The 70986-nt window shown below is 52.0% G+C and overlaps 1 protein-coding gene and 1 pseudogene across 1 annotated transcript; one reads left to right on the forward strand and one right to left on the reverse strand.

Moving 5' to 3' along the window:
* Positions 1-21149: 21149 nt before the first annotated feature.
* On the reverse strand, positions 21150-23719 carry LOC134055782 (H-2 class II histocompatibility antigen, E-S beta chain-like; annotated as a pseudogene).
* A 6583-nt stretch (positions 23720-30302) lies between these two features.
* LOC134055834 (atherin-like) lies at positions 30303-31789 on the forward strand. Its single transcript, XM_062512308.1, has 2 exons — positions 30303-30624; positions 31153-31789. Exons 1-2 carry the CDS (start codon positions 30371-30373, stop codon positions 31394-31396), a joined length of 498 nt encoding a protein of 165 aa, XP_062368292.1. The 5' UTR covers positions 30303-30370; the 3' UTR covers positions 31397-31789.
* The last annotated feature ends 39197 nt before the right edge of the window (positions 31790-70986 follow it).

The following is a 70986-nucleotide window of genomic DNA, read 5'->3' on the forward strand; positions in this document are numbered from 1 at the left end:
CACACAGAGAATCTGTGCTGGAAAGAGAAAGCCAGTGGTGGACAGTGAGCTCACTGTGCACAAACAGGAAAGGCCAGGCCAGTGCCAACATCAGATGAGTCACATCCAGTGCTTGCCACCCTCCCAGGCAATATTCAACCACTCAGCCTCACAGACCTGTGTTCTAGTACTCCCAGTGGTGTCCTGGAAAGAGAATGGTGGCACATCTACTGCCTGCTACCCCCCTCTAGGCAATATTCAACTGTTTGGCTCACAAACTAATCTTCGAGCTCTCTTAGTGGGCTTAGCAGAGCCACTTCCTACTGGTGGGGGCTTGACTAGCTGGAAGGGGAGGATTAGAAAGATTTCTTGAGGATCACTGCCAGTGCACAGCACACATGGCATCCCTCAGCCTGTACATCATCATGGCATGTAGGGGTAGGAAACAACAGCAGCCCTACCCCACTGCTCCAGAAGCCAAAATCCCCATGCAAGCATTTAGTTATGGCCTTCTTAGAGAACCACATTTCACCCAAATCTTCCCCTCTGCAGCAGCTCATTCCCACAGGAACGGGCAGAGCAGATGGGGTTTGTACATGGGCTGGCTTCCATTCCAGTCTTTGCCCTGGAGCTAGCACGGCAGTAGCGGGGCTCTGGTGAACCTTCTCCTCCTCCCATGTGGGCTCTAACCCAGCTGCCAGAACTCAAAGTTCACAGAGCACTTCTTCTGGGCTTTGAGCACTGGCCACGGGAGGAGAAGGTGCAACTCCAAAGGCAGCAGTTCCCCGGCCCAGCTCCTGCCATGCCAGTGGGGCTGTTCCATGGCTCAGGTGAGGAAGGGAAGGGCAAGTTCAGGTGGCAGTAGCTCATTTCCGAGGGAAAGAGAGAAAGGTAATGTATTCATTTTGAAATCACTGCACTCAAGTGATGCTGTTAACCTGAATCTTATCTTGAAAGAGAAGTAGCACCTGCTCCTGTTAAATCTGGGTGGAGAACAACAGTAACACTTGATATGGTAAGCAGTTAAATTATCTGAGGGAAAGTGTACAGCAAAACTTAGTGTTCACAGAGAGAGAGAAAAAGGCAGGAGGTGGCAAAAGGGAGCAGGAAGACAAAGCACACCCCAAGCCAGTGTTTATTCTCTCAAATCCAGGATTTTCTGTTTGTATGGAATGGGGCACAAAGTAGCTTTCCCTTGAGATTCAGGACTGAGAGGCCAGAGCTAGAAAGTTTGTTCAGTGTGAAATCCCCTCTCCCAGATCTGCACCGGGGTTCTTCCTTTAGCTTTTACACGGGTGTTTAAAACCTGACGCATCTATTCCTCATGTGACCCATCCCACGGCCAGTATACATAGTCGGACTTAATTTCTCTCTTAATCTATCCTATTATACAATACTGTACCATCTTAAATTCTTTGGTGTTGGAGTCATGTTTCCACCGGGCTAGTTTTCTTCCCAGGAGGCTATTTAGACGTATATCTGTTGATATCTCTTCTTTTCTTTGTCCCCTTCGGGATTCCTTCCTTGCTCTTGGGATAATTGATAAAAGATTTGTGTTAATCATAAAAGCATCGGGGTTTCTAGAAATCAGAATACTTAGGTCTGAAATGAAGCATGGACATTAGATAGAGAAAAATATATATGATGAAATCATTGTGTTTAAATCCTCTGTTATGAATATTGGGTTTTTTTCAGTAAATTGTATTTGATACCAGTTTGTAAACTGGGGGTTTCCCACGGCCTGAAAGATATTGCAAAATCAGATTTCCTGCCTTTGTATAATCAGTTGCAACCTGAAAGATTTTGCGATACCAGATTTCCTGCCTTGGTGTAATCAATCCCAACCTATCTGTTAAGACCAGATCCCCCCATGTCTACTGTCCCTTATCTACCAAGACCACATGGCTGCTTGACAAACTGTCTGGAGACTACAAGGAAAACCATCCTATAAAAAGGAGCTGCAAACCAAGGTTCGACGGAGCGTGGAGTGGGCGGTGACTCCTCACGTTCCCCAGCGCTGCGTGCTCCGTCTATATCAAATAAAGCAACTTAAATTTTGCTAAATATCGAGACTTTGTTTCTCATTTATAACACTCTTAGTCCCATTCTTCGTGCCAATCACTGGTTCTCACAACAAAAGCCTGCCTTCCTGACAGCCCATTACAGGTCCTCGCAAGAAAAGCTTGCCTTCCCAATCAGCTAGAAGGAAAAAGAAGGGGAAAGCAAGGAAGGGAAACGAATGAAAGGAGAAGAAAAAAATAAAAAGGCTTTATGTTCCTCTTGAGAAGTAAAAGCAATTTGCCGACGATCCAGGGACCCCCGTTCCACCGGGGGGGTTCCGCCGTTCCTCTCCTCCTCGGCTGGGCGCCCCGGTCCCACGGCTTTACGCCGGCGGGTATTACAGGGGAACCGGTACAGCCCGGCACCCTCCCCCTTCCCGGTGCCTTTTGGCTTCTTAGCCTGGGGCAGCTGCCGAAAAGCCCCTCCCTGACGTGGGCTCTTGCGGCCTCGCGTTGTTTTTTTATGGCGGCGGATACTGCAGGGAACCCGGCACAGTCCGGATGGTAGCGTAGGGTTAAAATGTTTCTAAAATCGTGGGAATTTTATACAATGATTCGGGGGTAGAAAGAAAGGTTGGGTCTGGTAGGCCTGAGAAAGGGAACTAGGCCCTGGGAACGAATTAGACCACGTGAAACTGCATCTGCGTAATCATCATATGATAAATGATATGATTGCTAAATGTAATGATTGTTTGGTAATTGAATATAATTATTGTTTAATTGTAGAAAGAATCGTGTGAAACGATGTAATCGTACAAGAATCATGAGAAAGGATGTTTGGGGGACCTGATGAAAATGACAAGAATTCATGCTTGGATAAGATCAATGTATACAATAGACATAATAAGAATTTATTTATCATTTCATAATTAATATGTCGTTTAATAACGAAAAGGGTATGAAAACATGTCCATCTCGAATCCGTGCCGGAGTGAGACTTGGGTTTGTACCCCTGATTGCCAGAGCTCTTCAATAAAAGCACCTGCATATATTCACCCTGTGACTGTGTGTTTCAAGGCTAACACGGATGTCCCCAGGTCAGCCCCGCTCTTCAGCGGCGCCACGCTCGGACCACGCCCGGCGCCGCCGGCCCCCAGCCCGGTGCTCCGCGGCTCCGCCCGCTCCGATCCCCGCTCGGCGCGGCGGCGGCTTTATGCCGGGGGTCCCAGAGAAGGCCCTGACTCGAGACCTTGGACAGTGCCGTCAGCAACTTTAACGGGGTTGGCAAGCTCCGCGGTTCCTGAGACCCCTCCCGCACACCCAGGCTGGTTCTCCACCCTCGGCGACGCTGTCCACGCCGCCTCCGGCTTGGCGAATGCCGGGAGTTACTGCGCTGGGTTTGATGGCCGCCACTCAGCGCTTTCGGCCGCTCTGGCAGCCAGAAACACAGCAGCAATATCCAGGAGCTGTCCCTTCCTAGTCCACGGCTTTGAGGATGCTGTGGCGGTGCCACAGGAGAAGACCCTTGGTGTTGTGCTGGAAGAAGTTCCTCCAGAAGAAAAGGTGGTGTTCCTAGGTGCAGGGAACTCTGTGGCATCAGCAGTGGAGGAGCAGGATGAGGACAATGTCCAGTCTTGGGATATTTCTGCAAGAGCCTTCACCCCTGCCAGAGCCTCGGTGAGAGCTGGCAGAGTGCAGAGGGAGGCAGCCCTTTGGACAGGCGGCCCTGCTCCCTCAGAGCCATGGCTGTGAGACAAACAGCCTCATCCCTGAGGATGCAGATGGGCAGGAAATGCCTGGAAGTAAAATGGGCAGCCCAGCCGTGTCCAAGAAGCTGTTCCCAGAGGCAAGTGTCCCAGTAGGAAGTGTTCTGGAGCCACTCGTGTTCAGCCTACAGTCAGTTCCCAGAACGCTGTCCCTGTTCCAGTGGGGAAACCCCCATGCTTTGCAGCAGGAAAGATTCACAGGAAACCAAGGAAGCTTTCCCATCTGCAGGAAGCTCCCCCCACTCTACCAGTCAGATAGCCTCTGACTACCAGGAATGTGTTTATAGATCAAGATCTGATCATTTTAGGAGCCTTAACGTTAAATAAATTAGGATTTTCTCAGAGAACTGTCTGAATGTTCCCACTGTTTTGGATTTGACTGGGCTTCCTTTCTTCCCAGAAAGTGGCACAGTGGTGGGATTGGATGCAGGATGGGAATGCTGTGTATGACAGGTAGAGAATTTGGTTGTTGCTAAGCAAGGCTTGTCCTTCTCAAGGACTCTGCAGGGTCCTAGAAGCCACTCAATATCCCCATGCTCTGCCATGAAGGAGGTGACAAAGAGCCTGGAGGGAGCATGTCCAGGAGAGCAGAACGGACTGGAAAGAAGGATATTCTAGGTGCTGGGAGCACCTGTATGTCGGCCCAGCCAGCTCCTGCCGGCTTTTGGTGGTGCCTGAGCAGGGCTGCAACGATGACAGGGACATCCTGCAGCAACATCCCCCTCTCCATCTGGGCGTGCGCTCAGTCCCAAAGCTCACCCTGATCCTGATCTCAAGCTCACTCCATGTTGAGACACACTCACACTCCTGGATTTAATCTCATCCCAGTGCCAGACTGGTGCAGCCCCAGAGCCAATCTCAAGGCCAGGCCTAAGGCAAATGGCACATTTAGCCTTAGTCCCAGTTCCAACTCTAATCTAAAACCCAGCCCTAACAGCCAAGTCCAGCCCCAATTCCAGCTCCTTGCCTAATGCTCCGCCCTAAAACAAATTCCGCGTTTAGCCCTAAGCACAAAGCCAGCCCCAATTGCAACTCTAAGCCCAAGACCAATGGCAATTTCAAGCCCTAAATGCAGTTTGGAGTGCCAGCCCACACTCCAATGGCAGCTTTAACTCCAACTCCCAAAGTCAGCCCCAGTTCCTGCCCTAAGGCCAGCACCGTTCTTGGACCTAAGCCCAAAGGCAGCTCCAGTTGCGCTCCTTAGCCCAAGCCCAGCTCTAAGCTCAAAGCCACTGTGATAAATATATTACAGTGTTGGCTTTGCAATTGTTAGAGTGAACACTATGGTTTTTAACACTGGCTTTTATAAAAGAAGTTTTGCTGAAGTTTGGAGATCTTTTAATGAGAATGTTGTGTTGTGATGTTTGTGAAGGTGTTGTTTTGTTAACGTTACCCAATGAAGGAGTAGGAACTTGTTGAATGTATTGACAAGTAACAAATCATCAGGACTGGGTCAACTACACATGCCTGAAAAAGGTGGGAGGGGGAGAAACTGTGCAAAAATGTTTGAATATGTAGAACCTTTTGTAAATATTTTTGTTGGGCTTGTGCAATACCCGGGAGAGCAGGGGTAGTTTCTGCCCCGCCCCTCGCTACGATTGGCCGATTGTGCCGTCACTCCTCGTTCTGCCGCGCTGATTGGGCAGAGCGGGGAGAAGCCCGGCCCCGGTGCCGCCCCCAGAGCGCCCCTGGCGGAGCTAAGGCGCCATTGCCGGAGCGTGTGTGCGGGCCCGGGAGCGGCGGCGGCGGAGCTCGGAGGCGGCCCCAGCGCAGGTGGGAGCCGCGCTCGGTTCTGCGGGGGCTCGGGGCTCGCTGCGGGCGGAGGGGGCGGCGGGGGGCTCTGTCGGGTTCGTTGTCCCGTGCCCGGCCCGTGTTGCCCCTGGGCTGGGGGCGCTGCGGGAGCGGCTGCCCGCGGTCTCCTTCCCGCTGGGAGCTCGGCCGGAGCCGGTGCCGGAGCAGCGCCGGCTCGTCCCGGTTCCTGTGGGCAGGACACAGGTGGCTGCCCTGTCCCCGGGACCCTGCGCTGGGGCCGCCTCACCGAGCTCCGGCCGCCGCTGAACAACAGTCCACGTCAATTAGTGCCATTTTCTGGAAGTGATCATCTCTTATCTACAAGTCCCTGACCCTGTTTCCTCGCATTGCTCGGGGCAGCTGAGTCACAGGGGGAGAAGGAAGGAACACAAGGGTGTTGAGGTTTTAAGAGACTTTTTATTCAAAAACCTGCCATAACAAACAGGCTCTCCTAATGACCCTAACTAACTAGCAGTCCTAACTACCCTACCTAACTAGACCTAACTACTGTCACAAAAAGCTGTTCTCAGATGTTTCATCTCCTCTGCTGCACCCGCCGTTGCTTTGCTGCAGTGATCAGAGGGGTCAGGCTGGAGAGAGGCTTGGCTGATGATAAAAATGGGTGCTGTCCAAAGGATAAAAAAGAAAGAAATGAACCATTACTTTCTAGAGTCAAGTTCCTGGACAAAGGGGAATGGTTTGAAACTCAAGAGAGGGAAGCAGGCTCAGATTGGGTCGAAGGAAGAATTCTTTTATCAGGAGACTGGGGAAACACTGACAGAGGGTGCCCGGAGATGTGGGAGGTGCCTCCTCCCTGGAAGCATCCAAACTCAGGTCAGACAGGGCTCTGAGCCACCTGAGCCACTTGAAGATGTCCCTGCTCTGTGGGTTTAGCAGGTGCAGATGACCTCGAAAGGACCCTGCCAGCCCAAAGCAGGCGAGGGTTCTGCTTGCTTTGCTCGTGAAAAGCAGCGAGACTGGAGATTGGCGGAGGGGGGGCCCCCCAAGAAAACCCCTCCCTCCCTCCCTCCCTCCCTCCCTCGTGCTGCTGTTTCCCCTGCAGCCGCTTCGCATTCACCTGCAGCAGCTCCTGGGCAGAGAAGCGCCGCTCCTCGTCCGGCTCCAGGCTGCACTCGAGGAAGTCCCGCAGCAGAGCCGACAGGCGCCTGGGCTCCTGCAGCTGCGGGGTCCCGTTCTGCTGGATCAGAGCGCGAGCCTGCAGGAAAAGCAAACCCAGGGCTCTGCCGGCTTCCTTCACACCCACGAGTGCTCACATCGACCCTGGCTCCTCAGCCCCAGCTCCGGGGACAGTTTCCTCCCTGGCAGAGGCACTGCTCACGGCTCATTTTTCTATGCCAGCCAAAACCCCAAACCCTGATGCAGCCGCAGCCGTTGCAACATCCAAATGATCTTGCCTTGAGAGCCAGTTTCGTTGGCTGACGTTATTAGTAGGAACTTGTATCAGAAATAGCACATTTTTGCTTCTCCAAATACCAGCTTTACGGGCCATTTCCAAGAGCCAGCGTGGCCCGCATGTGTTATATCAAAGGATTCTTACATCAAACACATGTCTGCAGTGCCACTGACCCTGAAGTAAATGCATTCCTGATGCCCCATCCCGGAAACTGCCAGGCAAGGAACAGGAGGTTTGGGTTGCTGAAAGCTCCGGCTTGATGACAGAGAAAGCAGCTCGAACCAGGAAGGAAATATGTTGGACTAGGGGTGTGGTAAGCAATGGTCTTCATGTTTTAGACAAGTTTCCCAGTGAGAAAAATCAGGGGGGAGTTGATCTGGCTCTTTTAGAAAGTCCTTCAGAAAACTTGTAGGGTTTGGGGGTGGATTTTGGGGTTGGTTTGGGGTTTTTCTGCAAGATAACATTAGAGCTGATACACTGGCTTTGCGTTTTCAGGTCATCCTCACAGACGGAAGAGCTGCAACAACTTAAAACCCAAAGCAAATTGTTGCTGGAGACTGCCGAATGTTCATCTGTGCTCAGGCTCGAGTCCTCTGGGAGTTCCCTTCCCAATGTGCAGAAACCTCCAGCTGCTCCTCCCAGTGCAGGGCCACCCTGTGCTCACAGGCCTCTGCAAACACTGGAGAATTTGCCTCTTACCATAGCCCCTGTTTGCTTGAAGTAAGGAGGTTCTCCTTCCACCATCTCGATGGTCACAATACCAAAAGACCAGATGTCCACCTTGGGGCCATAAGGAGAACTGGTCACAACTTCTGGGGCCATCCAGTGAGCAGTGCCCACCATGGAGCTGCACTGGTCCTGCTCAGGGCCGAGCTGAGCGCAGAGGCCAAAATCAGCTGAGGACAGAAACAAACACTGTCAAAGACAGCTGGAATGAGGAAACCAAGCACAAAGATTCCCCACTCTCAGTCTGAGAATGCAGTACTGAAGCCAGCTGGAAAAGTCCTCAGGGCTGTGGCCAAGGAATGATGGAACTGGACCCTTAAAGAAACCCTCAGCTTTCATGCAGTGGCTTTTACTGATTCCCTTGAAGTTTAGATTCCAACTCCTGTCCCTCTGGAAGGGCCACACCTAGAGCAAAGCCACTCCTGACACCCTGCTCCTCTCCTGAGCTCTCTGTGCGGGGCAGCTGCTCTCAGCTGGCAGCAGCAGCCGGGCAGTGCCACCAAGCAGCACTTGTGGGGCTCTGGTTGTCACTGGGAAACAGCCTCAGACTCACACCCTGGGAGCACCGTGCCTGGCCAGGAGCACCCACCCAGTTTGACAGAGCCGTCCATTCCCAGGAGGATGTTGGAGGTCTTCAGATCTCTGTGGATCACCCGGTTGGAATGGAGGAAATCCAGGCCCTGCAGACACTGAGAGAGAACAAGAAACACAAGGGTAAAAATCAATGGCCAGAATACATCACACAAGAAAGGGCAGTTTGGAATTCTCCCGGCAGCAACTTTGCTGCGACAGGCCAGGAGACAGTGCAGACAAGCTCCAGGCAAATGGTTCAAGGCAAAGCTGAGAACAGCAAATCAACTAAAAAAAAAGACAGACAGAGTATCACAACAGCAGGAAAGGGGCACAAGAACAGAGTAGAAGTGTAGTGAGACTGCAGGTCGTTCACTTCAGAGGCTCTTTCTTCTCCAGTTCATAAAAGCAACACGGAAACAAAGCCCTGAGCATGGAGCCACTCCTGTTCTCACACCCTGTTTGGAAGGACCATGGTGTCCAAGCCACGGGAAGCAAAAGCAGGATCCCTCACCTCCCGACTGACAGCTGCCATCTCTCCTTCAGCCATGCGTGTCTGTGTGACAATGTCCTGCAAAGTTCCTCCATCCATGTATTCCATCACTAGCCAGAGATCTTCATCAACAAGGAAGCTGGGAGAGGAAAACAGCGGCATGGAGGTGAATGTGCACTGCTCAACTCCCCCATGGAAAAGCCTCAAGTGGAGTTGTGTTTCCAGGTCACTTGTCAATGAGAGTAGAATCAGACAGAGAGACATTCCTGCCAGCCTGCACAGGCCTTGGAATCTACACAGTCTGAAGGAGAAGGAGACACCTGTGAGAAAGGAGATGCCTTAGATGGCAAGCAAGTGAAAAATGCAGTTTAGCAACAGCCCAGATCAATGTGGAACCACAAGACTTGCCCCCAGCTGGTTCAGCGTCTGAACTCATCAGTTCCACCATTCCCTCCAGAACAAGGCAACACAACTTCCGGAGTTATCCAGGCAAGGAGGCTGTCCAGCACTTGGGACAAAAGTTATCAACTGTTTGGAAAACCTTGCACAAAGTGCCTTCACAAACTGGCAAGGCCATTGAAAAATGGGCAAATGAGGCACTTCTGGAAACCTGGGCTTCCTGGCATCTGCAGCAATGGAAACGAGTTGGAAAGAAGAAACCAAGGGAAATAATTTCTGCCATGGTTTATCAGCACTTGTCATAAGACACAGCAAAGGGGGTCACCTTGAAGAAAAAAACAAACAAAAGCATGGAGGGAGTGAACTGCCAGGCTATTGTTTTGGGAAGATATGGCTGGGTCAGGCTTTTTCAGAACAGGCTACAGACCACAGATGAAAGATGAACGCAGGGTCCTTGCATGGCTTAAGAGCTGAAGCACTCACCTGTCCAAAGAGTTGACAATGTTGGGGTTCTTCTTGCCTTGCAGGACCAGGATCTCATTCACAGCTCGTTCCCTGTTCTGCTCTCCGAGACTCATTTTCTTTATGGCCACCTGAAGCGACATTGCAGACCTTTAACTGGAGGGGTCTGTGGCAGGAGACCACAGCAAACACGGAGCAAATATTTCTGGAGCAGCGGAGCCAGGCTGTGCCAAACTGCCTTGGGATGGGACACCAGAGCTCAGCAAGTGCCGTTCCCACAGCCCATTTCTCTGCTCACTGTGGGCTGCTTACAGGACACGTGGCCAGAGACATTTGGCCTTGTAAGCTCTGCAGAAATGGTCCCTCAGCTGTCAGCCTCAAAGCTCTAACAACATTTTCTGCACCTACAGTCTTCTCAAATGGCCTTAGTTTACCACCACTCTGAAGATGATGATGACGATCATCAACATCATTATTATTATTAAACACATTTTGCAAGCAGGAGGTCATTCTGGTCCTGTGAAACAGAGCAAAACAGCCCAGAACCCTTTAGCAATTCTATGGGATTTGGTCATGATTTCAAATGCCACTGCTGTGTTTGGGGTTGCACCAGAAAGCAAACACACACATCCATTGCTCACATGAATCCTGTCACAGGCTGTCACTGACACCAGACCCAAACACAACTGCAGGGTTTAGGAGAGAGCTTTGCTCTGGGCATTCATCTTCTCATTTCCTCTCCCTCTCCCTCTCTCTCTGTGAGCAGCTGCAGTAGGACTAGAACCCCAAACTGAGCCCAAGCAGGATCTCTCCCTAATTAGGCCATGAGGTATCCTTTGAAGATGAAAAGCAGGATGGAAAAACTGCTAAATAGCGTTCCTGTCCAAGGCTGGGATGCAGAGAAATTGGGCCTCAGTCTCCACCAGTTGACGCATTCACGGTTTTAGACTTGAAGACCAAGCCAGCGTGTCCTGCTCTGACAGACACCACTGCCCTCCTTGCATTCCTTTGGGCACTTCAGAAGGACCAAGTCTGTCCCAGCTGTGTTCTGAAGGCTGACACTGCTCTGCCTTCAGAGGAGCAGCCTGAGCAGGAAAGCTCTGCTGGGCCCCCAAAGCTCCAGCCATAGCTCCGAGCAGAGGGGAGAGCCCTTGAGAGCTGCCAGACGTGCTGGACATGTTGGCACTGACCTCTCCTCCAGTGGCCCTGTCGAGTCCTTTATAAACAGTTCCGAAAGCCCTGGAGACAAAACAGCAGAGAAGAAAGAAGCAGTGCTTTAGGCCCTGGGAGTGAAAGCCAGCCCACACAGGAGATCTCTGCTGCCTGCAGCATTCACAAAACACCTGGGTGCATCGACCCTTCAAACACCAGAGCAGCAGCTGCCATGCAAGCTGTGCAAGAGAAAACTGAGGCCAACATGAAGGAAAAGGGATGGAGCAAATCCCAAATGTCTACACTGAATTCTTTTAGTTCAAAACCTGAGGTGGGGGATGGGTGTCTAAAAACCTGGAAAATAATGCATTACATTCTTTTGCATTTCCTGCCTAAGACTTGCAGGATCCACAGGGGCCCTGCCATCAGGCAGGTGATGCATTTTCCTCTCGAGTGCAGCAGCTCTGTGTCTGTTACTGAATGTATGGGGTTTACTACCTGTGCTGGGAAAAGCACTTCCTAGTTTTTCTTGAGAACTGCTTTCTAAGAGTCTGACTGGTGACCAGGTCACCACGTGAGTTGCTCTTTAAGGCAATCAAATTCCAGGCACTGAAGATCTTCCAGGTCCTGCTCCTTGCTGCAGGCGGGACACTGCCAGCCTCAGAGGCCTTTGACAGTGCCTTCTGACCACAGTTACCAATTTGGATTAGGACTGAGAGACAGCAGGATCATACCCCAGTGTCTGAAGGTCTCTCCTGACTTCTCACTTGATCCTGCACCAGCCAAATACCTGGCCCTGCTTGTGCATAAGTAACTGCCATGCACTTACCCTTGGCCAATCTGCCCCAGTTCCAGGTATTTCTCAGCAGGCTCCCCCACGCTCACCATGCTCCCTGAAAGAAACCACACGGAAGATGCTCCCTCCCAGATGGAGACCCTGCCCTGCAGCAGAGCCAGAATGCAGCCCCACTCCCTGGGGCCATGAGCCCCTTGGTCTCAGCTGGGGAAGGACAGTAAATGACTCCGTGACATTCAGCTGCAGAGCAGCACGAGGTGCAGCTCATGCAGAGACACACGCACAGCACCCTGCTCTGGCACACAGGAACAGAACAGACGTACTCAGCTGCATCAGGCACCACTCCCCTCTCCCCTCTGGCTGCGAGGCTGTGCTGCTGTCAGAATGTTCATCCCAGGATCCCACAGCAGAGGGAGGTTCAGTGTCCTCTTCCCAAGCAGAGGCAGGTTCTCCGTCCTCTTCCCAAAGAGCTGCAGGTTCTCCATCCTCTTCCCAAAATGCTGCAGGTTGGCCATCATCCCACGCTGTGGGAGCTTTTCTATCCTCATCCCATTCCAGGGGACATCCACCATCCTCGTCGCACGCCGGGAGATGTCCGCTGTCCTTGTCCCACACTGCGGGAGCCTCACCGTTGTATTCCCAAACCACGGGGTGTTTGCCCTCATCCCCCAGAACAGCAGGAAGCTCACTGCTGTCTTCTTCCTCTCTGGAAGCAGAGGGAGCCAGAGGAGGCGCTGATGCAGCTTTTCCGCCCTGTGGACAGGCAGTAGTGTGAGGGACAGGAAGTTCTATCTCAGTTATCACCTTATTTATCCTCAGCTACTCATCCAGCTGCGCTATGCAGAAACAAAGTTCAGAGTTGTCCAAACTAACAATGGGCTAAAGTTGACATTGCCACTTATTGTTGGGAATTTGATATTTCACCGTGGCTAAGGCCAGTCTTCTACCTGCAAAACCAGGCTTGCAGCTCTTCTAAAACTCTTCAGCAGAAAAGGAGAAAACTGCCAGGGATCCCTTTGCTGTTGCTGCTGCAAAGACCCTGACAGGAGCTTTCCTTCAGCCTCCCAGGATGGCACTCAGCTGCCACACACAGAGCTCACAACTTGCTGCACAATTCTGAACACCAAAGGTTTCTTCCCACTCACCGAAGGAGGAGCTGCTTGGGATCCACGCATGAGGTGCCCTGCAGTGGGAGAGGGAACATGAACCAGATGCTGGTAGGAAAAAAAACTGCCTGTGGTGGGAAGTGCCACAGAGCAAGGCAACCCCAAGAGAGCATTTTGCTTTCACAGCATCCCTCCAGGAGCCACAGTCCCTTCACAGAGCAAGCAAAAGAGCAGCACAAAATACTGGGCTGTGTCGGTTCTTGGCTGGACCAGCAAATGGAGGGAGTTCTAGGCTCCACTGCCACAGACGCCCTGCTTGAGGGAACAGAACCCGTGCGGGCCTCATTGCAAACGCCTCGCTGGCTGTAGACACCCCCTTCTTCAGCTGCAGCTGCTGGCAGGAGCTCTGCCAATCTAATGGTGTCTTCATGGCAATTTGGTTACAAAGGCAACTGGGGTCCAGAGGAAGAACAGAAAGCACACAGCAAGCCCAACGCCACAGATGCTGCAGCCAGGGAAAAGGTCAACTTACTTGCCAAGTGGGTTAAAAAATACCCTGAATAAGCCACAGAGTACAGAGTGCAAACTGCAGCAACCACTGGCTGGATCATTGTGGCTGTGCTGCACACGTCTGCAGACTGTAGCCCTGCAAGCACAGAAGGACACACGTCAGGGGCTGGGCTGAGAATGCCTCGGGCAGGAGGATCCTCCGGCAATCAGCAGGCACCCAGCGCTGCTCCGGGCACTGAGGCCTCTGTCCCACAGCAATGGGAACACCACTGGGATGTGGCAACGTTCCTGTGACATCACAGCAGCAGCTCACGCAAAAACCACTTGGAAGGTTCTCCTATGTCACAAAGGAGCACAAAGAATCCTCCCAGGGCACAGCCTACTGCCCAAAGGATCCAAGAGGAACTCTGCAAATGCAGCAAATAAGGACACCCCATAATCCAGTCTGAACGCTGAGGAGGAGCAAGGACGGGACAAAACCAAAGGAAACATGACCTTTAGTCACTGATGCTTCTGACTAAAACCAGCAAGGCTTGTTCCATCTGGGATCTTTGTTCTAGTTCTAAAAACAAGCAAGGTTCTCCACTCTAAATATACAGAATGCAGAAACTGGGGAGGAGGTGGGATTAGGAAGGAGGAGGAGCAGGAGAAGGGAGATAGGAAAAGGAGGAGCAGTAAGGGGAGGAGCAGGAGGAGACAGAGAAGGAGAAACAGGAGGTTCCAGTGCTCCCTGTGGCCGCAGCCCCCGGGACCATCAGCCCCACCGCATCCTGCAGGTCAGCAGGGAGGGAAAGCTCATCCCAATCCTATCGGGGGGTCCCTGGGACGTTTTTTTTTTTTAATTGGGGTGTGTTTGGAGCTCGCATATTGCGGAATTGAACCCCAAATATCATCTGGTATCCCTGGGAGGTTTTTTCCTGTGTGTGTGTGTTTGGATCTTGCAGGACGCCAAAGATGAGCCTCTTGGGGGGATATTTGGGGGTCCACGTGGCCATTGTCCAGTATTGGCAGGGGGTCCAGTATTGGTCCTGGGAACCCCTGCGACCTCTAGAGTAGGGAGAACAGAGAGGGGTGATCCCGGAGCTGGGGGGTCCCTGGCAGCCTGGAATGGGGGGGAGGGACCGCTGGGATCCCAGGGATCTCAAAGTGAGGCATCAGTGAAGAAGGGACCCCATGGACCCCCCAAAAGCCCTTGGATCATCCCTAAGCAGGACCCTGGAGAAGGGGGAACCCCTGGAGCCATTGGACTCCCATCATCCAAAGGAAGGGAAACCTCTGGGACCCCAAAGTGGAGAAATCAGAGATAGGGAACACCTTGGAGGGGTTTTTTGGGTTGAATCTTGATATTTTGGAGAATTTCATGGATGCAAGACACCTCCTACATTCTAGAGATGGATTTGGGCAGGAGGGGCCCCCAGCCCGAGGAGCCCCCAACTTGTTTTTCCCTTGAAACCAGGATTTGTCATTCCCAAGCCACGGCTGGATGGAGGAAGAAGAAAAGCCCCACAAGTGCTTGGAATGTGAGAAGAGCTTCTGCTACAGCTCCCACCTGAGGGAACACCAGAACATCCACACTGGGGAATGGCTCTGTGGGTATGGGAAATGTGGGAAGAGTTTCAGTTGAAGCTCCAACCTCACCAAGGACCACAAGATCCACACTGGGGAATGGCCTGGAATGTGGGAAGACCTTGAGGTCTTCCTCACTGGGCTCTGGCCGCCGTCTCACCGAGCTCCGGCGCCGCCGCTCCCGGGCCCGCACACACGCTCCGGCAATGGCGCCTTAGCTCCGCCAGGGGCGCTCTGGGGGCGGCACCGGGGCCGGCCTTCTCCCCGCTCTGCCCAATCAGCGCGGCAGAACGAGGAGTGACGGCAGAATCGGCCAATCGCAGCGAGGGGCTGGCTCTGCGCACGGCCCAGCCCCGGCCCGAGCTCTCAGGGCCCCCCGGGCTGTGTGAGGGGAAAAGCCGGAGATGAGGAACAGCCCTGGAACGGGCCCGGGCCTGGGCCCGAGTCGGGATTTGTCTGAAAACACCAACAAAGTTCTCCGGAGCTCCCGGCACGCCTTTCCCAGCCCTGCGTGTTGGGAGGCTCCAGCTCAGCGGGAAGCCCTGGAGCCTCACATCTGCTACCGCAATTCAGAAGCGTTGGTGCATGGCTTTGATTTTTCCCCCAGAAATGAGAAAACTGCCCCAAGTCCCTTCAGCTGAGTGGACGAGGGGACAGATTTCAAGCAGAAAACTCACCAAATCGTTTTTCCGCATTGGTTGGAAAGAACCACCCAAGGCGACGCGAACCGGGCTCTCCTCCAGCTGCTGTCCCAGCTGAAGCCCTCGCTGGCTGCTCCGGGCTGGATGCGCACACTGGGAGCACCGGGAAGGCTGATGGAGCGGCTCCAGGGCTCCCCCAGCCGGGACGGAACATGGCAGGGGGAACCACCGGGCAGCCGGTGCCGAGGGAACACGAGCGACACCGGGGGCGCCTTCGCAAGCACTTAACGCGAAAGGTAAAATACCATGGAACACAAAAGCAACAGGGCAACACGAGGATGTGTCCCGTTGTTGTGGGGTGACGCTGGTGCGATGCCAGCGTTATAAAGGAGAAACAAAAAGTCCCAAGATATTCAGCAAAATTTAAGTTGCTTTATTTGATGCAGACGGAGCAAGCAGTGCTGGGGAACGTGAGGGGTCACCGCCCACTCCACGCTCCACCGAACCTTGGTTTGCAGCCTCTTCTTACAGTATGGCCTCTCGTTGTAATCAGTAATTTTTGGGTTTTTCCTGTCATAACTTTGCCAGGTAAGCAGTGGTGGTTGAATAAATCTCTGTAAATTCTTTGGTCTCACAGATAACCATCTGGTCTTGGTAAATAAAAACAGGCAAAAATCAGAAAGTCTGGTCTTTTGTAGATGGGCAGCATTGATAAAACAATTGGAAATTGAGAAAGAGGGGCAGGGTCTGGGAGGGACTATGGGGACAGTGGGATGCACGGAGGAGACACTGGGATGCACGGAGGAGACACTGGGAGGGACTGGGATGGACTGGGAGAGCCACAGGAGACACTGGGGGAGCGGCAGGAAGCCCTGGGGATGGACACAAGGAGTGCTGAGGGCTCTGGGGTGATTCCCAGGGAGGTTTTGAGGGGCTCCAGGGTCATTCCCAGGGAAGGGCCTGTCAGGACATGCTCTGCTGCACGCTCACCTCTCTGCTCCATGAGGAACGGGCCGGACAATTCGTAGTGCTGGCACCGAGTGCTCCCCAGAGCCCACATGTACTCCAGCCATTCCAGGTTGCTGATCAAGCACTTCACATTCATCTCCCCATAGGGGGTGTCCACCCTTCTCCCTCTTCCTTCTTTCTCATCGTCCCCCTCCATTATCGTCAGCTGCTCCCCAGTTCGCTCTTGGTGTCCCATTCCCTCTTTATGCCTATTTTGAGGAATGATAATATAGTCTTTAAATAATAATAATAATCAAATGTAAACCTAATTATGCTACTGAAATTATGTATGGAGTTTCTTTCACCTGATATGAATTCCTTTGGGAATCCCTCAGGGGCTGGTCCATGGATTTGTAGGATTTGTTCTGGTGTCTGCTAATCTGGTCCCTATTTTTGGCAATGCCTTGCAGCCAGGGATGCATCAATTGATCACTTTTCTCTAATTAAATCATCACATACTTGGATTCCCAACTGATTTTTCTAGGCTCGCAAAAACACCCCAGTGCTCTGGTACACCCTCTATAACCTGGGCAGTGACAGCACGTGTTGGAGTGGGGAGAGGGATGGTTCCCTCTGACATTTGATAGTAAAGTTTTCACAACCTTCTCTGTTTGCTGTTTCCCTTTGCAGCTTAACCAGTTTCTGTTGCAGTCAGATGTCCACACTATGGACTCTGCCTTGAGCTGTGCAAATTCCACCTGTGCAAGCAGGCAGAGCTTGGGGTGGGGGACAGAGGGAGTCAGCCCAATTCCTCCCCCAGGCAAGAACACCTGGGTACATTTTCCACACTTTGCCCCAGCAGTGTTAATTTGCATTTCTAAAGCTCCTCTCCTGGCTGCCTGGAGCCATTGCTTCTCTTCCAGAGCAGCCATTGGATAACTCACAGGTGGACCTACAGAATTTGCTTTATTTTTTTATCCTTTTTTTTTCCTTTTAAACAGTATTCTATCAACTGTTTATGCTTTAAAGCTTCATCCTTAAAGCTCTTCTCGTTTTGCAAAATGCAGCCTAAAGGTGAGCACCATAAAACCCAGATGGAAATTTTGCCATCACTAATAGCCATTGAGGAAGATACCCAAAAATTTCCATTGCAATCAAGTTTTTTTCTACTTCTCCTAGCTGTAAAAATTGATTGTCACTTCCCTGGCCCAAGTGACAGTAGAAAAGTTGGATTATTAACGAAAAATTATTCTAATGGTGTAATTTTGTCACTGAAACTGCGGGAAAAACAAAAACTCTCCAAGACTGTCTTGGAGACATAGCCCAGGTGTGCAGAGAAAATCATGCCATGACACATGCATTTTACTAGATTATTCCTAAACTGTATACAGTCTGAACCCATTGCAATGCGTTGCTTTAATGTTCATTGCTTCCAAGTTGTGTAGTTCTCACTATTTGGTTTCCTACTGGACCCGGATTTCTCCCCCTCTGAGGTTAATTAGGTCCAGACTCCTGGATTTCCTTGTCGGCCTTTTCCAGACCAGGTGTCTCCAGCTGTGCAGGGGGCAGGGTCTGGGGTGGGTGTTCCTTGATGGTTGCTGATGGTCCTTGATGTTCTGTTAATGGTCGTTATGTTTGTGGATATCTTTTGGGTTATTCCAGTCTGTTGAGATGTTAATCTCATCCCTGTTCAGTGGGGTAGCATTCCATAAAAAAGCCTTTAATATTCCTTTCCCGAAGGGGCAGGCAAACCAAGTCTGAGTAGGGAAATAGGATGCTTAAAAATGTCAAGTGTGTATATTTTCCAAGCATCGACTCGCAGGCAGCCCAGTGTGTGAGTGGAATTGAGAGGCAGAGTGGAATTCTGCCGCTGTCTTCCCCAGCAGCTGTGGGAGTGCAGGCACAGAAAGCAGCGAAGCTCCAGCAGTGGCAGCAAGGATTGTCCCCAGTGGCTGGAGATGCCGAAGGAGGGTGCCCAGGCAGAGGATTTCAGCAGAGGATCTGTGGGCAGGCCCAGGGGCTTGCCCCGCTGTGGAGCCCTGGCTGCTGCTGCTGCTGCTGCGTTGCCTTCAGGGCAGGGTCAGTGGCAGCCTCCCATGCTGGTGCTGCAGCCGGGAAGTCCAAATGTCCGGGGCTTCAGAGACCCTGAGCCGAGGGTGAGGGGTCCCCCCGTGTTGAGCTGTGCTGGCGGCTGTTTCTGTGCTCAGGGACACCTGGAATGGGCCGGGCCACTTGGCCACCAGTGGTGCTTCTTTGCAGTCCTTAGGCAGGAGCCGATGTCCCGCTTGGATGCCGTGAGCAGCAAAGTGCCAAGGCAGGCTCTGTGCCAGCCCAGCTTCCTGTGGGAGAGATTTGCAAGAGACAGGATTGTGGTCACAGACTGTTTGAAATATGTATCCCTTATCTGCACGGCTAGTGGGTGGGGAATTAGCAGGGTAAGGAATTCCCAACATCAGTTACAAGGGAGAGAATTGAGTGTCTGCTGTGGCTCTTATTCTTGCCCAAGCCAATGGTAAAAGCCTATACCCATGGCATCTTGGTTTCTATCAGCAGCTTGTAAAGGAGTTTCTTTATTTCCTTCTTCATTCTTTCTACCTGATCAGAGCTCTGGGGGTGCCAGGGCTTGTGGAGGTCCCTGTGGTATTCCTAAAGCAGCCATAGCCACTGAAGGGTCTTTGCTGTAAAATGAGTTCCCCATGTGAGTCTGTTGCTTCCCCAATCCCTTATCTTGGAAGTATTTGTTGTGGAAATGCCTTAAGGAGAGATGCAGTGATTGCTGAAGAATTCCGAATTGCTTTTGCCGGCCCGTTGGCTGACATGCTGTCACCAGGAGATATTTGAGCCTTCCTGCAGGGGGCATTTCAGTCCCAGGCTCTTGCAGGCACACACAGCTCTGCCGGTTGAGCTGACCATGTGGGCGGTAACCTGGGCTTGGTCTAATTCCCTTTCCTTAATCAGAGCGTGTTTTGGAGCTCTTGTCCCTTCTCCAGCCCTTGAAGAGCCATCCATAAACACATTTTGTCCCTCAGGCCAGGGAGTTTGTCCTGAATCTCTCCTAGCCTGGCTCTGGAGCTCTGTCCCTGGAATGCAGTCATGGGTGGGGAGCGCCAAGGCCGGGCCCTCCCGCGCTGTCCTGGCAGGAGCGGCTGCAGTGGGGACCGAGTGCGGGCGGGAGCGGCCGAGAGCCCAGCGCTGCCCCAGCCCGACCTGGCCCAGCTCCATCCCTGCCCCTCCAGTGGGATGCTGTGGGTTTGTGGGGAAGAAGGAGCCGGCCGTGGGTGCCTGGGGCAAGAGGAGAAGGGAAGAAGAAACACGGTGTCACTGTCCACCAGGGCATCCACACTAGGGAGAAGCCCTATGAGTGTCCTGAGTGTGGGAAAATGTTTCAGTCCACCTCTTGTCTCCTCAGACATGAGAGGATTCACACAGATGAGAGGCCCTTCTGCTGCCCTGACTGTGGGAAGGGCTTCAAGCAAAACAGCCACCTCACTGTCCACCAGCGCATCCACACTGGGGAGAAGCCCTACGAGTGTCCTGAGTGTGGGAAGTGCTTCTCCAGGAGCTCTCACTTGACCCAATACAAATGGAGGCAGCACCAAGGGAAGCCCTGGGAGTGGCCTGAGTGCGGGAAGAGCTTCGTGCTCTGCTGCAGCTCCATCCCCCATGGGAGGATCGGTGTTGGATGATCCCCAGTGAGCCCCGTTGGGCAGAGCCCTGGTAATTCCTGTTGGGTCAGGGGAAGGTGTTGGAGACTTTGCTTTCCCTTCTCCTTGTGCTGCTGTGATTTGGTTGGTAATAAATTCCCTCCCTGTGCCCAAGCTGGGTCTGTCGTTCTGTGCAGGTGCTCGGGGCGCGATCTCTCCTGTTCATTCTCTCAACTCCCGGGACTCTTCTCAGCCAATCAGAGAATGCGATGGAGAAGATGCAGCCAATCAGGGAGAGCAGGTCTGATGACTCAGCGGCTGCCGGGCAGACCCGCAGCACCCAGTGTTCCCCACCTGGACCCCGCCCTCCCCGCCCAATCACCATCCCCCCGCGGGGTCCCCCCAGGTCCCTCCTCAATGCCCCCCACTAAACAGAGCTGGGTCCAACTGGGAAACTCTGTTTGGAACACTGGGAGCAGCTGGGCTGGGGCAGAGTTACAGCAAGACTGGGTAGGACACACCACACTCCCGAAATCAGAGTGGGGACAGAGCGGGGGGGTCCTGGCTGGGCCCAAGGCCATGGGGAGGAGCTGCAGCCGCTGCTGGGTCAGGAGCTCTGAGGGCAGAGAAAAGGGGGTGACACCTGGCTGGGAGCCTCAGGGGAGCACACACGCTCTGGGGGAAGCTGCGTATGATCCCTGGGACCTCCCCTCACCTTCTTGTGCAGGTAGAAGTGAGCTCCGGTTCCAGGAAGACTAATCCTAACACCGAGCTCCCCATCCCCCTCAGGACCTTGCTGCAGGGGGGTTTCTGGCAGCATTTCTGGGAGTCCACAGGGGTCAGGACCCTCCAAAACCTCTCACAGACATTGCAAGCCACTCCAAGCACCCTCCCATTCACCCCCAGCCCACCCAGTACTCCCTTAAATCTCCTCCCAATCTCTTCCCTTCCTCCTCAGGACCCACCAAAGCCCCTCCTGTCCCTCTCTGGATCCTGTCCCTCCCTACCATTTGCCCCCCACTGCCCCAGGACCCTCAAGCCCTCTCCCAGTCCCTTCCCAGCCTCTCCTGGGCTCACCAAGAGCCCTTCCAGTCTCTTCCCAACACAACCAACCTCATTTCAAGCACATCTTTTCCATCCCCAGACTTCTTTCATCCCCTCCTGACTGACTCAGACACTCTCCGAGTCACTCCCGACAGACCCCAATCCCCCTCCCAGCCCCCGCAGTGTCTCCCCCGTCCCCCTGCACTGTGGGGTGTGGGCTGTACCCCAGTGCCAGCTCGGGGTGTTCCAGGCTGATGTACTCTGCCTGGCAGCTGAAGGTGACCCTGCAATGGGGAAGGGATTCCAGCAGCACCAGGAGCTGGTGGGTCTAGTCCCGCTTGGGGACCAGGTCAGTGGCCACCACATGCCCTGAGAGCTCCTTCTGGCCCTGGAACCACCTCAGCTGGATCTCAACAGGGTAGGAATCCATCACGGAGCAGAGTGGGGAGCTGGGGCCACGCTAGAAGCTTGAGTGTTACAGTGAGATGGATACAGTGAGGAGCTCTGGGAGAGAGTGAGGACACACTGGGACCAGCTGGGGTGAACTGGGAGAGATGGGGAGGGCTGGGGTGGTACTGAGAGAGACTAGGAATGAAACTGGAGAGAATGGGGGAACACCGTGAGTGAACGGAGTGCATTGGGACAATAGGAGAGAGGGAATAGGTTAGGGATTGGACTGAAAAGGACTTGGAATGGACTGGGAGGGACTGGTGGGTCACCGGGATAGATGGGAGAGATTTGGATGAGCACTGGAAGGACACTTGGAGAGAGGGTGGAGGTCGGGGAGTGGGTTGGGAATGGAATGGCTGTGGACTGAGAGGAATTGGGAGGGAGTCTTGTGACACTGGGAGGGACGGTGAAGACAGTGGGATGGACTGGGATGCACTGGGAGAGCCACAGGAGTTCCTTGGGGTGAGGGTACAAGAGGCCCCGGGGATGGGCACAAGAAGGGCTGACGTGTCTCAGGTGATTCCCAGGGAGGTTTTGAGGGGCTCCAGGGTCATTCCCAGAGCAGGGCCTGAGGGGACACGCTCTGCCCCACGCTCACCTCTGCGCTCCACGAGGAACGGTCTGGGCAGCTCCTAGTTGTGCCAGCAGTGCCTGTGCACTGCGGCCCGTGTGTACTCCATCCATTCCGGGTCCCTGTTGCAGTACCTGACAAGCCTGTCCCAAAGGAGATGTCCCCACGTACACCCCCACATGGCTGCTGAAGTGCAGGAACTGCTCCTGCTTGGAGATGTTCCTCTCCACGAACCTCACTCGGTTGGTGTCGCTAATGGAGTAGCACTCGGACTTAACCATCCCCTGAAACAGCCCTGTGTGTGCAGGACACAGGCCCCGGGATGCCCCCCCAGCAGCCCACAGGAGCCAAGAGCTCCAGGGCAAACCCAACTCCTCACCCCCGGTGCCCCATGGCCACCATGGGACCCTTCTTTCCGGGGTCCCAGTTCCTCTTTTCCACCTTTCTCTGCATTTTTCTCCCCCTTTCCCAACACTTCCCAGTTCCCTTCCCCTAGCACCATCCCTCCCGCCCCATTTCCCTTTGTCTCCCCAGCATCCCCTCCACTTCCCTTCCTGCCCCTCCCGCTCACCAGAGCTCTGCGCCTCCAGCCCTGGGGCTCCCAGTGCCACCAGTATGGCCCCAGCTGTGGCCACATGCCCCATGGCCAGCACCGGGCAGGTTCTGACACCTCCTCCCTCCCCAAATTCCCCTGGCAGGGGGTGCTGGGGGCAGGGCACGGGTGGAGTCCAGGTGAGGAGCTCTGGGCGCTGTGGGACTGCCTGGACCATGAGGAGTCATCAGTGCTGCGCGCTCTAATTGGCTCAATTATTTTAGTGCCTTCTCTGATTGGCTGAGGAGAGGCCCGGGAGTTGAGAGGAGGACCGGGAGAGATCCTGCCTCAAGCTAGAGGTTGAAGAACATCCAATTCACAAGGCATGCAGGTCATCTCCAAGTGGTCCCCACACTCCTGTGGGAGCTCAGTGCACTGAGGATCTCAGGAGGGTTACCAAGTGTCTGGTGGCCAAATCCAGCCCTGCGCTCCCTGCGGTTGCGGGCACTCTGGGAAGGGTTCAGCTGTGGGTCAGATGGCCGGAGACTGGGTTGGTGGTCACCTCGTGTGTGAGGCAGGGATTGGCTGGGGAGATGCGTGGACACCACATGACCAGAGAGCTGGCTGGGTAAAGGGACACCTCAACAGCGACACCACAGTGACAGGCAGCCAATGAGTGCTTGTTTCAGTAAAGTCTGGGTTAAGTTTGGAGTATATAAAGGCTTGGTTGGTTATAATAAATGATCTTCTTCAGAGCAAGCAGGCACGTCTGTCTGTCTGTCTTCCTCATTGCTATGCATGACCATAAGATGGGCATGACCATGACCATGGGATGGCCATGAGGATGACTCAGCTATGACCCTGACATGACCATCATGTGACTGTGGCCATGAGTTGACCACGAGGCGATCATGAGATGAGCCTGACCATTTGATGACCATTGCTGTGACCATGCTCATGAGATGATCATGACCATGAGAGGACTGTGACCACCAGATGACCATGACACAACCATGAGCATGAGATCGTGACCATGAGAGGAAGTTGCCCACGAGCATGAGATGACTGTGATCAGGAGATGACCATGAGCATGAGATGGCGATGCTCAGGAAATGACCATGACATGACTGTGGCCCTGACCTGACCACGAGATGACCATGACTATTTCATGACTCTGAGCATTTCATGACCATGACAGAGCCGTGTGGTGATCAAGGTCATATGGTGACCATGAGGTGACCATGAGTTAATGATGGCCATGGGCTCATAAAGACTATGACAAGAACAAGGGATCAGCATGGCCATGATACAATAATGACCATGAGACGACCATAACAATGGGAACACCAGGAGTTTGAGGTGACTGTGACCAAGAGATGACGGTGACCATAACAGAACCATGGCCGTGAGACTATTGTGACCAGGAGGTGATTCTGAGATGACCATGTGATGGCCACGACCCTGAGGTAACCACAACATGACCATTAGAGGATCAAGACTGTGACATGATAGTGACCATGAGATGACCATGACCATGCAATGACCGTGTGTTGAGGGTTAGTTCTCTCCCTTTTTTTTTCCCTCTGTGGAATTTTCCCCATTGTCATGCTAAGATACCTGTTGACTGGGCCCTGGTGACAAGGGGGAGGGGACGGGAGGGAAGAGAGAAAGCCCCGCGAGATTCAAACAGCCAGAAGAGGAAGCGGAAGGCTGGGCCTCGGCCCATTTCCCCCGCGGAGTTTGGACGAGAAGAACGATCGCCGCCTCTCCTCCATCTCCGCCATCCCAGCGTTGGGAAACCACTATCGGACCCTGCCCGGCTGTCTTCTCGCTGTGAGCTACCACCATCCAGCACTCTGCTGATCATCGGGACCGACACCGTGAGCCAAGGGCTCTCTCCATCTCTCTCTCCCCCTGGGACAGCTCTGCCATCACGCCCAGCCCTCCTGCGGCTCTGCGGGAGCCGCCCGCCCCCAGCACCGGGAACTGCAGCTCAGGGAAAAGGTGCCTGCAGCCAGAAAAACACTGGGACTGAGTTACTGCTCTGTTTGTGGGTAATTTCATAGCTGCTGTTGTTCTTGTTTGTCATCTTAGATACACTAGTAATGAACTGTTATTCCTACCCCCATATCTTTGCCTGAGAGCTCTCTTAATTCCAAAATTATAATAATCGGAAGAATCACGTTTTTTTCAGTCCAAAGGGAAGCTTCTGCTTTCCTTAGCAAACACCTGTCTTTCAAACCAAGACAGATTTTGGCCGCCCAACGTGGGGCCCGAGGGCATTGAGAGAAAAGGGTGAAAAAGGAATAACAATTCTTGAGTTACCTCAGTTTTGTGTTAGGTGGCATCATGTTGTCCAGCTTACCGTGGTTTGGGCTCCGTGTGGCCACAGCTTTATCTCTCCCATTTGCAATCCCTTACTTGAACATGGGTCCTATAACTCAGGCTGCTGTAACTATTATCCAGTTCCTTTTGTGGGCTGATAACGTGAGAAATTCATGGATTTTTAACTTCCTCTGGAAGGTGGGCACATGGATTCAGAGCTATCACACTCTAACTGTATGTTTTTGGGGTTACTTTAATAATGGTACATACTGTGAGGATATGACACCAGGGAAAATTTTGTCCCAACCCCTTACACAGTTTTTTGGGTCTGCTCCACCAGCTTTTGAGGGGTTCAAATCTCTTCTAAGCAGTAATGATGTCATACAGTGGCTGACATTACTAATAGGCCTTGTAAACCTGTTCTATTTAACATTCCGAGATGAGGGGAGATTGACTTGGATGACAACCCTGATACGTCCCCCAAGGAATAGGGATCCTGCCCCAGAACCAGGCCCCCTCTCCCTCTGGGAGCGGCTTTTAATGAGTGTATGTACTGGTTTGGAAAGCAAAACCAGTGAGACTTCAAGTCAGTAATACAATTTTTAATAGGGAAGAGAAAAAAAAAAAAAAAAGAGGAAAAAAAACAAAATACATGCAATAATAAAAATAAAACCACTGACAGAGTCAGAATACAACCTGATACCCTGTCAGTCAGGGTGCTGGTGCAGTTTTCCTCCAAAGAGTCCAGCGATGATGTGGATAAGGACCTGGTTCTTCCTCTGGAATCCAGTGGAGAAAGGCTGCCTTTGGCGTTCTAAACCTCAGTTTTTATCTAGGTAGGAAAGGCTTGGCTCATCCTCCTGGCTGGAGCATCTCCCAATGGGATGAAGTAATCTTATCAGTTCTATAGTAGGACTCAATGGCCCATTAACAGAAGATACTTCCCACAGAGATAAGGATGATCACCCTTATCAGTGATGGCCCATCAACAGAAGACATTTCCCACAGAGATAAGGATGATCACACTTCTCAGATGGTAATAGAATATGTATGTTGTATTGTAAACCAGGACAGTGTAAGAGAGAGGTTTGTCCATAGAGAGAGAATGCAGGAGCACCACCATAGAATGCGCTGGAAGACCGCTGAGGAGGGGATCCAACAGCTGAGAGAATTGGCAGTACTGGAGATATTCTTTGGGAGGGGTGGACAACATGACAATGACCCCGACAAGGTCAGCTACACAGGGCAGATGTTGTGGAATCTGGCACACCTGGGGCCACCTCAATACACCACATTCATTGCAGCCATTAATGCTGACACCAACCACGAGACAGTGGGTTCTGTTGCCAATAGGCTCAGGAATTTTGAGAGTATAATGAACGGCCCAATGCAGGCTCAGGTCTCTGCTGTGATTAGGGAACTCAAAGAGGAGATGAGAGAGATGAGGGAGGAGATGAAGAAGGTCAGTACAGCACCAGTGCGAGTCACAGATGCCAGAGTTAGAGCCCCACGCCCCCCAGCTAGGGATAGAGGGTACACCCCACGAGCTGACCTGTGGTTCTTTCTGCGTGACCATGGGGAAGACATGAGAAGGTGGGATGGGAAACCCACTTCTGCCCTGGCAGCGCGGGTGCGTCAACTCAGGGAGGGAAACACTAACCAAAGGAGCTCCACTGAAGTGAAGGTAGCCTCAACTTCCCATAACCAAGATGCAGGGTATTACAAAAGGGAGGATGATTTGTCAGATCCCCTTGAGGGAACCTCCAGTATGTATGCCCAGGAAGGAAATAATAACCAGTGCTAGAGGGGCCCTGCCTCTAGCCAGGGAGAGGCACGGGAAAACCGGGTCTTTTGGACGGTGTGGATCCAATGGCCTGGCACATCAGAGCCACAAAAACATAGGGCATTGGTTGATACTTTTTCACAGTGCACCCTAATGCCATCAGAACATGTGGGGGAAGAGCCTGTTTCTATTGCTGGGGTGACGGGGGGATCACAGGAATTGACTTTGCTAGAGGCTGAAGTGAGCCTGACTGGGAAGGAGTGGCAGAAACATCCAATTGTGACTGGCCCAGAGGCACAGTGTATTCTAGGCATAGACTTCCTCAGGAATGGCTATTACAAAGACCCAAAGGGACTCAGGTGGGCTTTTGGAATAGCTGCTGTAGAGGCAGAAAACATTAAGCAATTGAACACCTTGCTTGGACTGTCAGAGAACCCATCTGTAGTGGGACTCCTGAAGGTGAAGGAGCAGCAAGTGCCAATTGCCACCTCCATAGTGCACCACCGGCAGTACAGGACAAATTGAGATGCCGTGATCCCCATCCACAAGATGATCCGTGAGCTGGAGGGCCAAGGAGTGGTCAACAAAACCCACTCACCCTTCAACAGCCTCATCTGTCCTGTGCGTAAGTCTGACGGAGAATGGAGATTGACTGTGGACTATCGTGCATTGAATGAAGTGACTCCACTGCTGAGCACTGCCGTGCCGGACATGCTGGAACTCCAGTACGAGCTGGAGTCCAAGGCAGCAAAGTGGTATGCCACCATTGACATTGCCAATGCATTTTTCTCCATTCCTCTGGCAGAAGAGTGCAGGCCTCAGTTTGCTTTCACCTGGAGGGGCGTGCAGTACACCTGGAACCGACTGCCCCAGGGGTGGAAACACAGCCCCACCATCTGCCATGGACTGATCCAGGCTGCACTGGAAAAGGGTGAAGCTCCAGAACATCTGCAATACATCGATGACATCATTGTGTGGGGGAACACGGCAATGGAAGTATTTGAGAAAGGAGAGAAGATCATCCAGATTCTGCTGGGAGCCGGTTTTGCCATCAAGAGGAGCAAAGTCAAAGGTCCTGCCCGAGAGATCCAGTTCCTGGGAGTAAAGTGGCAAGACAGGCGGCGCCAAATCCCCACTGAGGTCATCAATAAGATCACCGCGATGTCTCCACCAGCCAACAAGAAGGAAACACAAGCTTTCCTAGGTGCCATAGGCTTTTGGAGAATGCACATTGCTGAGTACAGCCAGATCGTGAGCCCTCTCTACCTGGTCACCCGGAAGAAGAATGAATTCCACTGGGGCCCTGAGCAGCAGCAAGCCTTTGCCCAGATCAAGCAGGAGATCGCTCATGCTGTAGTCCTCGGCCCAGTCAGGACGGGACCAGAGGTGAAGAATGTGCTCTACTCTGCAGCCGGGAACAAGGGCTTATCCTGGAGCCTTTGGCAGAAGGTACCTGGTGAGACCCGAGGCCGACCCCTGGGATTCTGGAGTCGAAGTTACAGAGGGTCTGAAGCCAACTACACCCCAACAGAGAAGGAGATCTTGGCTGCTTATGAAGGAGTTCAAGCTGCCTCAGAGGTGATTGGCACAGAAGCACAGCTCCTCCTGGCACCCCGACTACCAGTGCTGGGGTGGATGTTTAAAGGGAAGGTCCCCTCTACCCACCACGCCACCGATGCCACATGGAGCAAGTGGATCACCCTCATCACACAGCGCGCCTGTATCGGAAACCCTAATCACCCTGGGATTTTGGAAACAATTACAAAGTGGCCAGAAGGTGAAAATTTTGGTCTTGCCAATGAAGAGGAGCAAGAACAAGTGACCCGGGCTGATGAAGCCCCGCCATACAACCAACTGCCAGCAGACGAAACTCGCTATGCTCTTTTCACTGATGGTTTCTGTCGCATCGTGGGGATGAACCGGAAGTGGAAAGCAGCCGTATGGAGTCCCCGTATGGAGGCAAGTTCTCAGAGCACTTCCTGACTCAAAAATCATTCTCGGCATGGCAAGAGCTCACTCCTGTGATGGTTCCCTTTACATAATCTCACGGTTGAGGGATTTGGGAAACCTTGCCCTGCTCCTTCTGCAGCCCTGACTGATCCCACGGCATTGCTGTCAGTGGGAGGCAGGAGCATTCAGCTTGTCAAACTTATTCTCGTTAGTAATGCCAGTTTCTCATTCCATGTGCTCTATGCAGCCATGGAGAAGAGCAGAGAGGGAAGGGAAGGGCCCAGGGCTGTGTCCCGGGGTTGTGCCTTGTGCAGCTCCTTTTGCTGGCCCCAGGCAGCCTGAGCTGCTCCCACTGCTGCTGCCAAGCCCTGGCCCTGGCTGGGGCCGGGATCAGAGATGCTGGCAGTTCCAGGCAGTCCTTTCTCCCATGACAGCCTCACATGGGGCTCCATCCATCCCAGTGTGGGGCACTGCAGGCACGTGCTCCCTCTGCCCCTGCTCCTGAGTGGAAGGCAGAGCTGGGGGAGTGCCTTGGAGCACTCACTGCACTCATTGCCACTGCAGCCTGAAGGAGAAATGGAACTTCTTTCCATTAAGGTCCTCCTAGCAAGAAGAACCAAGCCAAAGGAGACAAGAAATCTCTGGAGGCATCTGAACTTTTGGACAAGATGCTGAGTGATCTGGAGAGACGCCGTGGTGGGTGCATTTCCCTCAGCCTTCTCCTGAGACTCATAGCAGCCTTACTGCCCTGCTGCTGCTGTCACACCCTGCAGGGCTGTTTCCCAGCCTGGGCTGGCTGCGGCTTGTCCCCAGGCTCTGCAGGAAGGCATTTGGCATCAGCTGACAGGGGGCCGAAACTGCAGCATGGGCCATGCACACCCTGAGATCCACTGCAATTTCCTGATCTCTGGGTAGATCACGAGGGGTGGTGATTTGGATAAGAGAGAGCCCTGTCACAACCCCTTTAACATGGGACTTTACCCCATCCTTATCCATGACTTAAACAAGCATTGCCTCCTGAACATGTCACCTCCTCGAATGGTGAATAGCTCCATCTGATCCATTTATGCCTTTTCCTTTTTCACGTAATAGAGCAAAACACTGTGCAGATGCTGTCATATCCTAGAGGAAGCAATGGCTCTGGGCCATGGTCTGAAGAAGGAATGGAGGAAATGCCAGGCACGGGCACAGGCACAGGAGGTAATTGCTGTGCCAGGCTCAGCCCTCGGCAGGGCTGTGTGGCAGCAGCTCTTCCCCCAGGGCCTGTCCTTGCACAGCCTGGGAGCAGCCAAAGCTGGAGGCGCCTCGGCTTCGAGGCCTCTGGAGCTCGTTCCCAGCCCCTGGGAAACGGGACTCGTGCACCAAGGTCCCTCCCTCTGCAGCTGCTCCTGGAGCTGCCCTGAGTGCCCAGAGGCCCAAGGCACAGGAGCAGCCCCGAGTGGGAGCCCTGCCACGGGCCCAGGGCCACAGCCAGCCCTGGCTCCTGACTGGGCAGGGGCTGCCCTGGGTCCTGACAGGGCCTGACTCTGTCCCCTTGGGCTGGGGGAGCTGTCACGGGGCAGGGAGGGTCGGGGCTGGCAGTGGCTGCTCAGGGATGGCTTTGGCCCGGGTCCCTGGAAGGAGTGAGTGCCCAAGCAGCTGCACTGGCCCCGGGCTCTCCTCCTCCCGGCCTTCTGGGCTGTGTTGGGTGGCACAGCCTGTGCCAAGGGATGGCAAGGTGCCTGCAGGCCCCATCTCTGGGGGAAACAGAGAATGTCCTGGCCGTATCCAGCGAGCTGCCAGCTCAGCAGTGGAGCACAGCACGGGCTCACGCTCCCCATTGCTCCCACAGAAGCACTTGGCAAGTCAGATGCAGATGCTGAGAATCCACCGAGCACCCCAAGAGTTTTCTGCCCCCAGGATGTGCGCAGGACCTGCATGATAGGCACAGTAGTGACACTGTTCACTGTGCCACTTGCCATGGTCCTGTGCTATGTCGGGTTCCGGTGGTGGAAGGGAAGAAAACAGTAAGTTTTTGCTGTTGGTCTCTATGCTCCAGCTACTTCAAAGGCTTTTGGTGGTCAGGAAACACTCGCAGTGAGGCTGCTGTGGAGTTGTGGATGGTCAGTGGTTGTGCACATAACTGTGCTGAGGGTTGTGCTGCTGCCCAGTGCTTTAATTGGCCTCTTAATTGCTGGGCCTTGTCCTTTGGAGCCCGCTGGGGCTGCAGGCAGTGCTGGCTGCCACTGAGGCTGCGTGGGCAAGAGCAGCCCCAGGAGCAGCGGGCAGAGGCAGAGCAAGGTGGGGAGGAGAAAGAGCAGGGAGCAGATTGCCCTTGAAAGGCAGACGCGCTCTGGGGCCCGCTCCTGGCCAGGGACCCTGCCCAGAGCCATCCCCTGCTCGGCAGGGCCTTGAGGGGCAGCTGTCCAGCTGGGCCAAGGTGTGCCAGCAGCTCCAGCCGTGCTGGGGAGCCTTGCCAGCTCTGGGCCCTGCTGTGCACGAGGGTCCCTGTGTGCCACCGGCAGCTGGGGCCTCAGACACTCCTCTCTCCTCAGTCGCCCTGCTGCAGCTCCAGCACCCTGGCCAAGAAGGCGCCACTCTCCGTCGCCCCCAGGGAGCCCAAGGACCGTCCGGTTTGACAGCTCTCAGACATGGCCTCAGCGGCAGCAGTCACCCAGGAAGGCAGAACACCAGCCCTCCGTGCCTCCCCCACGGCCCCCCAGCCCAGCTATGAAGCGGAAGCCCCCCGAGATCCCCCCACCTCCACCCCTGCCGAGCCAGCCGCCCTGGTCCAGCTAGGAATGAAACTGGGCCAGCCACTCAGGACTTGGGCTACCAACAGCTCTTCTCCACCAATAACACGTGTTACCTCTGGGTAACATCCAGAGGCAGTTTTCATACTGTTGTACCTTCAACAGGAAGGGCTGAAGATTCTTCCCATGCCCTGTCTCATCCTTTGCTGTTTTGATTTTCATACAGCTGGGTGCCGGCTGAATCTCTTCAAAGAATATTTTTAGCACTGCATGTTTTACCCCACCTATTGGGGAAAAAAAATAAAAAAATTCTTCCGTTTAGACTTCGTTTTTAGTGTGGTTGACCACTCACATTTTGAGCAATTAATATTCCATGGTACCTCTTCCCATTTCCTTACTATCTATAAAAAGTTCATCTGAACATGAAAATCACCACTATTACTGAGATTCACCTCAAAGCCCAGAGAAGAATCTAGCACAAAATATTGTCCCATGCACTGCTCAACAAGAAATATTCAGAGGAAAATACAGTGGCAGCTGAGGCTTGTGGAACTCCCAGAATACTGAGCCTGCAGAGGAGGCAAACAGCCCTGGCCGTGGCTGAGGGGACATCCCCTCACCGACTCCTCTGAAAGTGTGTCACTTCAGGAGGGGAAGGCTTTTAAACCTTGGCCTTTCCTTCCTCCTCTGCTAAAATGTAAGGCTCCTCCTGAGAAAATTCTGAGCTACAAACAATTCTCCATTCCTCAACAAAGCTACTCAGGTGCTCAACTTATCTTAAAGGGCAAAAGCAAAGGGGGTCAGAAATTTCCCATCAAGGCCTATTTGCAGAGAAACCCCACATTGTGTGACCAAATATTTATTAGCATCAGTTCACTCAAAAGAAACCCAAGTCTGTATTAAGCAGCATTTTAAATAAACATGAAGTATTCTTCCTCACATATCAGCTGGACTGGTTTGCTCCTTTTTTGTCCTAGAGAGAACAGTAGAACGATTTGCTCTTGTAAGGATTCCTTGGCTGGTCCCCAGACCTGGCTCCTCCCCACACCTTGCCTGGGCTGTTAATGCAGCCAGTTAGCACCACCTGACTTTGCCACCCTGTTCAGACCTTGGGCACAGCTGGTGCCACGGTCCCCTCTGGTCCCTCTGACCCCTCTGGTGCCACAGACCCCTCTGGTGCCATGGTCCCCTCTGGTGCCACAGACCCCTCTGGTGCCACAGACCCCTCTGGTGCCACGGTCCCCTCTGGCTCCTGGCGTGTCCCTGCTGCGGGAGGAGCCCAGCTCGTGCTGCTGCCTTTGTTCAACAAGGCTGGTCCTACTCCCCAGCCAAAGAGAGGCCAAATCACTGCTTTGGACAGCGCGTTTGAATGAGTTTAGAACCTCCTCATCTCTAACACAGACCTCTTAATGCCCACATACCAGCAGCAGAAAGGTACCTCATCTACAGAGGTGAGGAAGCCTGAGCAAACAGAAGGTCGGCATTCAAGCACGTTGGGTTTTTAATTTACTGGAAGCAATCACTCGTTCACTCACTCAAGACTTAATTGCCAAACTGGATTGTGCTATGCTATTGTCTTTGTCATAAATGTTGTTCTATCTGTCCAATTTACCAGACAAGAGTAAATTTAGCAGCAGTTTTTAAATACTAGCAATTGTATATAAATGAATACAATCAAATTTATTAAATGCAGGTATTTAAGAATATAAAAAATTTGGCAGTGAATAATTCGGTATAATTAAGGTTAGTATAAAGCATAAGCAAAACCGACCGGGGATATGGGGAGAGTCCTGCCCTTCTTCACATATCAAACAATAAGGACAAAAATCCCACTTATATACTCTATGCTAATACATATTAATACAGAACTTTCTGGCAAACTCCTCCTAGCTTCTATTCCTAAAATCTACGTCACTATATTGTGTAGCACATGCTCTGCTAATAGTTAGAGATCTCTCATCCTTTTGGAGCTCTTATTCCCGATGAAGGCTCTTTGTCTTCATCAGTGTCTGCTCTGTAACCTTGCAGGTAGAGCAGGCACACTAAGCTTACAGGTGTTATGTTATTTCAAGTTCCATGCCTGGACTCATCCCAATTTGGCCCAGTCCAAGGTCAACCTTTTTATTTCTAGATGTGGCTTATCAAACCTACATCCTTCTTCTGCTGCCACCTAACATCTGAGGGAGTCCATCTCCTTTTTCCTCACTATTTCCTTTCTTTGCTTTGTAACAATTGTTTTCTGTTACTATGAGTACAATTTTGCCAATATGGTTACAATTCAGTTAGCATGAATCACATTTATTACCATTTCCCTCATTTCTCTTTTTGATCATATTGATTTGTGCTTTCCGATTTTAAAAAAACAGATCTCCGTATTCTCTATGTTCCCAATAATTCCAGTTTTCAGAGTTCCCTCGTGTCAGTCTCTAATTTTTCTAACATTTCCCATGCTGCATCCAGCTTTTTGCACTCTTTCTCAAATTTTCTTAGCTTTCCTTGTGCTAGGATGTTTTCTTTGCATTCAGTCAATGTTTTTTCGGTTCCTTTCCCTTGAATGTGAGCGGATTGTGCTTTTAGTAGCATCAAGGAATTCAGTTTCCCTTTTGCTGCCAATTCTGGGTCCATGGGCATTGCTGTAAGTTGCATTCCCTGAATTACTGAGCGCATCAGTCTAATAATACAGGCTATTGTACAGGGCAAAAACAACAATCCTAAGACAGAACACAGTAACATGAATCCCATTTTTTTCCACCAAACACCCCCAGAAAGATTATCCCACCCATCAGCTTTTACAAGAGAATTCCATTTTGGAACAGGTACATGTGCCACTCTTTTATTTCATCAGCAACTTTTGTGATGGCTTCCCCATGATCGTCTATTTCCACACAGCACTCAGATTCGTTAAACCTCCTACAAACTCCTCCTTCTTCTGCCACCAAGTAATCTAGGGTAATTCTGGTTTGATATACAAACGCTCGCATTTGTGAATGCTGCTTAGCCAGCAACTTTAAAGCATCAGACGTATGGTTTGAAACAACTTCAACTACTGCCTGGAGCCTTATCAACAGATTTAATAGATAAATTGGAGTTCTATATCCCCAAGACCCATCCTCAGCCCAAGTAGCTGGGTCATAATATGCTATAATTCTTTCTGCAGGCCATTCTTCTCCTCCCGGTTTTTGGGTTCCTCCCGCATTTGGAAAGTCAAGGTTTAAGGCTCTTTTATTTCTTTCTAGGGTTTCATGAAGAGGTGTTCCTAGTAGATTGCCCCTAGAGCTTGGTAGGACAAAGAAGGAGAGTTGTATAACTCCCAAGGTATAAGTTCCTTCCCACTTTTGGCGTAGTTCACTGTATGCCCCTTGCCCACAAATCCAATCTATTCCACCAGGGGCTTTCCATATGTTTTCCATTTTATCTGGTTGTACCCAATAAGATTTTAGGTCTTTTATGGATTGGTAGGGGTTAGCTCCAGGACTTTTATGCCAGCACAAATCAGTTTGATTATCCCATTCACAGTCCATTTCTTTTGTTACTCCCCAGTATCCAGTAGGAATTTGGGGTCACCAGGTCTTGGTGTTATTATCTGAGTTTACTACTGAAGTAGATACGCAAGGAGTACATCCTACCACTTCACTGTTTTTCCTCCCTTCCCGAGTTATGCAAACTGTTCCAATTACTTGGTGACTCAAAACCCTTCCCTCAGGCCGCTTTAGTGTCTTAGAAATTTGAGTATGATTCCATTTTAAAAATTCTTCTGGAGCTAAACTCTCACCTCTCCATGGCCCTCTTTCAGCCATTCTAAGTCCTCCACAAATCCAGCATTTGGACACTCCCAATTGTGGGGCAATTTCTTGCATCAAATCTACAAAACGGTTCTTATTTGAGGTTGGCAAGTCCCAATTGCTACAGTGCTCTTTTAATTATTTATACAGCTCATTTAGTTCCTCTAACTCTTTCCCTCTGATCTTTTTCTTATCCCTTTTTATTTCTTCTTCTTTTCCATTTATTTTCTTAATGGGCACCTTTCCATTCTCATCTTTTTCAAATCAAAGGAAATTCTCATACCTAGGACAAAGTTGATTGCTGTTAGGATAAAGAGCTTGCCCATTGAATCCTAAATTTCTCCTTACACAATACATTTTGTGATTCTTCACACAAATTTCTAAGAAACTGTTTTGATCGTAACAGGCAGCACTAGCATGTGGATGCTCCACAAAAATAGATTCCATCTTATCCCTGACCCACATGGAGTGATTGCATCTGTCACAGGGATTGGGAATAGTTTGTTTCTTTATTGCTGGCTCTTGTGCTGCTTGTCTTATTATAGTTAGTTCCTGCATTGTTCACTTGGCTTGTTCACTTCTTATTTCTTGGACTCTGTTCCGTGCAGCCAGTTGCCAGGGGTATCATAATAAGCACAGTGAAAACAATCCTCAGGAATTTTAACTTTCTACCTTTCTCAAGGCCCCTTGGGTTGCAACCAAGGGCCGAGATGTCAATCTTCTCAGTAGCAAAGCTTTTCTCCTGGGATTTGTTTCCTTTTGGTACCCTTGGCCTCATAAAGTTTGGATGAGCCATTTTAACTTTTTCTGTTCCAAAGATGGCACAAATTATTTTTAGTTCTGCAGCAGTGCCCTATCTCTCCCTAGATTAATCAGCTGGTTTTCTTAATCCATTAAAGCTCCAGAGATATGCTACTACAACAAGATTTGCTTGCACACAATTTCAGTTACCAGTCCTTTTTACTGCTTCTTTTTCTGCTATGAAGTCAGGGTTAATTATTAAATCTTGGTCACCACCAATAGACACACTCGCAATGCCAGTCTGTGTCACAAACGAGTCTATGGCGTGGCACATAGATATTTTTCCCACAACAATTGTTAATTATGATACACTGGTCTATAATATTATGGATTGTTTGTTCTTTAGCCTGTACAAAAGCTAATATGGCGAGGATTTGTTGATCTTGGTTCTGGATTAGTTGGATGGCTGCATAAAAGGTCCCATTTTTACGTCTCAATGACGTTCCAAAAAAATCACTAAAATTTTGTTCTAAAGTTAGCTCTTCACGTACTCGACCTAAACAAACCAAACAAATTGTCTCTCTTTTTCTTCTGCCCTTCACAACGAATTAAAACAACAGGTGCAAACAACATAAATCCATGGGCAACACTTTTAGCCTTGCTTAATACATTCCCAGTGTGATAATAGTTTTTGGACCCTCTCAATAACAGGCATTAGCAGTCTCTTTTTCTCAAGCTGCAGCTCCTCCTGTAAGTCAGTTACTGTTGATTGCTGGAGTCTCCTGAGAAAATTTTCAATTTGCCTGGGCTGTCCCATTGATCAAGGAGGCGTCTAATTCTTTCCCATCAGTGCTGTTCTGCCTCTAGGCTCAATGGGTTTGCAGTCAGCAGCTAATCCAGGATGCCTAAATTTCAATAATGCATCTCTCAAAACAATTTTAAAGTGGGATTTCAAACAGTAAATACTAGAAAATAACATTTTTAGTCTTATCAGGGATTCATTGTAATTCCTATGTGGTTTTGAACCTAAATGGAGAGATTGAATCCATTTTTATGTCCTTTTTAATCTTACTTGTAGGTCTCCTGCTACTGAAATAATTTCCCAGTCTTTATTTTGTGTTGGTCCTTTTACTTGTGAAGCATGACTCCAGACTTTTTTTGCCGTTCCGACTGCAGCTTCTGTAGTTAAAAGAACCAGAAAAGGTCCCTCCCATCGGGGTTCTAAACTTTCTCCTCTCCAGCATTTTACAAACTCATACGGTCCTGGTCGGATAGAATGTATTGGAAAATCAAGAGGAGATGTTTGAGCTAAAATGCCTTTTTCTCTCAATTCCCTCAAATTGTTTGCAATGGTTGTAATATACCCCTGAATGGTTTTGTCCCCAACTAGCAAGGGATCCATTGTCATGACTTGAGGGTAAGGCAGTCCATATAACATCTCATATGGTGGGATCCCAGTTTCAGAGTGGGGCTTGGTTCTTATATTTAACAGGGCTAAGGAAAGACATCTGGTCAAAGGTAATTTGGTTTCTATCATTAATTTTGTCAGTTGTTGCTTAATAGTTTGATTCATCCGTTCAACTCGTCCCGAGCTTTTGGGATGCCATGGGGTGTGATATTCCCAGGTAATTCTTAGTGCTTGTCTAAAATTGTTAATTATTCTCGAGGTAAAATGAGTGCCTGGATCTGAATCAATAACCTGTATTAATCCAAATCTTGGAATAATACGTTCCAAGAAAATTTTGGCTGCTGCTTGAGCTGTTGCCTGAGCCGCAGGAAACACTTCTACTCACGGAGTCAATTGATCTACTATGACCAGTAGATATTTCCACCTGCCTATTCTGGGTACTTCAGTGAAATCCACTTGGATCTTTTCAAACAGCCTATAGGCTGTTTGACGGCCTCCAGAGGGAGGACTCCTCAACACCTTTTTGTTCACTTTCTGACATGTGAGACATCCTTGAATAATCTCCTTCCCAATTTCAAATATTCCTTTGCACACATAAAATTTGAAAAAGTGGTCACAAAGTGCCCTTGTTCCCCAGTGAGTCCTTCAATGTAAGTTGCTTAGGGTCTGTCAGGCTAAAGGTTTTGGTACCACTTTCCTGCTGTTGGGCAAAATCCATTCTCCTTCTTTCAGGGTTGCCCCTAGCTTCTTCTGCACTTCCCATAACAACTCCTGAAGGCCCCTCTCCTGCTAATCTTCCAAACTTTTCCAGCTTCCTCCTGATATTTCCCCAAGATTAAGCTACAAATTGTGTTTTCAAAAGGACCTGTCCTGCTGCTGCATCAGGGTTGTTCTAGTTTCAAAGACAGGTGTTAGCTAAGGAAAGCAGAAGCCTCCCTTTGGACTGAAAAATGTGATCCTTCCTTCCTACAAATTATTATGATTCTGGAATTAAGGGAGCTCTTAGACAAAGATAGGGGGATAGGAATAACAGTTCTTTACTAGCCTATTTAACAAGACAAACAAGAACAACAACAGCTATGAAATTAGCCACAAACAGAACAGTAACTCAGTCCCAGTCCTTTCTGGCTGCAGGCACCTCTTCCCTGAGCTGCAGTTCCCGGTGCTGGGGGCGGGCAGGTCCCGCAGAGCTGCAGGAGGGCTGGGGGTGATGGCAGCGCTGTCCCAGGGGGAGAGAGAGATGGAGAGAGCCCTTGGCTTACTGTGTTGGTCCTGAGGCTCAGCAGAGTGCTGGATGGTGGCAGGTTACAGCAAGAAGGCTGCAGTGCAGGGTCCGACAGCAGTGAGGATGGCTCCCGGCACTGCGATGGCAGGAATGGAACTGAGGCGGTGATCGTCCTTCTCATCTGATCTCCGTGGGTGAAATGGGCTGAGCCAGAGCCTTCTCTTTCCTTTTCTGGCTGTTTGAATCTCTGTTTCCCTCCTCTCTCCCCTCCCCCTTGCCACCAGGGCCCAGTCAACAGGTAACTTAGCATGACAATGGGGAAAATTCCAGAGGGAAAAGGGAAAGAACCAACCTCTAACAAGAGTCTATGCCTGAGTATAACTGCAAATCCTTTCCTAATCTCTCTAGCCATTCTGCCGGGGACTCATCCTTCCCTTGGTGCTCACTCAGGGTTTTCCCTGCATTTTGTCCCCTAGGCACTGCCTCCCGAATTCCTTGGACAGTCATCCACCTGAAATGCCTCATATTCTGCCTGTGTTCCACCTCCTGATTATTCCAATTTGGATCTGTAATAGGCCATTTGTGATCTCCCTGGTCTGGCCCTTGATGATCTCTTTCCCAGCCCCTATTCCTGAATGTCCAATCATTTCTCGCTCTTCCTGTGTAAACAAAATTCCTAAAATAAATTGCAACTCCACCCAGGTGTATATATCCAGCCCCAAAAGCTGATCAGGTCATTTTTCTACTCCACTAGGATCTTCTAGCATCCTGCCCATCTCTTTTTTAACTTCTCTAACATCCCCCATATTCAGGGGAGCACTCACATAACCAAGAGGACACTGTTCTGGGGCCAAATTTGCCACTGGAACTTCTCTAAAATAGTATAATCTATCTTCCCTTTCCACTTCCTCATCCTCTCCGTCACTTTCTTCCCCCTGTCCCCATCTGCTTCTGGTTCTGTGTGCTACTGGCTCCTCCTGAATAAGGGCTGCACTGGGGACTAGGGGCTGAACAGGCTGGTTGGGTTGTCTGTAAGGGGTGGGAGGTGATCTAAGGGATCCCATGGCTCTGGTCTGTCCTTTTTTTCTGCCTGTCCTTTAGTCTGTAAAGGATATAATGGATAACCCTCATTTTCTTGCCTTTGAACAAAGAATTCAACCTTCCCCCAGGGAAGCCACAGGGCAGCATATTCACTTTCCTCCTGGTTAAGAGGTTCTTTTGAATTCACATGCAGATTTAAAGCCTGACAAATCCAATCCTCAAATGATTCAAACTCTGGCCAGTATAAGTTGTCTGCTCAGATCTTTTCCTTTGTCCACTCATACAATAAGTAGTCATTTTCTGTTTACTTTTTCTCTTTGGGATTCCCTTCTATCCCAGGATCCTAACATGATCCCCAGTGGCCTGTCCTGAGGAATGCTGCTCCCCTTCTGGGAATCTCCCTCTTGGTTCCCTGGTTCTCGCAAATTTTTCTCATAATTCGCAACCCCTGGGTCAGAGGTTTTACTTTTCCTCTGAGCCATCCCTGGCAGCAACAGACTAAGAAATTCTCTTTTTCTTAGTCTCCTTTAGTCTCCCTCACTCATTTCGTGGTTCAACTCGCTCTCTCAATGTTACTCTATTACACTATCTCATCTCTTGCCAGCTACTTATCTCCCTCCTAATTCCCTAATCTCCCTCTTGCTTTATCCTCCCTGACTTTTCTTTCTGCCAGCTTCTCTCAATCCCTTGTAATCATATACTAAGATTTCCATCTACTGTCCTTTCAAAAAATAGTTGAACCTAACTCAGTTACTCCCCTCCTAAGGGAGTAGCTCCTTTCTCCTCAAAGACTTTTCCCGTGAGTTCTTGGGCTGGGACCTTCCCTCCCGGGGTCTTCACTCGTTCTTCCCTTTCTCTTCCCTCCTTTCCCGGCCGGTCTCCTCATGGAGAACCGGAACCGCGATACGGGGAGGTCCGCACTCGTTTCGGCTACCGAGCCATCTCAAACATTCCTCACTCACACACACAAGCATGCAGCCACCCACCTTACCTAACCCCGTGGTACGTACACGGCCCGCATTCCCACGCGGTTCTTGTGCACAAGACGGTTTACGGGTACTTTACCTTTGCCAGCACGCCTAAGGGAGCCTTCATTTTCCGCACGTCCTACTGCTACCTTCCTTTACTTATGCTTTATTTTAATTTGGAACTCCTTCTCCAAGAGAGCCTGGTCTAACCCTGGGACCACCTTAATGCCAGTGTGGGGTTTTCCTGCTGTGTCCAAGTACCCGGTCACTGGCTGGCACCACAGGTCCCCAGGCCCTCTGCTGAGCCATCCCTCCCCTACAGTCAAGTTTATTCTGCCAAACTTGTCTTTTCTCTCCAGTCGACCACTAGGACCACAAGAACACATTGTCCTGAGGATGTCAAGATGCCTGCTCTTGCTGGAACATTCCTGTTGTGTGACAGCCCTGGAGGCAGAGCGGGCACGTGTAGGGATGTGGGCTCGTAACCCTGGTGCCAGCCGTTCTGCACACATCAGAGCTCCTGGGACACTGCCCGGCCCGGGAGATACAAAGCGTCCTCAAGGAATCCCCATGCGTTAAAACACATGAATTAGCATGGGATTTTCAGTTGTTTCACAGGTAATCTTTCAAAAGGCCTAAACAAGTCTCGCATGAATTGTTTCTCTCCCAGGCACGTTCAGTTCCGCCCCCCACATGCCTCTCCATCATCCCAGGGCAGTGGCAGGAGGCGGGTGCTCACGCGGAGCCCCGTACTGTGGGGAGAGCGCGGCACAGACCAAGCCCTGCCGCCCGGGATGGCCGCAGTCCCGGGACAGCGGGGCGGGCAGCCAGGGGCCGGCCCGGGGCTGCCCACGGCTCCTCTGGCACCGCTGCCACCCCCCGGCCCTGGGGCTGTCTGTGCTCCCGGCTCCACGGAGGCAGGGCCGGGGCCGTGGCCCCGGGGAACACAGGACGGCACGGCCCGGCACGGCAAGGATCGGCACAGCTCGGCATGGCACAGCAAGGCACGGCATGGCTGCTGCCCCTGTGCCAAGGCGGCCCCAAGCCGGACGGGCCCAGGAGGGACTGCGGGAGGGACTGAGGAACACACCCCGTCCCCTGCGTGCCTCAGAAGAGACTCCAGGCCCACCGCGTGCAGCAGGAGGGACACAAAGCACCGGCACGCTTCTGGGAGCCCACAGCCCTGTCCACATCTGAAATCAGACCCCAAAACCCCCTCATGTGCCTCAGGAGAGACCCCAGCACCCTGCACACCTTGGGAGGGAGCCCATACCCTCTGCATGCCTCACATGGGTTTCTAGATCCCTTGTACGACTTACCGGGGACTCCAGTGCCCTCCATAACTCAGAGGGAACCTAAAGCACCCCTGTGTCTCACAAGGGACCCCAGCCCCCCCGTGAACCTTATGAGGGACTCCAAAGACCCCACGAGCCTTACAGGGAACCCCAGCCCAGCGACACCAAGTGTTCTGACCTGGAAATCAAATGTGGTTGCAGCTGGGTTGTGCCTCAGGATCTATGGCCTTCCCTTCCCTTCCCTTCCCTTCCCTTCCCTTCCCTTCCCTTCCCTTCCCTTCCCTTCCCTTCCCTTCCCTTCCCTTCCCTTCCCTTCCCTTCCCTTCCCTTCCCTTCCCTTCCCTTCCCTTCCCTTCCCTTCCCTTCCCTTCCCTTCCCTTCCCTTCCCTTCCCTTCCCTTCCCTTCCCTTCCCTTCCCTTCCCTTCCCTTCCCTTCCCTCAGGAGCAGCCCCTGTGCATTTCCCTGGATTGGTGATACCCCATCACTTTGGTCCTGTCAAGTATGTGCTGCTCAGGGAAGACCTTTGTTCTGCCTGCTGACATTGCTGGTCAGGCTGTGTCCCTACACATGCTCTCAATGGCTTCCCTCAGTTCCTAAGCATGCCAATGGATGAGGCCCAGGCCCAGATGATGCCATTGAAGGAGATGTGCCCTCAGCCCAGGGACACTCAGCATGGGCTCCCCCAGCCCCTCGGGGCCCCGCTGCTGCTCACAGCAGCCCCTGCCTGGCTCCTGCCTGCCCACACCGAGGGCATCCATGGCTGCTCCTGGACATGGAGCTCAGCCAGTGCTGGAGCTGTGTGGGCTTAGCTGGTGGTAGCACCCGGACACTGGGGTGACAACTCCATCACTTTATTGGGATAAAACAATGGGCCATCACCTACCCAGGCAGGGAGTGGAGGGAGGGGGCAGGGATCACCTTCAGGGCTGTTTAGAGGGCAGGGCCAGGGAGCTTAGGGGCAGAGGAAGGACTGTGTTGGTCTCAGCTGGGGAGGGAGGGTGCTGGGCTGCTACTGCTGAGGTCTCTAGAACAACATGGGAATGGGTTGGGACATGGCAGAGGGAGATCCTAAAAGGGAGTGAGGGCAGCTTGGAAATACCCATGGGGAGAGGAGATGGCAGTGGGATCTAGAGGGTAATAGGAGGTTTCCTTGTAGATGGCCATTTTGGGGTCCACTTCTCAGAGCCGTTGTGAGGGCAGCCCAGGCCCTTCTTCCTGCTGGGGGAGCCGCTGTAGCTGTGTGAGTGTGAGCTGTAGCCGCCGTCCATCATCTGATGTCCAGAGGTGCTCCTGAGGAGAGAGGAGTGTCTGAGGCCCCAGCTGCCGGTGGCACACAGGGACCCTCGTGCACAGCAGGGCCCAGAGCTGGCAAGGCTCCCCAGCACGGCTGGAGCTGCTGGCACACCTTGGCCCAGCTGGACAGCTGCCCCTCAAGGCCCTGCCGAGCAGGGGATGGCTCTGGGCAGGGTCCCTGGCCAGGAGCGGGCCCCAGAGCGCGTCTGCCTTTCAAGGGCAATCTGCTCCCTGCTCTTTCTCCTCCCCACCTTGCTCTGCCTCTGCCCGCTGCTCCTGGGGCTGCTCTTGCCCACGCAGCCTCAGTGGCAGCCAGCACTGCCTGCAGCCCCAGCGGGCTCCAAAGGACAAGGCCCAGCAATTAAGAGGCCAATTAAAGCACTGGGCAGCAGCACAACCCTCAGCACAGTTATGTGCACAACCACTGACCATCCACAACTCCACAGCAGCCTCCCTGCGAGTGTTTCCTGTCTACAAGCAGCCATCAAATGAAGATGTGTGTAGGGCAGGGAAACAGAACACTCACCGTTTTCTCTTGCAGCAACACCAGATTCCAACACAGCACAACATGAAGACAAGTTCCCCGCCAGCCACAATGGCAATTAACTCAAGCAAACAGCGTGTTCCCTGGCAGACAGCGCTTCCAGTGCCCTTCTGGGAGCTGGGAACACGTCTTGAGGTGTCGGCTGCATCTGTGGGAGCGATGGGGAGCGTGAGCCCGTGCTGTGCTCCACTGCTGAGCTGGCAGCCCGCTGGATACGGCCAGGACATTCTCTGTTTCCCCCAGAGATGGGGCCTGCAGGCACCTTGCCATCCCTTGGCACAGGCTGTGCCACCCAACACAGCCCAGAAGGCCGGGAGGAGGAGAGCCCGGGGCCAGTGCAGCTGCTTGGGCACTCACTCCTTCCAGGGACCCGGGCCAAAGCCATCCCTGAGCAGCCACTGCCAGCCCTGACCCTCCCTGCCCCGTGACAGCTCCCCCAGCCCAAGGGGACAGAGTCAGGCCCTGTCAGGACCCAGGGCAGCCCCTGCCCAGTCAGGAGCCAGGGCTGGCTGTGGCCCTGGGCTCGTGGCAGGGCTCCCACTCGGGGCTGCTCCTGTGCCTTGGGCCTCTGGGCACTCAGGGCAGCTCCAGGAGCAGCTGCAGAGGGAGGGACCTTGGTGCACGAGTCCCGTTTCCCGGGGGCTGGGAACGAGCTCCAGAGGCCTCGAAGCCGAGGCGCCTCCAGCTTTGGCTGCTCCCAGGCTGTGCAAGGACAGGCCCTGGGGGAAGAGCTGCTGCCACACAGCCCTGCCGAGGGCTGAGCCTGGCACAGCAATTACCTCCTGTGCCTGTGCCCGTGCCTGGCATCACTTTCCCTCCTGCAGCAGAAGCTGCCACTGAGCCACTGCTTCCTGTGAGAAGTGGCTCCTTCCTCACAGAGTTTTGGTCCATCACTTGACAAAGGAAAAGGGGCATCTGGATCAGATGGGACTGTTCCCCATTTGGGTGGTAGCATCTTCAGGAGGCAATGATTGGCAAAGTCCCAGGAAAAGATCAGGAGCAGGCCCAGGCTCTCCAGGCTGGCCAGAGCACTCCCTCCTCTAAACTGCCATCTCTCCTGATCTACCCCAAGAACAGGAAATTTCAGGGGATCTCAGGATGTGAATGGCCCGTGGGACACTTTGTTCTCCCTATCAGCTGATGCCAAATGCTTCCCTGCAGAGGCTGGGGAGAAGCTGCAGCCAGCCCAGGCTGAGAAACAGCCCTGCAGGGTGTGAGAGCAGGAACCGTGCAAGATTGCCATGGATCCCTTCCCACTGTGCTGGGCACGGCATGTCCAGAAGTGCAGAGAAAGCCCCTGGTTTCTGAATCTCAGGAGAAGGCTGAGGGAAAGGCACCCACCTTGTCCTTCCTGCACATTCTTCTGTGTTTGCCTCAGGAATTCATTTGCGTCAAGAGACTTTTTGGATCCACTGTCTTGGGACTTGCCTTTCAGAGAACCTTAACAGGAAGTAGTTCCATTTCCCAGGAATGGATCCCCCAAAAGCAGTGCTCAGCCTGTGGGGTCAGCAGGGACACACTACTCACCCCTGCGATGGGAGCTGGGCATGGGTGCAGCATCCAGGCCAGAATTTGGAGAACTTCTCCCTGCAGACACACCTGTAACTCAACAGCCACAGAAGCCTCTGTCATTATGCTGCTCTGCATGGGCAGGACTGAGCCACAGGAGCTGTGAGGGGATTGCACAGGGCGAGGGCACACACGTGCACGGCTCTGTCCTGGCACATGCAGCGATGCCCCCCTGGCCCAGCTTTGGGCTCTGAGCTGGCAGCTCTCCCAGGGGGAAAGGCCTTGACCTACCCTCACCATCTCCCAGAGGCTCAGTCTTGGATGCAGGTTGGGAAGCCAGAGCACCTTCCCCAACAGGTTCATCTGCAAAGAAAGGCAGGACAGAACAGCTCCCAGCACTGCAGGAGATGCTCAGGCTGCCTGGGGCTGGCAAAGGAGCCCCACAAGGCACATCCCTGGGCACAGCCCTGGGCCCTTCCCTTCCCTCTCTGCTCTTCTCCATGGCTGCACACAGCACATGGAAGGACACACTGGCATTGTGCATGGGAAGAGGACTGACAGCTAAATGCTCCTTCCTCCCACTGACAGCAATCCTGTGGGATTACTTGGGGCTCCAGAATTGAGTAGGGCAAGGATTCCAGAAACCACCAACCCTGAGATGATCTTAAGGGAAATGGCACATATGTGAGCTCTTGGAACATTGACTACTTATTCTGTCAGGAATGGCGAATTAAGAGCTTGCCTCCAGCATCTTCCAGCAATTTCAAGCCATATTCCAGCAGGGCTTCCAAATAATCCATGTCGCGATCCCAATCTAGAATGGAGCCCAGATCAGAAGCAGTTCCTTGGTGTGCTGGGATCCCCTTCTGCCTTAGGGAACTGGGCACTGCAAGGGGGTTGGGTAAGGCTGTGGGAGCCAGATGTGACTGGACAGGGCCAAAGTTGTAGAGGGGCTTGGGGAGCTCTGGGCTGGCTCTGGTCACTCTCTACCCTCTATGCAGACCCTGTGCAACATCACTGGAGAGAAAAATGAGGCAGCCCAGGGCCCACTGGGTGTTGTCCCTCTTCAACAGAGGAAACACTCCCTAAAGCCCGGGGAAAAAACTGTGCCAGGCAGTGTCAAAACTACACCCCTGTCCTTCCTGCCCTCCCTCCCTCCCTACTTTACTTCCCCTCTCCTTTCTTCTTTTGCCAGGGACAGATCCCCCAGACCAAGGGGACAGAGGCAGGCCCTCTCAGGACACACTGGAGCCCTGCTCTCCCCCTTTGCCCTTTCCCCACCATGGGCACCCCTTGCATCCCCACCAGGTTTCAGGCAGTGACTCCAACCGAGGGACCCCAGCAGGACTGCTCAGTACCCGAGTGCCCTGAGCCTGCTCGGGATAATTCCTCTGGGCTGTGCTGGTCTTGTACGGGCTGTGCCTGCACTGCCAAGCAGCAGAGATGGCAGCTCAAGGCTGAGCAGGGCTCAGGCCCAGAGGCACAGCAATTACCTCCTGTGACTGTGCCTGGCATCGCCTCCCTTCCTGCAATGGAGATATTTCTTCTTCCATGAAATGCTTCCTTCAGCACAGCCTCCCCATCCGCTTCTGGTGGGAGAAAAAGGGACAGCTGGATGAGATGGAACCGTTCCCCATTGGGAAGGTGGTACCTTCAGGAGGCAATGCTTATGAAAGGCATTGATAAGGATCAGGAAAAGGCCCAGGCTCTTCAGGCTACCCACAGCACTCCACTCTCCCAACAGCTGCCCCTTCTAATCTAGCCCAAGTCCAGGAAATTTTAGGGGATCCCAGGGTGTGCATGGGCCATGGAACAGTTTGGGCTCCCTGTCAGCTGATGCCAAATGCCTTCCTGCAGAGGCTGGGGAGAAGCTGCAGCCAGCCCAGGCTGGGAAACAGCCCTGCAGGGTGTGACAGCAGCAGCAGCGGGGCTGAGAGGCTGCCATGGATCCCTTCCCACTGTGCTGGGCATTGCGTGTCCAGATGTGGAGGGAAAGCCTCTGGCTGCTGAGTCTCAGGAGAAGGCTGAGGGAAATGCACCCACCTTGTCCTCCCTGCATCATTTCCTTCAGCATTTGCCTCATGACTTCAAGTGGCTCCAGGGATTTCTTGTCTGCCCTGTGTTTGCTCTTATCTCTTGGAGGACCTTAGAGCAAAGTAGTTCCATTTCAGATGAATGGATCCCCCAAAAGCAGTGCTCAGCCTGTGGGGTCACCAGGGACACACGACTCACCCCTGTAATAGGAGCTGGGCTTGGGTGCAGCAACCAGGTCAGAATTTGGAGAACTCTCTGCAGACACACCGTAACTCAACAACCACTGAAGCTTCTGTCACCTGCTTCCTGCCAGGTTGTCAATGATTATTTGTTGGTGGGACAGTGAGAACATACCTGCAGGAGGTCCAGAGGGCTTCAAAACTTCATACTGCCAAGCTAATGGAAAAGCCTTCCCTGGAAGCACATCTAGAAGCCAACCAAAAAGAGAAAATATTCCATTGTGCATCAGGGCTGGCTGTGGCCCTGGGCTCGTGGCAGGGCTCCCACTCGGGGCTGCTCCTGTGCCCTGGGCCTCTGGGCACTCAGGGCAGCTCCAGGAGCAGCTGCAGAGGGAGGGACCTTGGTGCACGAGTCCCGTTTCCCCGGGGCTGGGAACGAGCTCCAGAGGCCTCGAAGCCGAGGCGCCTCCAGCTTTGGCTGCTCCCAGGCTGTGCAAGGACAGGCCCTGGGGGAAGAGCTGCTGCCACACAGCCCTGCCGAGGGCTGAGCCTGGCACAGCAATTACCTCCTGTGCCTGTGCCCGTGCCTGCAATCGCCTTTCGTCTTGAAGCAGGGGCTGCTGATGAGCGACTGCTTCCACTGGGAAAAGCTGCCTTCCACAGAATCTCTATGTCCATCTCTTATGGAGAAAGGAAGGGAGACAGCTGGATCAGATGGAACTGTTCCCCATTTGGGAGGTGGCATCTTCAGGAGGCGACAATACTTGTCAAAGACATGCAGAAGGATCAGTAAAAGGCCCAGGTGCTTGGGGATATCACAGGGCTCTCTCTTGCCCAAACCTGCACCTGTCCAGATCTACCCCAAGACCAGGACATTGCAAGGATCTCAGGGTGGGCCATGGCGCAGTTTGGGCTCCCTGTCAGCTGATGCCAAATGCCTTCCTGCAGAGGCTGGGGAGAAGCTGCAGCCAGCCCAGGCTGGGAAACAGCCCTGCAGGGTGTGACAGCAGCAGCAGCGGGGCTGAGAGGCTGCCATGGATCCCTTCCCACTGTGCTGGGCACACCATGTCCAGATGTGCAGAGAAAGCCCAAGGCTGCTGAGTCTCAGGAGAAAGCTGAGGGAAATGCACCCACCACGCCCTTTCTGCAGTTCCTTCACAATTGGTTCCAGGATGTCATTTGAATCAAGCGATTCCTTCAGTCCTCTAAGTTTGTTCATCCCTCTTGGAGGACCTTAACAGAATGTCGTTCCATTTCAGATTAATGGATCCCACAAATGCAGTGCTCAGCCTGTGGTGTCAGCAGGGACACACGACTCACCCATGCCCTGGGAGATGGGCTTGGGTGCAGCAACCAGACCAGGAGCTGGAGAAATCCTCCCTGCAGACACACCTGTAACTCAACAGCCACAGAAGCTTCTGTCACCTGCTGCCTGCCAGGTTGTCAATGATTATTCCTTGGTGGCACAGTGAGAACATACCTGCAGGAGGCTCCAAGGGCTTCAAAACTTTATGCAGCCAAGGTAATGGAGAAGCATTCCCAGGAAGCTCACCTGGAAGAGAGCACTGATGAGAACCATTTCCATGGTGTGCTGGGATCCCCTTCTGCCTTAGGAAACTGGGCTCTGCAAGGGGCTCGGGTAAAGCTTTGGGAACCAGATGTGAATGGACATGGCCGAAGCTGCAGAGGGGCCTGGGGAGCTCTGGGCTGGCTCTGGTCATTCTGCCCACTCTTTCCATGCACTCTGCAACATCTCTGCAGGGGCAGCTGGTCAAGCCCAGGGCTTGTTGGGACACTCTCCCTCCCTTCCTGTGACATAGCCCAGCACAGAACTGGTCTTCCGAGTGCCAGCCCCTCCCAGGTTTTGAGCAGTGTCTCCCCCAGAGGAACCCTAGCGGGACTGCTCAGTACCCGAGTGCCCTGAGCCTGCTCGGGATAATTCCTCTGGGCTGTGCAGGTCTTGTGCGGGCTGTGCCCACACTGCCAAGCAGCAGAGATGGCAGCTCAAGGCTGAGCAGGGCTCAGGCCCAGAGGCACAGCAATTACCTCCTGTGACTGTGCCTGGCATCGCCTCCCTTCCTGCAGCCGAGGTTGGCACAGAACCACTGCTTCCTCCGGGAAATGCTTCCTTCTGCACAGTCTTTCCTTTCATTTCTGGAGAAAGGAAAAGGGACAGCTGCATGAGATGGAACCGTTCCCCATTGGGGGGTAGCATCTTCAGGACACAATAATTTTGATAGACATGGATAAGGGACAGAAAACACCCAGGATTTTGGGACCCTCTGAGGCTGGTCACTTCTCCAAACAGCCCCTACACCTGAACTACCATGAGGCCAGGAAATTACAGGGGATCTCAGGGTGTGCATGGCCCATGGTGCAGTTTGGACTCCCTGTCAGCTGATGCCAAATGCCTTCCTGCAGAGGCTGGGGAGAAGCTGCAGACAGCCCAGGCTGGGAAACAGCCCTGCAGGGTGTGACAGCAGTAGTAGCAGGGCACAGAGAGTGCCATGGATCTCTTCCAACTGTGCTGGGCACAGCATGTCCAGATGTGCAGAGAAAGTCCCCGGCTGCAGAGTTTCAGGAGAAGGCTGAGGGAAATGTACCCACCTTGTCCTCCCTGCAGCATTTCCTTCAGCATTTGCTGCATGGCTGCAGATGGTTCCGGGGATTTCTTGACTGCTGTGTCTCGGATCTTTCCCATTGGAGGTCCTTAAAAGAAAGTAGTTCCATTTCAGATGAACAGAATCCACAAATGCAGTGCTCAGCCTGTGGGGTCAGCAGGGACACACTACTCACCCCTGCGATGGGAGCTGGGCATGGGTGCAGCAACCAGTCCAGAATTTGGAGAACTCCTCCCTGCAGACACACCTGTAACTCAACAGCCACAGAAGCCTCTGTCATTTCTGCTGCTCTGCATGGGCAGGACTGAGCCACAGGAGCTGTGAGGGGATTGCACAGGGCGAGGGCACACACGTGCACGGCTCTGTCCTGGCCCATGCAGCGATGCCCCCCTGGCCCAGCTTTGGGCTCTGAGCTGGCAGCTCCCCCAGGGGGAAAGGCCTTGACCTACCCTCACCATCTCCCAGAGGCTCAGTCCTGGATGCAGGTTGGGAAGCCAGAGCACCTTCCCCAACAGGTTCATCTGCAAAGAAAGGCAGGACAGAACAGCTCCCAGCACTGCAGGAGATGCTCAGGCTGCCTGGGGCTGGCAAAGGTGCCCCATGAGGCACAGCCCTGGGCACAGCCCTGGGCCCTTCCCTTCCCTCTCTGCTCTTCTCCATGGCTGCACACAGCACATGGAAGGACACACTGGCATTGTGCATGGGAAGAGGACTGACAGCTAAATGCTCCTTCCTCCCACTGACAGCAATCCTGTGGGATTACTTGGGGCTCCAGAAGAGAGAGGGCAAGGATTCCCGAAACCACTAACCCTGAGATGATCTTAAGGGAAATGGCACATATGTGAGCTCTTGGAACATTGACTACTTATTCTGTCAGGAATGGCGAATTAAGAGCTTGCCTCCAGCATCTTCCAGCAATTTCAAGCCATATTCCAGCTGGGCTTCCAAATAATCCATGTCGCGATCCCAATCTAGAATGGAGCCCAGATCAGAAGCAGTTCCTTGGTGTGCTGGGATCCCCTTCTGCCTTAGGGAACTGGGCACTGCAAGGGGGTTGGGTAAGGCTGTGGGAGCCAGATGTGACTGGACAGGGCCAAAGTTGTAGAGGGGCCTGGGGAGCTCTGGGCTGGCTCTGGTCACTCTCTACCCTCTATGCAGACCCTGTGCAACATCACTGGAGAGAAAAATGAGGCAGCCCAGGGCCCACTGGGTGTTGTCCCTCTTCAACAGAGGAAACACTCCCTAAAGCCCGGGGAAAAAACTGTGCCAGGCAGTGTCAAAACTACACCACTGTCCTTCCTGCCCTCCCTCCCTCCCTACTTTACTTCCTCTCTCCTTTCTTCTTTTGCCAGGGACAGATCCCCCAGACCAAGGGGACAGAGGCAGGCCCTCTCAGGACACACTGGAGCCCTGCTCTCCCCCTTTGCCCTTTCCCCACCATGGGCACCCCTTGCATTCCCCCCAGGTTTCAGGCAGTGACTCCAACCGAGGGACCCCAGCAGGACTGCTCAGTACCCGAGTGCCCTGAGCCTGCTCGGGATAATTCCTCTGGGCTGTGCTGGTCTTGTACGGGCTGTGCCCGCACTGCCAAGCAGCAGAGATGGCAGCTCAAGGCTGAGCAGGGCTCAGGCCCAGAGGCACAGCAATTACCTCCTGTGACTGTGCCTGGCATCGCCTCCCTTCCTGCAGCCGAGGCTGGCACAGAACCACTGCTTCCTCCGGGAAATGCACAGTCCTTCTGCACAGTCAATCCTTTCATTTCTGTTGCAAGGAAAAGGGACAGCTGGATAAGATGGAACTGTTCCCCACTGGGAGGTAGCATCTTCAGGAGATAATGCTGGTGAAATTCACAAATAGGATTCGGGAAATCAGATGAACTTTGGGGTCTCTCTGTAGGGCCAGCACACTCCCTCCACCAAACTGCCACCCCTCCTGATGTGCTAGGAGAGAAGGAAATTGCAGGGATCCCAGGGTGTGCATGGCCCATGGTGCAGTTTGGGCTCCCTGTCAGCTGATGCCAAATGCCTTCCTGCAGAGGCTGGGGAGAAGCTGCAGACAGCCCAGGCTGGGAAACAGCCCTGCAGGGTGTGACAGCAGTAGCAGTGGGGCTGAGAGGCTGCCATGGATCCCTTCCCACTGTGCTGGGTATGACATGTCCAGATGTGCAGAGAAAGCCCAAGGCTGCTGAGTCTCAGGAGAAGGCTGAGGGAAATGCACCCACCTTGTCCTCCCTGCAGCATTTCCTTCAGCATTTGCCACATGCCTTCAGATGGCTCCAGGGATTTCTTGACTGCGGTGTCTCGGATCTTTCCTGTTGGAGGTCCTTCAAAGAAAATAGTTCAGTTTTCCAGGAATGGATCCCCCAAGAGCAGTGATCAGCCTGTGGGGTCAGCAGGGACACACTACTCACCCCTGCGATGGGAACTGATCATGGGTGCAGCAACCAGTCCAGAATTTGGAGAATTCCTCCCTGCAGACACACCTGTAACTCAACAGCCACAGAAGCCTCTGTCATTTCTGCTGCTCTGCATGGGCAGGCCTGAGCCACAGGAGCTGTGAGGGGATTGCACAGGGCGAGGGCACACACGTGCACGGCTCTGTCCTGGCACATGCAGCAATGGCCCCCCTGGCCCAGCTTTGGGCTCTGAGCTGGCAGCTCCCCCAGGGGGAAAGGCCTTGACCTACCCTCACCATCTCCCAGAGGCTCAGTCCTGGATACAGATTGGGAAGCCAGAGCACCTTCCCCAACAGGTTCATCTGCAAAGAAAGGCAGGACAGAACAGCTCCCAGCACTGCAGGAGATGCTCAGGCTGCCTGGGGCTGGCAAAGGAGCCCCACGAGGCACAGCCCTGGGCAAAGCCCTGGGCCCTTCCCTTCCCTCTCTGCTCTTCTCCATGGCTGCACACAGCACATGGAAGGACACACTGGCATTGTGCATGGGAAGAGGACTGACAGCTAAATGCTCCTTCCTCCCACTGACAGCAATCCTGTGGGATTACTCGGGGGTCCGGAATTGAGTAGGGCAAGGATTGCAGAAACCATCAACCCTGAGATGATCTTAAGGGAAATGGCACATGAGTGAGCTCTTGCCACATTGACACTGCTTATTCTGTCAGGAAGAGGAAATTGAGAACTTGCCTCCAACATCCTCCAAGAACTTGAAACCATCCTTCACTAGGACATCCAGAAAACCCATGTCCTGATCCCCATCTACAAGGGAACACAGATCAGAACCATTTCCATGGTGTGCAGGGATCCCCTTCTGCCTTAGGGATCTGGGCGGTGCAAGGGGCTTGGGTAAGTCTGTGGGGCCAGATGTGAATGGACATGGCCAACACTGGTTGTTCTCTCCCTCCCACAGAGGAAAGCCTCCCTTAAGAGGTATGGAAAACCATCCCCAGCGCTTCCTGGGGAGAATGCAGCGCTGTCCCCAGAAAGGGGAGCCAGGCCATGGGCTCACCTGCTCCCTTCACTTGCCATGGAGCTGCCTGGGCAGCCCTGGCAGGCAGGGTCACTGCCAGGAGGAGCAGGAGGAAGAGTTGCAGAGGAAGGCCCATGGTGCCTTGCCCTCTGACAGTCCCAAAGCTCTTGCTGCCACCGCTGTCCTGACACTGCTGTCCCAGTGTCAGCACCACTGCCGCCGCCGCTGCTGCTGCTGCAACAGTTGTGGTCTGGGACTGACTGGTCGGTGGCTGTGGTGCTGTGCAACCACAGGGCTCTGGCACATCTGTGACCTCAGATGCTGCTGTGACCTCAGCCTGATGTCACCCCAGAGCCTGCTGTGAGCTCATGGCCTTTGCTATCCCCCCAGAGTGTACCCTCATCAGTATAAATGGGCTGCCCTGATTGTCAATGTTTTTCTTGATCAAAGGGCCATTGCTTAGGAAGACTTTTGTTTTGCTTGCTGACACTGTTGGTCAGGCTGTGTCCCTTGACATGCTCTTAATGTCTTCCTGTAGTAATGGGGATCAAAGAGACACATATGCATCTAAAGAGATTGCTTTCTTATAGAAATCATCCCCCCTTTATACCTTTAATCTCAACCAGACACAACCAAACCTGTAGAGAAGATGGGCACCCATTGTCTGGCTCAGCTCTGCCCATGCATCTTTTGCCCCAGTCTGCTTCCCATTCATACGCTGTCCTCACGTTCCTCCTCATAACTGCCTCTCATTCTGAATGGCAAGGGAGGAGTCAGTGCTAACTTGGGAATCACCTTTGGGAATATCAGCCTGAAGTGGAGGATTAACAACGGCCAAGTAGGGATTTGGGGAAAGGTCCTTGAGAGCCTGAGCATCACTCTCAAGGCCAGGGTACTGACAAGTCTGTGGGGGGCCAGGGAGTCGGGGGCTCTCCTGCGCTGCATTGCAGTTTGCCTGGCACAGACTTTCCAGTGCAGGGGACAAGGGGTTTGGATCAGGGGATGGGGGGCTGGGGGGGTTCGTTTGAGCTTTTCCTCCACTTTCCATTCCTCATCTAACACCCACCGAGTTAGCAGAAATAATGGTAAGAATTTAGCAATCCAGGCATCCCCTTTATTTGTTAACTCTGTCAATCTGCTTCCAACAGTATCCCAAAAAGGAATGGTTGGTATTGCCTCAGGGGATACGCTTGGAAAGCAGAGGAAAAGCCATTGAACAAACTGTGCTAACAACCACTTGGAAAACTTTCCTTTCCCTCCCTCCCTCCCTCCAAGTTACCCACAATTAGGAAATAAGTCCCCCTCTGCTGTGCTGACAGTCTAGCACCCATATTCCCTGATCTTAAGCTGCGTTGGCACAACAAAATTCTACTCTCCACTGCAGCAAAAAGAGACAACAAACTGAAGATACGAGTCCAGGGCCAGCTTTAGTTCCAGGGACAGGGAGCCGTCTCTGCAGCTAACTACTGCAGCCTGCAGGTTCATGGGCTCCCCCTCCAGCCCCGGGGGCCAATGCACCCTTCCCTCTACCTGGAGCACCCTCAGTCTAACTTGGGGGATAGGATACTCACCCTCCTTTTGGTCCACTGGACAGGGGCTGCAGCAAAAATCCTCCTTCAGGGAAGTGTTCCCCAGCTGCTAGAGGTTAGCACTTCATCCCCCAAATCAGCTGCTGGAGAAACCTTTCCAGTCGGCTGCGCTCGGAGGCAGCTGAGAGCCAGACCTGCTTTGGGTTAAAATCCACAGTTCATCCCTGGGCTCCGCTCACCGGGGCCTGACGGTGGACACCAAGTGAGGCAACAGCCAGAGCTGAACTCACTTTGCCACTGCGGCCCCATGCCTAGAGTGAGTTCCACCCCAGGAACAGGAGGCCTTAGATGGAGCTAGAGCTATTGCTCCATGGCCTTTTTAGCTGCCAGCCTGCATTCCAAGGAGGCAAGGAGGAGCGGGGAGGTCTTTTGCACGGGACAAAAAGGATTTATTACTCTGGGCAATTTGTGGGGCAAAAGGCAAAAATGGAGAAGGTGCAACAACTTAAACATAGGGGAGGTTTGAGGGGAAGGTACAAATTCTTAGCAAATTGGAGAAGTTCTGGGGAGGGGTAAAGGGTAGGGTTCACAAAGGCATTGTCCAATGAGGGAGGCGGGGGGGGGAAAACTGGGTCACATGAACTAAAGAGACCTGGAGTTCTAGGGGATTTCCAAAGGGGAATTCCAAGCAGGGGGTTGGCACAAAGCAGGACTGACAGGTAGTTCAGGACAGATTAACCAAGTGGGTGGGAGGCTGTAATTTTGGACTAAACCATTAACTTGGGCAAGAACAGAACATACTATTGACAAGAAGCACACTGCAACACGCCTCTGTGTGAGCTGAGGATCCACACGCCTAGGAGGGAGGGGAGAACCTTTCTGGGAGGGCTTTCTACCTCACTGTCTCCAAAATCTCGGTCTTTGCCCCAGTTCATCACCATTTGGCTGTGGAAGGTGCCCTTGGGCCATAGGAAATCAAAGTCCTGGAGTCACTGAAGTTGGATGGAGTTGTACTGGTTTATTAACTTACATTTTTTTTGTTGTGAGATAGGATTAGGAGCAAGGCAAAAAACAGGTTTAACTTTAAATGGTTTAAAGAAAAGTTGATTACTAGAAACTATAAGAAAAAAACTTAGAATAAAACTTTACACTACTTGCTCTCTTCCACATGCCTTTTTTTTAATACTGAAAATGTACAAGAAACAACTCAGTTCACCATCTTTAAAAGAGTTTTTTACTAATTTATTTGAAAGAGGAGACTTTGTTTTTCAGTCTATGGAGGTTTCTTCACATGAAACAGTTTTCTTGTGGTTTTGATGTTACAGTGATTAGCTGCTCAGGAGAATGGAAATTTCATTACTATGTAAAAACCCTTTATTCAGACTAACAGTTTTTCTCCTAACTATTATTGAGGACTATACTGACTTAGTAGGCACACTTTAAGGATTATAGATCTAAAAAAAAAGCTTACTTTATTTTAGATAACAGAGGGGTTTTCTTCTCTTTTGTTTTTTGGGGAGGGGCAGAACAGTAGGGGGTTTTTTATTATTTAAACTTAGAGGACTACAGCAATTTTAACATTTGTTCACTTAAATACTAATGCTTTAGTTTATACAGTTGGAAAGGTCATATTCACTCCATAACATTTTTATGTCTTATAGAGGAAACAAGAGTCTTTTCTCCATAGTTTAAAAAGAGAAATTTTAGTTCCTGACTTTTCTCCTAGCTTTATTTAGGATTTGACTTTTCTTTTTGTTTGACTTCACAGTTTTGATATTGTTTGTGTATTACTATTTCTGGGGGGATTTTTTTTCTTTTTTTTTTTTTCTATTTTGTTTTTTTGTTTTGGTACAGTTTTATTCAGGGCATTGAAGGAGTTAATGCCTTACCCAGGCAGCAGAGGGTTCTGTGATTTTCTCCAGGTGGGGCAGTTGCAGTTATTTATGATCAAGAGCCTTTCAAGGTGCCACGCTGGGGGCTGGGTGAGGACTGTAGGGTTTAGTCAGGGAAGTGGTGATGAGTTTCTGCTTTCATGGCTGTTCTCTGGCGCCAGCTGCACTCAATTCCAGCCGCGGGCCGGGGGCTCTTCCTCCATCCTGCCCTGCTAGCAGGGCTGTGGGGCCCTGCCAGAACGGGGCTCAGCTGTTTTTCCCCAGGCTCCCTGGGCAGCGGGGCGGTCCCGGCCGTTCGGAGCCGCTCTGGGCCAGCGGCAGGGCAGGCTTTTGCCAAGCCGCGGCCACGCCGCTGGAGGGGGAGGCGCTAGGATGTCAGCAACGGGCCTTTCCTTTCCCTGGCTCTCGGGGCTCCTGACTGAAGACAGGGCCCAGCAGCTTCCTGAGCCCTGCCTCAGAGCCCACCTAAACCTGCCCGGCCCGGGCCGCTGTGACTTTGTGAGAGGCTCCAAGGGAAAGAGAACTTACCCGGGGATTTCTCTCTTCACACCTGCGTCTCACAGAGAGGCATAAGCTTGCTTATTGGTCTTGTAACAACGTGTCAATATTAAAAATACGACTGATTGGTTCTTGTCAGATACAAGGGAGACTGCCCAGGCCCCGGCAGGTAGAAAACTGCAGGAAAACTTTACAAACCACCACACTGGAAAAGACTTCCAAGAACATTCAATATTCCTGGATGCCACCAGAAGATAGGATTGAACACAGAAGATCTTCTGCAGTTGAAAGTCAACAAATCCGCTCTCCCCAAGGAATTCCCGAGGTCGGTTTCAGTCCCGATGGATGTTCCTGCCCCTGCATTCATCCAGGTGCCCACAGGGACACAGGATGATGCACAGCCCCCCCCAGCCAGGTGTCTTCCCAACATGGATGGCCAGGACCAGGCATCCCAGGGCTCTGCCCAGCGGGGCTCACTGGGGATCATCCAACACCGATCCTCCCATGGGGGATGGAGCTGCAGCAGAGCACGAAGCTCTTCCCGCACTCAGGCCACTCCCGGGGCTTCCCTTGGTGGTGCCTCCGTTTATGTTGGATCAAGTGAGAGCTCCTGGAGAAGCTCTTCCCACACTCAGGACACTCGTAGGGCTTCTCCCCAGTGTGGATGCCCTGGTGGACAGTGACACCGTGTTTCTTCTTCCCTTCTCCTCTTGCCCCAGGCACCCACGGCCGACTCCTTCTTCCCCACAAACCCACAGCATCCCACTGGAGGGGCAGGGATGGAGCTGGGCCAGGTCGGGCTGGGGCAGCGCTGGGCTCTCGGCCGCTCCCGCCCGCACTCGGTCCCCACTGCAGCCGCTCCTGCCAGGACAGTGCGGGGGGGCCCGGCCTTGGCGCTCCCCACCCATGACTGCATTCCAAGGACAGAGCTCCAGAGCCAGGCTAGGAGAGATTCAGGACACACTCCCCGGCCTGAGGGACAAAATGTGTTTATGGATGGCTCTTCAAGGGCAGGAGAAGGGACAAGAGCTCCAAGACACGCTCTGATTAAGGAAAGGGAATTAGACCAAGCCCAGGTTACCGCCCACATGGTCAGCTCAACCGGCAGAGCTGTGTGTGCCTGCAAGAGCCTGGGACTGAAATGCCCCCTGCAGGAAGGCTCAAATATCTCCTGGTGACAGCATGTCAGCCAACGGGCCGGCAAAAGCAATTCGGAATTCTTCAGTGTACTGGTTTGGAAAGCAAAACCAGTGAGACTTCAAGTCAGTAATACAATTTTTAATAGGGAAGAGAAAAAAAAAAAAAAAGAAGAAAAAAACAAAATACATGCAATAATAAAAATAAAACCACTGACAGAGTCAGAATACAACCTGATACCCTGTCAGTCAGGGTGCTGGTGCAGTTTTCCTCCAAAGGGTCCAGCGATGATGTGGATAAGGACCTGGTTCTTCCTCTGGAATCCAGTGGAGAAAGGCTGCCTTTGGCGTTCTAAACCTCAGTTTTTATCTAGGTAGGAAAGGCTTGGCTCATCCTCCTGGCTGGAGCATCTCCCAATGGGATGAAGTAATCTTATCAGTTCTATAGTAGGACTCAATGGCCCATTAACAGAAGATACTTCCCACAGAGATAAGGATGATCACCCTTATCAGTGATGGCCCATCAACAGAAGACATTTCCCACAGAGATAAGGATGATCACACTTCTCAGATGGTAATAGAATATGTATGTTGTATTGTAAACCAGGACATAATCCACCCCTTATTCTATTACCATCTACATTATACCCAAACCAATACCCTATATATTTACATATAATACAGAATGAAACCCTACACACAGTTCTCTCTTAAAATAAGGTTTCCTTGCGGTACACAGCGGGTTTCTCCATCTTTCTGCATTACCCACCAAGTGTAACCAGGTCCTTGAGCAAAAACAATCCCACTGATTGGTTTGCCTTTGCCTGTGGTGGGATTGATCCAAACAGTCTTTCCTAAAATACCTTTCATGTGTACCACAGGGATTTTGTCTCCATCCACTGTGTGCAGGGGTTCAGATTGGGCAGGACCGGCTCGATTGATGGACCCTCTGGTGTTGACCATCCAGGTGGCTTTTGCCAAGTTCATTTCCCAATTTCTGAAGGTTCCCCCACCGAGTGCCTTCAGGGTAGTTTTAAGGAGTCCATTGCACCGTTCAACTTTCCCGGCAGCTGGTGCGTGGTAAGGGATATGATATATCCATTCAATACCATGTTCTCTGGCCCAGGTGTTGATAAGGCTGTTCTTGAAATGGGTTCCGTTGTCTGACTCAATTCTTTCGGGGGTACCATGCCTCCAAAGGACTTGTTTTTCTAGGCCCAAGATGGTGTTGCGGGCAGTAGCATGAGGCACAGGGTAGGTTTCCAACCATCCTGTGGTTGCTTCCACCATGGTCAGTATGTAGCGCTTGCCTTGGCGGGTTTGGGGAAGGGTGATGTAGTCAATTTGCCAGGCTTCCCCATACCTGTACTTTGACCATCGTCCACCGTACCACAGAGGCTTCACCCGCTTGGCCTGTTTGATTGTGGCACAGGTCTCACAGTTCTGGATGACCTGTGAGATGCTGTCCATAGTAAGGTCCACCCCTCGGTCACGGGCCCATCGGTATGTTGCATCTCTCCCCTGATGACCAGAGGCATCATGGGCCCAACGAGCTAGGAATAATTCTCCCTTGTGCTGCCAGTCTAGATCCACTTGTGATATTTTTACCTTGGCAGCTCGGTCCACCTGCTCGTTGTTGTGATGCTCTTCATTAGCTCGACTCTTAGGTACATGCGCATCCACATGTCGAACCTTCACGGTTAGCTTCTTTACTCGGGTGGCAATGTCCTGCCAAATCTCAGCAGCCCAGATGGGTTTCCCTCTGCGCTGCCAGTTGGCCTTTTTCCAGCGATCCAACCATCCCCACAGAGCATTAGCTACCATCCATGAGTCAGTGTAGAGATAGAGCTTTGACCACTTCTCCCGTTCGGCAATATCTAAAGCCAGCTGGATGGCTTTTAACTCTGCAACCTGACTCGATCCACCTTGTCCCTCGGTAGCTTGTGCAACTTGTCGTGTGGGGCTCCATACTGCAGCTTTCCATTTTCGGTTAGTGCCTACAACTCGGCAGGAACCATCAGTGAAGAGGGCATATCGTCTTTCAGTCTCCGGTAGCTCATTGTATGGTGGGGCTTCCTCGGCACGTGCCACTTGCTCCTCCTCTTCAGAAGATAACCCAAAAGTCTCACCTTCCGGCCAGTTTGTAATTATTTCCAGAATCCCAGGGCGATTCGGATTTCCAATACGGGCGCGCTGAGTGAGGAGGGCAATCCATTTGCTCCATGTAGTGTCAGTGGCATGATGTGTGGAAGGAACCTTTCCCTTGAACATCCAGCCCAGTACCGGTAGTCGAGGTGCTAGAAGCAGCTGTGTTTCAGTGCCAATTACTTCAGAGGCTGCTTGAACTCCTTCATAGGCAGCCAAAATTTCTTTCTCTGTGGGAGTGTAGTTGTTTTCAGACCCTTTGTAGCTTCTGCTCCAGAATCCCAGTGGTCGACCCCGAGTCTCACCAGGTACCTTCTGCCAAAGGCTCCAGGATAGACCATGATTTCCAGCTGCGGAGTAGAGCACGTTCTTTACCTCTGGTCCTGTCCTGACTGGACCAAGGGCTACCGCATGAGCGATCTCTTGCTTGATCTGGGTGAAGGCTTGCTGTTGTTCAGGGCCCCAGTGGAAATCACTCTTCTTGCGGGTAACCAGGTAGAGAGGGCTCACAATCTGGCTGTACTCAGGGATGTGCATTCTCCAAAAGCCTATGGCACCTAGGAAAGCTTGTGTTTCCTTCTTGTTGGTTGGTGGAGACATAGCGGTGATCTTGTTAATTACCTCTGTTGGGATCTGACGACGTCCATCTTGCCATTTGACTCCTAGAAACTGAATTTCCTGAGCTGGTCCCTTTACCTTACTTTGCTTAATGGCAAAACCAGCCTTCAGCAGAATCTGAATAATCTTCTCTCCTTTCTCGAAGACTTCCCCTGCTGTGCTCCCCCATACAATGATGTCATCGATATACTGTAGATGTTCAGGAGCCTCACCCTTTTCCAGTGCAGCCTGGATCAGTCCATGGCAGATGGTGGAACTGTGTTTCCACCCCTGGGGCAGTCGGTTCCAGGTGTACTGCACCCCCCTCCAGGTGAAAGCAAACTGAGGCCTGCACTCTGCTGCCAGAGGAATGGAGAAAAATGCATTGGCAATGTCAATGGTGGCGTACCACTTTGCTGCCTTGGACTCCAGCTCGTACTGAAGTTCCAGCATATCTGGCACGGCAGCGCTCAGCGGTGGAGTCACTTCATTCAATGCACGATAGTCCACAGTCAATCTCCATTCTCCATCAGACTTGCGCACAGGCCAGATGGGGCTGTTGAAGGGTGAGTGGGTTTTGCTGACCACCCCTTGGCTTTCCAGTTTACGAATCATCTCATGGATGGGAGTCACAGAGTCTCTGTCAGTACGGTATTGCCGACGGTGTACTGTTGTTGTGGCGATTGGTACCTGTTGCTCTTCAACTCTCAATAGTCCCACAGCAGAGGGGTCATCTGAGAGACCAGGTAAGGTATTCAGTTTTCTGATGTCTTCTGTCTCTACAGAAGCTATCCCAAAAGCCCAGCGATATCCCTTTGGGTCTTTGAAATACCCATTTCGAAGATAGTCTATGCCGAGGATGCATGGGGCCTCTGGGCCAGTCACGATGGGGTGTTTCTGCCACCCTTTCCCAGTTAAACTCACTTCGGCCTCTACTACAGTCAGCTGCTGGGATCCTCCTGTTACCCCAGAAATAGAGATTGACTCTTCTCCTACATACCTTGATGGCATCAGGGTACATTGGGCGCCGGTGTCAACCAAAGCCTTATGTTTTTGTGGGTCGGATGTGCCAGGCCATCGGATCCACACAGTCCAGTAGATCCGATTGTCCCTCTCCTCTACCTGGCTAGAGGCAGGGCTCCTCTATTCCTGGTCTTGGTACACGTTGCTCTCTTCCTGTAGATAGGTTCTTGAGGTCCCTTCAAGAGGATCAGTCATATCATCGTTCTGATACTGTTTGGAGTTCTGTGCACGAGAGACTGGAGCAGCATTGACTCTAGGTGAGCTTCTTATGTTCGGTGTCCCTCTTTTCAGTTCACGTACCCGGGCTGCTAAGGAGGAGGTGGGTTTTCTATCCCACTTCCTCATGTCTTCTCCATGCTCCTGAAGGAAAAACCAGAGGTTACCTCGTGGAGTGTGTCCTTTCTCCCTGGCTGGGAAACGCCGGCTCCTAATGGCAGAGACTCTTGTTGGTTCTGGTGAGATCTGGTAGTTTTCTGCCTTAAGTTCTTTTTTAAGCTTCTGATGGCCCTCTTCAATCAAGCTCCGGACTTGCTCAACCAGCCTTGTTTCCACGGTTGAGACATGGGTACGAAATGGGGCAGTGACAGTGTCCTCATAAATTCTTAGTTTATTGGCCAAGACGCCTACCATGTCCTCACCTTCCCTCCATTGCAGCGTTGCCAGGTAACGGGAGTATATCTCTGGTCCAAGCCGTGCGAATCTCAACCACATCTGTGAGGTGCACCGGACACAGTCTGGGCTCTTAGGAAATCTCTCATCTTCTGAGAAAATGATCTCCAGCACAGCCAATTCCCTCAGGCATCGGATACCTTGTTCCATTGTGCTCCATTTTCCTTGGTGCACCTGGAGATCTTCTTTACAAAGGTATCTGTCCTTCACACTTGTCAACAGTCGCCGCCAGAGGCTGAGGGTTTCTTGGGTTTTCCCGATCCCCTGGTCAATGACCACATCCCGGGACAGAGATCCCAGTTGCCTGGCCTCACTTCCATCCAGAACTGTGTCATTGGCTGCAGCGTCCCAGATGCGGAGCAGCCAGGTCAGGATGGACTCGTTTGCCTGGCGGGTGAATTCCCTCCGCAGGTCACGCAGCTCACCCAGGGATAGAGAGCGAGTGATGATTTCTGGCTCTGTCTCTTCTGCTGGGTGCGAAGGTCCTGCCACGTCCTCATCAGTGACTATGCGAACTGATTTGCTCTTTGATTTCTTCTTCTGAACGGGGGCAACTGCTACTGGTCTGGGCTGTTCTGGTTCGGTGACAGTTTGTGTGGAGATGCTGGTGGCACTTTTGGTTCCTTCTTCCTGGATAAAAGTCTGTGTAGAGACGGATGCTGTTGCTTTTCTTTTGGCTCTTTTCTCCTTTGTGACAGTCTGTGCAGACATGGACGCAGTAGATTTGTTTCTTTTTTCCTCTTCCTCAAGAATACGCTGCACTATACCATGTAGTGTTTTGTTTCTAAGCATGTTGCAGGCTGTGAAGGCTGTGCAGAGAAGACAAAGCAGAACTAACAACAATATTATGCTGTCCTTGGCATCCAGAGAGAACTCAACATTTCCAAAAACTGCTGTGCCATGCCTGAAAGATTGGAAAAAAATCATCCTTTTCCCCTCCCCCCAGGGGCTGGGTGCGATTGTTGAGACCCCAGATGTAGCAGCCTAGACTAGGACAAACAAACAAAGTTGAGTATATATTCCGAATGATGTTCATTGCCTCAGAGGTTATCATGCAATAGACATAATAGACCAATAAAGCAATTTTTATACCATAACCTGGTCTACACAGGAGCATTACAACCGGCAGATAGTTCCCCATGTGCGGAAAAATATAGAGAGTAAGATATAAAACCCACGTAAGCATGTTGAGAATCATGGTGAATAGGTGGCTGGCAAAATTCAAAATTGTAATGCTGACTTTTTTCTCAGTACCTTCTTGCCCCACGTTGGGCGCCAATAAATGTACTGGTTTGGAAAGCAAAACCAGTGAGACTTCAAGTCAGTAATACAATTTTTAATAGGGAAGAGAAAAAAAAAAAAAAGAAGAAAAAAACAAAATACATGCAATAATAAAAATAAAACCACTGACAGAGTCAGAATACAACCTGATACCCTGTCAGTCAGGGTGCTGGTGCAGTTTTCCTCCAAAGGGTCCAGCGATGATGTGGATAAGGACCTGGTTCTTCCTCTGGAATCCAGTGGAGAAAGGCTGCCTTTGGCGTTCTAAACCTCAGTTTTTATCTAGGTAGGAAAGGCTTGGCTCATCCTCCTGGCTGGAGCATCTCCCAATGGGATGAAGTAATCTTATCAGTTCTATAGTAGGACTCAATGGCCCATTAACAGAAGATACTTCCCACAGAGATAAGGATGATCACCCTTATCAGTGATGGCCCATCAACAGAAGACATTTCCCACAGAGATAAGGATGATCACACTTCTCAGATGGTAATAGAATATGTATGTTGTATTGTAAACCAGGACATTCAGCAATCACTGCATCTCTCCTTAAGGCATTTCCACAACAAATACTTCCAAGATAAGGGATTGGGGAAGCAACAGACTCACATGGGGAACTCATTTTACAGCAAAGACCCTTCAGTGGCTATGGCTGCTTTAGGAATACCACAGGGACCTCCACAAGCCCTGGCACCCCCAGAGCTCTGATCAGGTAGAAAGAATGAAGAAGGAAATAAAGAAACTCCTTTACAAGCTGCTGATAGAAACCAAGATGCCATGGGTAAGGCTTTTACCATTGGCTTGGGCAAGAATAAGAGCCAGAGCAGACACTCAATTCTCTCCCTTGTAACTGGTGTTGGGAATTCCTTACCCTGCTAATTCCCCACCCACTAGCCGTGCAGATAAGGGATACATATTTCAAACAGTCTGTGACCACAATCCTGTCTCTTGCAAATCTCTCCCACAGGAAGCTGGGCTGGCACAGAGCCTGCCTTGGCACTTTGCTGCTCACGGCATCCAAGCGGGACATCGGCTCCTGCCTAAGGACTGCAAAGAAGCACCACTGGTGGCCAAGTGGCCCGGCCCATTCCAGGTGTCCCTGAGCACAGAAACAGCCGCCAGCACAGCTCAGCACGGGGGGACCCCTCACCCTCGGCTCAGGGTCTCTGAAGCCCCGGACATTTGGACTTCCCGGCTGCAGCACCAGCATGGGAGGCTGCCACTGACCCTGCCCTGAAGGCAACGCAGCAGCAGCAGCAGCAGCCAGGGCTCCACAGCAGGGCAAGCCCCTGGGCCTGCCCACAGATCCTCTGCTGAAATCCTCTGCCTGGGCACCCTCCTTCGGCATCTCCAGCCACTGGGGACAATCCTTGCTGCCACTGCTGGAGCTTCGCTGCTTTCTGTGCCTGCACTCCCACAGCTGCTGGGGAAGACAGCGGCAGAATTCCACTCTGCCTCTCAATTCCACTCACACACTGGGCTGCCTGCGAGTCGATGCTTGGAAAATATACACACTTGACATTTTTAAACATCCTATTTCCCTACTCAGACTTGGTTTGCCTGCCCCTTCGGGAAAGGAATATTAAAGGCTTTTTTATGGAATGCTACCCCACTGAACAGGGATGAGATTAACATCTCAACAGACTGGAATAACCCAAAAGATATCCACAAACATAACGACCATTAACAGAACACCAAGGACCAACAGCAACCATCAAGGAACACCCACCCCAGACCCTGCCCCCTGCACAGCTGGAGACACCTGGTCTGGAAAAGGCCGACAAGGAAATCCAGGAGTCTGGACCTAATTAACATCAGAGGGGGAGAAATCCGGGTCCAGTAGGAAACCAAATAGTGAGAACTACACAACTTGGAAGCAATGAACATTAAAGCAACGCATTGCAATGGGTTCAGACTGTATACAGTTTAGGAATAATCTAGTAAAATGCATGTGTCATGGCATGATTTTCTCTGCACACCTGGGCTATGCGTGGATGAAATTATTTCTGTCACCCATCCTGACCAGAATCAAGTAACGCCTTGACTCTCTCACACTAAAGATAGTCTTGGAGAGTTTTTGTTTTTCCCGCAGTTTCAGTGACAAAAATTACACCATTAGAATAATTTTTCGTTAATAATCCAACTTTTCTACTGTCACTTGGGCCAGGGAAGTGACAATCAATTTTTACAGCTAGGAGAAGTAGAAAAAACTTGATTGCAATGGAAATTGTTGGGTATCTTCGTCAATGGCTATTAGTGATGGCAAAATTTCCATCTGGGTTTTATGGTGCTCACCTTTAGGCTGCATTTTGCAAAACGAGAAGAGCTTTAAGGATGAAGCTTTAAAGCATAAACAGTTGATAGAATACTGTTTAAAAGAAAAAAAAAAGGATAAAAAAATAAAGCAAATTCTGTAGGTCCACCTGTGAGTTATCCAATGGCTGCTCTGGAAGAGAAGCAATGGCTCCAGGCAGCCAGGAGAGGAGCTTTAGAAATGCAAATTAACACTGCTGGGGCAAAGTGTGGAAAATGTACCCAGGTGTTCTTGCCTGGGGGAGGAATTGGGCTGATTCCCTCTGTCCCCCACCCCAAGCTCTGCCTGCTTGCACAGGTGGAATTTGCACAGCTCAAGGCAGAGTCCATAGTGTGGACATCTGACTGCAACAGAAACTGGTTAAGCTGCAAAGGGAAACAGCAAACGGAGAAGGTTGTGAAAACTTTACTATCAAATGTCAGAGGGAACCATCCCTCTCCCCACTCCAACACGTGCTGTCACTGCCCAGGTTCTAGAGGGTGTACCAGAGCACTGGGGTGTTTTTGCGAGCCTAGAAAAATCAGTTGGGAATCCAAGTATGTGATGATTTAATTAGAGAAAAGTGATCAATTGATGCATCCCTGGCTGCAAGGCATTGCCAAAAATGGGGACCAGATTAGCAGACACCAGAACAAATCCTACAAATCCATGGACCAGCCCCTGAGGGATTCCCAAAGGAATTCATATCAGGTGAAAGAAACTCCATACATAATTTCAGTAGCATAATTAGGTTTACATTTGATTATTATAATTATTGAAAGACTATATTATCATTCCTCAAAATAGCAATAACCCAGACAGCTCCAGCTCCTGACCTTCCCACCAATCAGTCCACTGAAACGAAGAATAAGACATTGCACCATGTCTTGGGACCAGATTAGCTATTAACAGAAGGAGGAGGAGTTTCAGAAAATTAAATGACTCAAACCACTGTTTGTAAATAGATGATAACTGAAAATCGGCAAAACTGATAACAAAGGAAATAAGAAAGTAGCTCAAGTACCAGTCCATACAGGGAAAGGATGGGAACGGGACAGGTTTTCGTGGTTCCATGGCAGACCATGGCTTAAACGAATGCTGCTCCTCCTCTGATGTGCTGCAGCAACTCTCATCTTTTTACCATGCGCCTTTTGACACCTTGCTCAGTGCAGTTCATTCTGCAGGTGAGCAAGGCCATGCAGGTGGCAGCCAGGCCTCCCGATCCAGAAACAGCTACAAAAGGACAGGCTAGGAGGTCACAGAGAACAATCCCAAAAGCAAAGAGGACCCAGAAAAAGAGAGCGAGTCAATGGAAATTAAAAGTTAGTAAAGAGACCTCTTGAGAAAATGAGGAGGGATTAAAAGCAGTAAGATTAATATCGTAGTAGAGGTGCATATTAACGAGGACATGCAGCAGCCGGATCGGGAAGTCTGGACCTTCCAAGTACCTCTGCCAGCGGGGAAAGGGAGAGGGAGACGCGGCCGGGAAAATGAAAATAAAAAGGAGGCTGCGTTTCAGAGACCGCATGGCAAATGCCGCAGGGCCTCTCCCTCTGCTCATCAATAAAGTCACTTCTCCAGGACTCCTCTGTCTCCTTTGTGCACACAAACCTCTGGCGACGGCAATTTTCCCGCACAGCCCCGGGGACAGGGCAGCCACCTGTGTCCTGCCCACAGGAACCGGGACGAGCCGGCGCTGCTCCGGCACCGGCTCCGGCCGAGCTCCCAGCGAGAAGGAGACCGCGGGCAGCCGCTCCCGCAGCGCCCCCAGCCCAGGGGCAACACGGGCCGGGCACGGGACAACGAACCCGACAGAGCCCCCCGCCGCCCCCTCCGCCCGCAGCGAGCCCCGAGCCCCCGCAGAACCGAGCGCGGCTCCCACCTGCGCTGGGGCCGCCTCCGAGCTCCGCCGCCGCCGCTCCCGGGCCCGCACACACGCTCCGGCACTGGCGCCTTAGCTCCGCCAGGGGCGCTCTGGGGGCGGCACCGGGGCCGGCCTTCTCCCCGCTCTGCCCAATCAGCGCGGCGGAACGCGGAGTGACGGCACAATCAGCCAATCGCAGCGAGGGGCGGGCTCTGCGCACGGCCCAGCCCCGGCCCGCGCTCTCAGGGCCCCCCGGGCTGTGTGAGGGGAAAAGCCGGAGATGAGGAACAGCCCTGGAACGGGCCCGGGCCTGGGCCCGAGTCGGGATTTGTCTGAAAACACCAACAAAGTTCTCCGCAGCACCCGGCACAGGAGGGATTTCTTGCAGAAAACTCCAAAAACTCAGAGCAGGATACTGAGAAGTAAATGAAGACCCCTGAAAGCAGCCTCCCCCCACCCCTCCCTCCTTCCAGCTGTAGAGGAGACGAATCCTTCTGCACACATTCCTGTGAGGGCCCCGTGGAACTTCCTTTGAGAGAAGAAAAACTACTTGCTTAGAATGACTCATGTTAGAAAACATGCAAGCTCTTCGTCTTATCTTTTTAGAATATTACTGGTTTGGTTTGATTCTTTAGAATTGGTTGTCCCAAAGCAAGTAAGATAATGTAGTTGGCCAAAATGTGTTAACTCTGTTTTCCCTTGGTTTACTTTTGTTCCCCCCATACCTTATAAAATCACATGTGTGAACCCCCATCTTTGGATTTGTAGCCTGACCCCTTCCCAGACGATAATACAGCCTGTGGGAAAAGTCTGAGCTGCTTTCCCATTCTTTTTATGCCGGCTGGAAACTACAGGTTTCTGTGAGAAAGCATGAAGCTAAGCGCCCGAAAGGCCAGCGCTCACAAACCTTGTCACTTTCCCCTGCCCAACAGCAACAGGGCAGGGGGGACAAGAAAAAGTTACACCAGCTGCACCTCCTACCCTGACAGTGCAGGGTGTGAGAAATGACGCTCGATTTTTCAAATTTTAAACTTCTATTAAACATTAACAAAATGTAATAATCGACTTGTGAAAAACGACGCTCACTGTTTTAAAATGTCAAAGGTTTATTAAACCTTTACATAAAAAGACAAGAAATTACTGAAGATTGAGGAAAATCAGCGCTGGGAGCACAGGACTAAACCCCCACGTGCTCAGCTACGGAATGGATGTTCTGCCTTTTATGCCCCTGGGCCCTCCCAAAGTCTTGTCGCTGAACTCCTTCTCTGCCGTCCCTTGCTGCAGACTACTTTCTTACATCTTGACTGGAGGTCAGGTGCAGGAACAAGCCAGCCCTCCCCAAATGCCCCGACTACCTAAGCCACGTGGTAACAACAGTACAAGGGGGAGGGGAAAGGGGACTAGGGGAGGGTATATTATCCATTTAACATCATTATACATCCACAGAACGTATCTTAACATGCACTCATTGTTCATCCTTTAATTGTGAGAGCCAACCGTCGCATCACTCATCTATAACAAACCTCCCTTTTCCGTTTCATAAGTCTTTTGGGTCAAACAACTGTCTTTTTTTAGATTCCAGTGATTCACTCTTACTTCTCAAAATTGAGTTTTATCATACTAGCATCTGTTGAGGTGGTGAGGACAGTGGGAATAGAAAACTCTGCGGTTTTCCTTAGGCTCACTTATTCGCAATGGACAAAAGGGAGTCCCAGGGCCTGGTATGGCCATCTGCCATGCTTATGGGGTTACTACCCTTAGCAGGTGTATCTTACCTGTTAAATGCCAACTGAGGAATGATAGAGGTCTGCTATGGCCTTTTAGCCCCCACCTTACCATGCCTACAGGGTTGCTGCCCACAGCAGGGCTATACACTCTTCTTGGTGGTGAGCATAGGGGCCAAGCCGGTCTTGCCCTCTATTTCTTGTCTTACTCCACTTGTTGGTTCCTAAGGAAACCGCCCCAGCACCTCCTACGGTTCCCTGTGTACTTCCCCTCAACAGGTGCTTGTAATTTCCATCCATTAAAACAGGACAATTACATTAATAACTGGAATGGTTCCAACTCCCCCTTAAAGTGTTAAAACAATCTTCGAGCCATCTGCTGGAAGCTTGACCCTACTTCTTGAATGTCTTCCTGCTTCTGTGATTATCTCTCCGTCTGTGCGTGAGGCTCAGTTCTATCTCACCCAGTCTGGATGTTATAGTTTATTCTTTGGGTTCTTTTACTGGACCTTTAATTCTCTCGACATGAGTCCACTCCCACTCTGCGGTTCGCACAGCCGATTCAGTGGTGAGCAGTACCTGAAAGGGACCTCCCCACTGAGGGGTTAAAAGCTGGCCTTTCTCTAAAAGACAGACGCTGAAGGCAATGTACATCAGGAGGCATTTTTCTACATAGCAGCTTCCTGTTGAGTGTCGGAACAAGGAACTGAAGTGCTTGATGTGTCTGAAACTCAGGCAGAGGCCAGAGAGCACAGACTTAGGAAGCACTGTTGAACGAATACATAGTAGCAGGCAATCTATTCTTCATGGCTATTTCCACCCTAGTACTGCCCCACATGCTTCACCTATGGAAGTTGCTCAGCACTGCTGCCACAAGGAAACTGGCTTAAGGAGCATTATACTTATAGAGGGCTTATGCACCTGGC

Source organism: Cinclus cinclus, chromosome 35 (genome assembly GCF_963662255.1).
Source record: "Cinclus cinclus chromosome 35, bCinCin1.1, whole genome shotgun sequence".
Classification (NCBI taxonomy): domain Eukaryota; kingdom Metazoa; phylum Chordata; class Aves; order Passeriformes; family Cinclidae; genus Cinclus; species Cinclus cinclus.

Excerpts from the sequence above, each read along its gene's own strand:
- LOC134055834 (XM_062512308.1), top strand. The coding sequence starts at position 30,371 with ATGTCCTGGCCGTATCCAGCGAGCTGCCAGCTCAGCAGTGGAGCACAG. Across the intron at positions 30,625-31,152 it reads TGGTGGAAGGGAAGAAAACA|TCGCCCTGCTGCAGCTCCAG; the intron begins GTAAGTTTTTGC and ends CTCTCTCCTCAG.